General features: G+C 38.7%; 10 protein-coding genes across 10 annotated transcripts; 6 read left to right on the top strand and 4 right to left on the bottom strand.

Moving 5' to 3' along the window:
• Positions 1–1,357: 1,357 nt before the first annotated feature.
• Positions 1,358–2,172, top strand: LOC128737907 (cilia- and flagella-associated protein 299-like). Its single transcript, XM_053832676.1, has 3 exons — positions 1,358–1,497; positions 1,555–1,720; positions 1,780–2,172. Exons 1-3 carry the CDS (start codon positions 1,358–1,360, stop codon positions 2,170–2,172), a joined length of 699 nt encoding a protein of 232 aa, XP_053688651.1.
• A 10,178-nt stretch (positions 2,173–12,350) lies between these two features.
• On the top strand, positions 12,351–21,702 carry LOC128734394 (probable protein phosphatase CG10417). The gene is made up of 6 exons (XM_053828574.1): positions 12,351–12,659; positions 17,734–18,812; positions 18,867–19,048; positions 19,106–19,287; positions 20,266–20,463; positions 20,536–21,702. Exons 1-6 carry the CDS (start codon positions 12,549–12,551, stop codon positions 20,875–20,877), a joined length of 2,094 nt encoding a protein of 697 aa, XP_053684549.1. The 5' UTR covers positions 12,351–12,548; the 3' UTR covers positions 20,878–21,702.
• Positions 21,703–24,910: 3,208 nt separating this feature from the next.
• Positions 24,911–31,471, top strand: LOC128736063 (uncharacterized). Its single transcript, XM_053830546.1, has one exon. It carries the CDS (start codon positions 24,911–24,913, stop codon positions 31,469–31,471), a length of 6,561 nt encoding a protein of 2,186 aa, XP_053686521.1.
• A 7,201-nt stretch (positions 31,472–38,672) lies between these two features.
• Positions 38,673–40,732, bottom strand: LOC128734944 (intraflagellar transport protein 20 homolog). Its single transcript, XM_053829360.1, has 3 exons — positions 40,609–40,732; positions 38,857–39,011; positions 38,673–38,789 (listed from the first exon to the last, which is right to left on the bottom strand). Exons 1-3 carry the CDS (start codon positions 40,730–40,732, stop codon positions 38,673–38,675), a joined length of 396 nt encoding a protein of 131 aa, XP_053685335.1.
• A 4,504-nt stretch (positions 40,733–45,236) lies between these two features.
• LOC128734943 (BTB/POZ domain-containing adapter for CUL3-mediated RhoA degradation protein 3) lies at positions 45,237–46,911 on the top strand. Its single transcript, XM_053829359.1, has 2 exons — positions 45,237–45,541; positions 45,963–46,911. Exons 1-2 carry the CDS (start codon positions 45,376–45,378, stop codon positions 46,685–46,687), a joined length of 891 nt encoding a protein of 296 aa, XP_053685334.1. The 5' UTR covers positions 45,237–45,375; the 3' UTR covers positions 46,688–46,911.
• An 895-nt stretch (positions 46,912–47,806) lies between these two features.
• Positions 47,807–49,076, bottom strand: LOC128735019 (uncharacterized). Its single transcript, XM_053829476.1, has 4 exons — positions 49,003–49,076; positions 48,356–48,934; positions 48,084–48,306; positions 47,807–48,012 (listed from the first exon to the last, which is right to left on the bottom strand). Exons 2-4 carry the CDS (start codon positions 48,887–48,889, stop codon positions 47,930–47,932), a joined length of 840 nt encoding a protein of 279 aa, XP_053685451.1. The 5' UTR covers positions 48,890–48,934; positions 49,003–49,076; the 3' UTR covers positions 47,807–47,929.
• A 1,005-nt stretch (positions 49,077–50,081) lies between these two features.
• LOC128735020 (dynein regulatory complex protein 8) lies at positions 50,082–50,941 on the top strand. The gene is made up of 5 exons (XM_053829477.1): positions 50,082–50,103; positions 50,205–50,321; positions 50,404–50,527; positions 50,583–50,793; positions 50,852–50,941. Exons 1-5 carry the CDS (start codon positions 50,082–50,084, stop codon positions 50,939–50,941), a joined length of 564 nt encoding a protein of 187 aa, XP_053685452.1.
• A 40-nt stretch (positions 50,942–50,981) lies between these two features.
• On the bottom strand, positions 50,982–52,147 carry LOC128735018 (INO80 complex subunit B). The gene is made up of 2 exons (XM_053829475.1): positions 52,045–52,147; positions 50,982–51,986 (listed from the first exon to the last, which is right to left on the bottom strand). The coding sequence occupies exons 1-2, from the start codon at positions 52,079–52,081 to the stop codon at positions 51,022–51,024; spliced, it is 1,002 nt and encodes a 333-aa protein (XP_053685450.1). The 5' UTR covers positions 52,082–52,147; the 3' UTR covers positions 50,982–51,021.
• A 2,048-nt stretch (positions 52,148–54,195) lies between these two features.
• Positions 54,196–55,951, top strand: LOC128737321 (PHD finger protein 7-like). The gene is made up of 3 exons (XM_053831938.1): positions 54,196–54,429; positions 54,486–54,933; positions 54,985–55,951. Exons 1-3 carry the CDS (start codon positions 54,274–54,276, stop codon positions 55,947–55,949), a joined length of 1,569 nt encoding a protein of 522 aa, XP_053687913.1. The 5' UTR covers positions 54,196–54,273; the 3' UTR covers positions 55,950–55,951.
• A 4,491-nt stretch (positions 55,952–60,442) lies between these two features.
• On the bottom strand, positions 60,443–62,052 carry LOC128737203 (fumarylacetoacetase). The gene is made up of 4 exons (XM_053831794.1): positions 61,901–62,052; positions 61,753–61,836; positions 60,924–61,659; positions 60,443–60,816 (listed from the first exon to the last, which is right to left on the bottom strand). The coding sequence occupies exons 1-4, from the start codon at positions 61,982–61,984 to the stop codon at positions 60,476–60,478; spliced, it is 1,245 nt and encodes a 414-aa protein (XP_053687769.1). The 5' UTR covers positions 61,985–62,052; the 3' UTR covers positions 60,443–60,475.
• Between the last annotated feature and the right edge of the window lie 7,241 nt (positions 62,053–69,293).

Genomic DNA, 69,293 nt, shown 5'->3' with positions numbered 1-69,293 from the left:
TTCTTTCGAATGTACTTTCATGAAAAAATAGTCATTAGCTTGGCCGCATCGTTAGAGGGTTTAGAAAATCAATCAAAATCAAAAAATAATGCAAAAGAAGCGCCATAAACATACTTGAGGATGGGAAATATGATCGATATGATTTCTAGTGCTAGTCATTTTCGATTTATTTATTAAAACATGATATATGACATAAGACTTCTGTCTTTTAAAGTGTCACTAACGAAAATATATCGTATAAAATTACTAGCAACCTTTTCTTCCTATTTTTCATATAAAATTTCTAAGCTCTAGTGGTTCAGTGTCTGTTTTCGAAGCCTGCCGAAGTCAACAAAATTTTGCCGAGATTTGGACAACCGAGCGTTCGGTAAAATTTTTTTATGATGCCAAACGTTAGTAAAGATCCGTAAACGTCGATTTGCAAAACTAAAATTTCCACCGAACGCTCGGCTGTCCAAATCTCGGCAAATTTTGCTGAGTTTTTTAAGTGAGTACTAAGATGCTCCAAAAGCTTCAAACAATTGACATGTTTCTTGTATTTCAATGCAAATTTCAAAATTGCAAATCGTAAATCGTAGATACACATACATACATTGATATACACACATACTTATATATATAAATACACGCAACATACACACATACAATGAATACAATCGAAATTTGATTGATATATCTTGATTTTACACGTATTAACAGTTTAATATACGGCGCTTATATGTTAAAGTTTGAATAACTTTTGAATGGATCGTCCGATTTTCAATATCTCGGTTTCGCTTGATAGATGTCAACAGTAATTTTTAAGTAAAAATAAATTATAGGTTATATCTCATTGAATTAATACTTATATGTTACAAACATGAGTTTTAAATACTTTTTTCCCACATTTCTTCATATAACTTTTAAGGTACATACCCAATCAGCATGAAATTTGGAAGTTAATTAAGTTAATCAAATTTTAGAAATATAAACATTTTTATGGGTGCCTGATGTGACATGCTATCAAATCAAGAATTTTCTTTTTGTTTTTCTACCGACCGATTTTTTGTTAAAGAAGACAAACTGTTATGTAAGATGAAACGTGTGGAAATTATAAATTATATTCCGTGATACAATTTGATGTGGGACACCCTTTAGTTCAAAGCATCTTTTTGTTATGTTATCGAAATTAAATAATTCGAACAAGCTGAGCTCCTTCCAGATAGATTGAATTGTTTTGAACGCATAGTTGTCATAATATTTTGCTAGTCGTTACTTTTATCAGGCTGCTCAATGCCTTAGTTTTCCTTGAAAATGTGTCCAGTTAAAAGAAAGAATCTAGTAGACTTGTATTGTTGTCACCGTATTAGTGGCAACAATGAAGTTAACGGAGGATGACGTTCGTCTTTTAGAGTTCTCAACGCATCAAGAATATCTTCAAAGCCTCGTGACCACACAAGACCTTCGTTATCTTGGCCATAAAGAAAATGGCCTTCGTCTGTATCAAACTGGTTACAGGTTCCGTAATTTGTTCATATTCATACTCAAATATCTGCTAACTAGCCAACTTTGTAGATCGTTCACTAAAGCAGCTTTTGAAAGTCGTCGAACTGAAATAGCAGATTTTCTGTACGCCACTCAAGACCATAACGTTTATTTTAGTCGGGGTTTGCAAACTTCGGATTATTTCCTTGGTGAGCTGGCAACCCGAGAAAGACCCAATAGACTAGGCATGCTATCCGTAAGGCAAACACCACTGTACCATTAGCTATTAAAAAATATCTAATAATCAAATTTCAGACTATTATTTATATTCGGTATTGCCGGATGAATGCTGAAATTTCCGGCTATATTGATTATGAGCAAGCTCTTAGACGAACTAACAAGGACAAAGAAAATGCTTTAGACTGGAAGGCGATTTTCAAAGGAGAACAAATACTTTATCCAACTAAGATTGATCTTTCTTACTACAACTCACGTAGTGATAGAGTTTTTAAAAAGAACTCGAGGAATTATATTGTATTATGCGATCCGATTAGAGGTGTAGTGTTCCGCAATATACACGATCGTAAGGATGTCATACCAGATCCAATTGCTGGGTACTTTGGAACGAACACTACGCGAACCGAAATTGATAGTAACGTTTATGAGCAAGTTGTCCTATATGATCATGTCGTGCGAAAAAATTTTTAATATTGTTTTTCGAGTATAACAAATCAGTATTATAATACAATAAAACTAGAAATTCATCTCAATGAATACTTCCAATGCACATGCGCAGTTGTTAGCTGTGACCGTGTTGCTCTATCGTTTACTTTTGAAGTATCTCTTTCTAAGTCTTTCTATGTACGAATAAAACCTGCATCACATCAGGTTGAATGATAATTTTTCACCTATACATAGAAGCTGAATGGTGCGACCTGCCTTGACTGTTTTCCGATAACAAATAATTCTGTCAGGGTGTTATTCTGTAATTCGACAGATCGGTTTTTCGATAGGAAAAGCTTTCTCATTCCGCTAGCAAAATCAAGTGGGGACTTGATCAAAATTAAGCTCCATTAAAATAGAGAATAAATCTGCCATAGTATTTCCTACTCACTTTTATGATCAATGAACTGAGCAGTGTGTGTGTGTGTGTATGTGTGTGTGTGTGTGTGTATGTGTGTGTGTGTGTGTATGTGTGTGTGTGTGTGGGTGGGTAGGTGGTTGTGTGTGGGTGGGTAGGTGGTTGTGTGGGTAGGTGGTTGTGTGGGTAGGTGGTTGTGTGGGTAGGTGGTTGTGTGGGTAGGTGGTTGTGTGAGTGTGTGAGTGTGTGTGTGTGTGAGTGTGTGTGTGTGTGTGTGTGTGAGTGTGTGTGTGTGTGTGTGTGAGTGTGTGTGTGTGTGTGTGTGTGTGTGTGTGTGTGTGTGTGTGTGTGTGTGTGTGTGTGTGTGTGTGTGTGTGTGTGTGTGTGTGTGTGTGTGTGTGTGTGTGTGTGTGTGTGTGGGTGTGTGGGTGGCTGGGTGTGTGTGTGTGGGTGGCTGGGTGGATGTGTGTGTGTGTGGCTGGGTGGGTGTGTGTGGGTGGGTGTCTGTGTGTGGATGTGGGTGGGTGGGTGTGTGTGTGGGTGTGTATGAATGTGCGGGATGCAACTGTCGTCTGTTTCTCGGAGATGGCAGAACCGATTTGTTCGTTATTACTTTTGTTTAAAAGGCATTATTGGCTAGCATTTCACTATTAAATTGTTTCGTGGTCCGACATTTCGTTTAAAAGTTATAAGTCAAAATGTAATAATTACATGACACGAGTTTCTCCGGAACCACATGACCGATTTGAACGATCTTAGTATCAAATGCAAGCTCTTTTTAACGTCAAATTTTTCAGGAAGTTCAATTGAAAACAAAAAAGCAGTTTAAAAGTTGTGCTTGCAAACCTGTTTAGACAAGGTAAGAATTATCGCCTGTTTCTCAGAGATGGCCAAACCGATTTATCCGCTATTAGTCTCATTTGAAGGATAATCATTGGTGGAACTAGCGCTCATTTCTAGGGGGGCTATAGCCTCGGCATTTTTTTGACCATTTTATTGGTCGACCAAGTCAATTTTTCTAGGGGGCCCTAGCCCCGCCTCGCTAGTTCCGCTAACGCAGCTAATATAGCCTAATAGATCACTATATTGATTTGTTTTTTGATTGGACGTTTAATTTGAAAGTTATGAGCAATCGTATACAACACATCAAAATTTACATTAATTTTTAACGATTTCATCTTAGATCATTTTTCTAGTTTAAATTATTTGGCATCAAATTAGAGGTTTTAATGTTGCAAATATATCTGCAAAATTTGAGAAGGATTGGTTTTGCCGGTCAAAAGATATTAACCCTCGAACACTCGCGCCACTTTTGTAACACGGTTACTCGCACGCACAATAGCCCAAAGCCGAAAAAAACGTGAGCACGTGAGTTTTGAATGGGAAAACTTGGTTTTAGGTTTATCAAAGCATTGGAAGAGTTTCTTGAAACTGAAAGTTCTATCGTCTGGTATAATTTAAATGTAGATTAATCCCCCTAAAAGTGAAATAAAAAAAAATTTTGCTTCAATTTCAATATAACACGTTGAAGTGTTCTGCAAAGTTTTAGAGCATATTATTACAAGAAATTTTACTGAAGACCGTAACCTAATCTATCTCTTCAGCGAAGATAGAAAAATCTTATTTATTGTATATGAATTTGTAAAATCAGTTTTTCTATTTTAGTTTTTTTTGTAATTGTTGTATGACACAAATAGTAAAAATACACAACTTTGCTCAATACAGTATAGGAGGGTACGGGAGGGTATTTTCAGTCCATTAAGCGGTAGCCTAAACAATATTCAGGAATTACGTTGAAACTATATTCATTCGAGACAAGATTTTTATACCAGTTGATAGAATAATATTTACGGAATATCGGCGTGTATTTTGGTCTTAATGAAACGCTACTGAATTTGAGTTATAGTCGCTAGAAATGATGAAGTCGCTGCGGCTAAATTGGGCCCATTTTCTATGGTGGTGTATGTGGTTTTTAAAGCCGACCGGCCGAAATAGCTTTTCAAAAACACATCAAAAGAGAAGCCGATGAAAAGAAGTAGAATTGTTCTGTGACATTATATTCACAGCTGTTTAGTTGCTAGAATAAGTAAACGTGATAAGAATTGAGTGTTTTCCAAACCATCATCAAAAGCGGATACGCGTAAGCGATTGCTGCTGGTTTTTTCAGCCTGATTACGTGCCTGTGGAAAAATAGTGGTTTTGACGTTTATTGAATAAAATTTAGCAAATTACTTACATTTTTATGAAAATAGTTATAACACATTAAAGCTTATGAGTGCTACATTCGTTTCAGTATTGTTATATAGCGGCAAAGTGTTTATTTGGGAAAGCGCAGCAAAAAAAGGTAATGTATGCCGAATCTAGTAGCGTTCTGGAAATACCCTACCGTACCCTGCCTCTATGTTGGCATGTTTAGGAACTGTAGAAGTTTGATTAACGTATTAATGCATTGAATAATTATGACATTTTTCTCATAACAAGTTTATTGAAGAATATACGTTAGTTAAACAACGATTTGTAACTTTATAACAATATGGCATTCAAAAACCTACACGTGTTGTACAAAATATAACAGCGTGAGTAACCGAAGGTTAATAAATATTAATGAAATTTATTCAAGAAAACTTTATTGATGTGAATCAAATAGAATGACATTACAGGAAATTTTGCATAGTCCAAAAACCTATAAACTTGACCTTTACTACGCAATGTATATGTTAAAGAATAATATTTCCTCTTCCTACTTACTTTAACTAGCACTTACTCCAATTAGTAACAACTTATTTATACATGCTCAGCAATTTCATGAAAAAAGGATCTATCAGAATTTATAAGTGCTTCTATTTTGTTCAAATTTTGTAAACTTATTCAGTTTCCAAAAATTTTATGTAAACCAAAGCACTACGCAACTGTTCCGAAGACGCGTCGATTTCTATCTCAAATAGTAAGTAAGACCGTAATCAAAGACCGTAAATCAGGTTTTTTCTAAAGCAAAAAGTTCGTTTAGCTTACAGATTTATTTTCTCAAACATTAAAGCAAAACAAAATCTAGAAGCAAAGATACATTCCGCTTTCGGAATGTGACCTCTTATATTTCATTTTTCGATATTCTATTTCGCTGCCAGCTGTTAAGGGTACAGGACAATTGCGGGGTTAGTGCTATGATCCTTTCGTCTGCGACAGTTGCTTTCAGCTAAGTTTCGAATATACGACGACTGGTTTTTATAGTTTTCATCCTCTTATGGAACATTATATAACGTATTATAATATTATATTTACTCCTTCTAATATCGTGTTTAATACAATGTTCAATCTTGTTTATGGGTCATTCCATTTCAAGCGTATCGACCATCAGCAATTTCTACCAAAATTGTTCATTTCATCCTCATCGTATCCAATTTCCCAAACTTTTATGCCGATTGATCAATTCCCCTAACAGTGACGCTACTTCCTTTTTTCCATATTTTCAAAAGAAAAATCATATACCTCGGAAACAGTTTAATGTGAAGACATTCCAACATATTTTTATGGGTTTTTGTCCCACTAATCGAATCATATTATTAGATTTTATCTGCTTTTATTGCTAGGTGGTAAAATATAAGTAATCTTATATAAAATTTTCCGGTGAATCGCGTAGTTCCTACCTCTTAACTGTTTGTCATCGGAAGGTAATTTGCTCATTTTTCCCTATTCTTAACAATATTTAATCTTACAACAAGTAAGATTTTGAGAAAATGAAACTTATAAACAAACCTTTTCGATTCTACGGACTTCAAAATAATTAAATTTGTATGTATTTGAATTTGTATGTGCTTTTTTTCTAAGCCTTACTTGGTCAGTCATATTAGTTCAAAAATTGTTAAAAATAGAAAAAAATTAGTAAAATGGGACTTTTCCCGATGACAAACAGGGAAAAGGTTGGTCCCATGAAATTGGCCGAAAAAAAATAGAAAAGAAATGTGCGATGTATATAGGAATGTCAAAAATACTGTTCAAATATCGCGAACACAAAGCCTATCATCCGCCATTTTGGCTCGTAAAAAGCTGGATATAAAAAAGAAGTGAAAAAGTTCGACCACGTATCACTTGAAAACAGACCTTCCGATTTGACCCTTCTTTTTTCATTGCGTTCGTTTAGCCACTGTAATATTTTTACAGCGAGCGAAATCGGTAAATTAACTGGAAAGATTGGAAAACTCAAAAAATTAGTTTTCCATTTAAAATTCGAAACACATCACAAGCGCCATGTCAATGGCTGCTACGATCATCGGCCGATACCACGCTCGATTTCTGGCAGCGCCGTTGCTGTGTTCGTCGTTTACGTTCGGAACACGTGTTCCTGTGGTTACCTTCATTGAAATCGCCACATGTAACTTAAGGCCCAAACAGATTGCTGCGTCAACGCATCCGTCAGCGTCAATTTGACAGTAAGCCCATGGGAAAACTGTAAGAATTACGCTGACGGATGCGCTGACGCAGCATTCTGTTTGGCCCTTTACTTTTGTTGAAGATAACATTTGAGGTAATTTATTCTCAATTAAGACTCATATTATTTAATAATCTATTTCAAAATTTTCACCGATTATATAGATTCATCATCGATGCGGATCATTGTTGCCGAGAGCGAATGAAGTTCACAAATTGCTTCAAATTTATTTCGTTAGCAATATTGATACCGAAATTGATCAACGTGGTGCGATTAACTGTGCTATGAAAAGACAGATTATTAGAGAGTTGCGAGAACTTCTTCACAAATTTAACGATTTAGTATGGTTATTCAATGTTATTCATATGCCTTCTGAGGATCACAAATTTATTATTCTAGCGGAAAAAGGTCCGACAGGAAATCATGGACGTCAATTCAATAGCAAATTGATGAAATTGAAACTGTCATCGTTGCTGAAAATGTTAAACGCCGTGATATTATTCTGACGCAAATGGCAACGAATTGCAGCGAATTGCAACGTGTTGTTCAAACCCATACGACTTTATACGACGCTTATACGACGCTTTGCAATATCCGTTTATATTTTGCCATGGAGAGGATGGAGAAGGTCAGTTCAATGAATTTCTACGCATACCGTTTGATAATTTGGCAGGATATTGATAACCATTTGCTGCGATATCGTCGTTTGTTATAGCAGTATGTACACATGTTAAGTACACATGTGTCAAAATAGAGACTGAGCGATATGTGGTAAGATATTATAATGGTTTGGCCAAACTGTTCACTTGAATTGATATAAAAAACTTTACTTCGTTTCGATTGCAATTCCGAATCCGCGACCGTCATTGTTGTACGTTACCAAGGAAACGGGTGTATATGTGGAGCGATGCCATATTTACGTTGAGCATGAAATTGACCAATAATTTTCGCTATTAAATTAACGGTCGTAGAGTGTTGAAAATATACTTATAAAATTCACTGATAATAAAATTCACCGCAAACAAGGGTGACATTGCGATTCTCGTTTCGAGTACTTTTGGTTCGTTTCGACCACGTTAAACGAATGGGCGAAACGAGCCAAAGTCACTCGAAACAAAAACATTCCATCAAGAAGACTGGCAACTCTGCGAAAAGTTGAGAGACAGTAACAGCAATGCTATCTACCGAGTTAACGTTGAACTAACACATAGTAGTGTGTGTAAATCAAAATATGGATGTACACAAACATGTATGCAATGCATTGCCACGCTCGCACACATCTTTTCCCACCACTACATGTACACACAGCTTCAACTTTTGTTGGGAGGGGTGCGCTGTTGCTTCTGTTACTTGTCATTTGTATGGGCGCGAGGAAGAGATGCCAGTCTTCTTGATGGAATGTTTTTGCTCGAAACGAGAATCGCAATGTCACCCCAGCATTTTGTGTGATAGCATTACCACAGACAAACAGACTCGCGTTAATTCCATCGTTCAATTAAAAACCACTCATTTTCAAAAAAGCATGTTTCGCAATATGGCCACACCGCAGCGTGCGAGAGTTGCTTCGAGTTTTCAGTATAAAACCATACAAATGTTAAAACCCTGCAAATGCATGCTACTCCGCAACATGCATGACAGAGAGTGCTAGCGTGCCAGCAAAATGTGTAGGACGATGGTTTTTAAAGGATTTTCTTCTATGTGTCATATCAGTTCGTCAGTGGAATTACTGTCGGATCTCGTTCAACAGCAAAAATAGATACGCGATTCTACGTTTCATAATTGTTCATAACAGATTATTACCTACTACTAGCAAATCTGTTCTCGTCGTGAAACTACTGAAATCACTAAAAAATGCAATTGGACTCTGACGACCTTCACCTTAAGCGAATACGTCGAGAATAAGTGCGGTAAATTGAAGATTATTTTCATATTTTCATATACATCTGTTTTGCAAGGCTTGAATCTTCACTCTTACATGATTCTACCCGTAAATAGGTCGGATTTAGTTAAAGCTTGGTTGAAACTACTCAAAATGCCCTTAAAGTGTACAAACTCAGATTTTGAATAATTTTTCAACCAAGCTAAATTCGACCCATTTACGGGTAGAATCATTTAAGAGTGTTGACTAAATACTGAAATATGAAGTAAAATATAAAGTGGATACATGCATAATAATTTTAGAAATGATTTATGTGACACGAAACCTTAGAGAACAGATTAACAGGCTTGAAGAAAGTAATTGATTTTTTGTGTGTAAAATCTACCGGTGGCGCCCTCTAGAAATAGTTTGCCAAGCCTAAACCTTTTTTTTTTTTGAAACGATGATTCTACAATTGATGAAGGGACGGTAAGGGAAAGTAATGAAGAAGGCCTTCTTCATTACTTTCCCTTACCGTCCCTTCATCAATTGTAGAATCATCGTTTCCAAAAAATATTAATATATGCCTGACCGCATTTCAAGGTCATGACTAAAGTCACGAGTTTGGTCAAACCAAAACCGTTCCATCAAGAAGACTGGCATCTCTTCCTCGTGCCTACACAAATGACAAGCAACAGAAGCAACAGCGCACCCCTCCCGACAAAAGTTGAAGCTGTGTGTACATGTATTGGTGGGAAAAGATGTGTGCGAGCGTGGTAATGTATTGCACAGGGACGTAAAATGTACTGGTTGGTGACAAAAATTTGAAGACATTTACCATTCTTTCTTGCTACCAGTCTAGCGACATGTTACCGGTACACAAGCACCGAAAAGAAATGCAAGAACAACGAAAACATTTCTTCGCACACGTTTCATACACTCTTCGATATCGGGGAGAAAATGTCACCAGTCTTGGAGACACTTTTTTGTATTCTATTTTGCTGTTGCGCACTTAAACTAAACATACAGCTTTCCCCCAAACAACACGGTTTTAAATAAGGAGGTCCCCAATACTCCTTATTCTCTATCACTGCGCCATACTATTCCAACTACAACTGTAATCAAAAAGCGAAAAATGCATGTCATTTCTACAGGACATTTTGAATGAATGGTCGGCGGACATACGAAAATGTTTGCTTATTATCATGTACGTATTCGGGCTAGACGCGACACGTGCAAGAGATGGGCACTGTCGATACAGAAACAGTACAGAGCGATGGCATTGGTTAGAGTCTGACATGGCATTGCATGCTGGTAAATGTAAAGAAAAAATGTAACCGTTTCGGTCCCTGGTATTGCATATGTGTTTGTCTTCATCCATATTTTGATTTACACTAGTATGTGTTAGTTCAACTTTAACTCGGCAGACAGCATTGCTGTTACTGTCTCTCGACTTTTGACAGAGTTTCCAGTCTTCTGGATGGAATGTTTTGGCCAAACGGATAAAAAATATGCATGCAACTTAACCGACTTTAATTTGTGTTGGAGTTATATAGTAGCGACGGCAGCGACATCAAGTTTTAGCACAGAGAACAGATTAACAGGCTCGAAGGAAGTAATCGGTTTTTTGTGTATAAAATCTGTCGGTAGCGCCCTCCAGAAATAGTTTGCCAAACGCATCAAAAATTATTCATGTACCTTTATCAATATTTCTTTGTGCTGGAGTTACATAGCAGCGATGGCAGCGACATCAATATTTAGTTTGCCACTAAACAGGGTTTCTTTCCCTGTAGAGCACCCACACTAGCGAACACGAAATACGCGTGTATATACATGATATTTGCCTCATTTTATGGAAGAGCTGATGCCTGTTTGCCTTATTTTCAAGCACCAACACACACATAATTGGAAAGGTCTATGCTAGTCCAGCAAAAAGTAATCCTTACTCGGTTTGTTTACATTTTGCAGATTGGCCTTTTTGAAAAGGTGGCACTGCACTGCCGAATAGTTAAATTTAAACCACTGAGAACCGACTGCCAAGTAATTGACTAGAAGTGTGTAAAAAGCTTTTATGTAATCAACGAGTAATCCTATACGATAGAGCACCCCTCGAGCTGTAAGTGGCAAGCTAAAACCCACAGAGAACAGACTACCAGGTAATTGACAAAAAGTGTGTAAAAGGTTTTTATGTAATCTACGAGTAATCCTTTAATAGTGCACCCCACTAGCAGTAAGTGGCAAACTAAATCTTGATGTCGCTGACGTCGCTGCTATGTAAATCCAGCACAAAGAAATATTGATAAAGGTGGATATTTTTTGATGCGTTTGGCAAACTATTTTTGGAGGGCGCTACCGACAGATTTTACACACAAAAAATCGATTACTTCCTTCGAGCCTGTTAATCTGTTCTCTGTGGTATTGGCCTGGCTAGCGTTGAAAGGGATTTCGTAGGCTGCTCGCACTTACAGGAATCTCGTGCCGAACTGTCAACGCGTGAGTGTTGATCAGGGGGCTGATATGGCGTCACATTTTCGTTGCTCACATGAAAAAGGCGGCAAACGCAAAGCGATTTCACCAGCCCGGTGTCACCAATACACTCTCACATACGATTTGACAGTACCCCCATACTGATGGGCCCCTCGGTGCTGGGCCCCAAACAACAATGGCCGCTCCATGAAATTTCTATGAAGTGATTTCCCGCCCAGTGCTTTTGACGTTTACATTTGAGTCATAGAAAAATGGCGATGTGCCGTGGGGTCGGATTTCACAAAACGAATTTATCTAACCATTTTCACAGTTTCATGTATTTCGCATTAATTGTCTGCCTGAAATTGGCTATGTGATGCTAAAACCTTGACTAAAATCGAACTAAAACTAACAAAATTTAACAATTTATACATCCGACTCGGTTGTCAGCTTGAGCCCATCTATAAAGGTCAGCTTGGGCCCGCTCTATGTTGGCTACGTTTTTTTTGTATAGGTTGGTATTGGAAGTGTCATTCCCGTGGTGTTGATAAAAGCAAAAATACTTCCCTTTCTTTTTTTCTCACGCAAAACCCTGAACAATATCAGCAACGCTGGCAAGGCCAATAAAGTAAGTGCTGATTTGTGTAAAAACCACGTAAGTTTGAGTTTTGTTATTTTTCTGTGTTTTGTAAAAATTAATCTGAGATTTTTTAACCGATTTATTGGTAACAATATTTTAAAATGCAATGACGAGCAAGGTTGGCAGATCTACAGGTATATTAAACATTACTGATATATGAAGAAAATCTATCGAACCTACCAAATCAGCGGCATTAAATTTGTACTTTATTGATTAAATAATTAATCATTAATCTTCTGATAATCCGTTACAGTGAATTAGACTCTGTTATCGACTGGTCATTTAATAAACGCATCGTGCACGAGAGTCGGAATCGGAAATCAGCTTCCGATCTATCAAAGAACGTAAAAACAATATTTTGGCAACCCTGGAGATAGTGTTTTTGATTCTTTACTGAAGTCCGTCGCCGCTGTCGTGGTAATTAGCAAAAAAAAGAGCCGCTGAAACAGCTAAATGCACGCAGTTAAATTGGGTCTAGTTCCGTTTTGTTTTATGTGCATCATAATTCGGAAGTAATAAGTGTCGATTTTCACGTCTGTTAGCAAACTAAGCGAAGTATTTGAGTAAAATAATCGTGCAAGAAACAAACTGAGCGCTTCTGCTGTAAGCCAAAATGGGCGCGTATCTCTCGGAACCACTTACGACGAAAGACTCGCATGACGAGGGAAATGATTTGCTTGTATGCGGTTCCAGCTCAATGCAAGGCTGGCGGATAAGTCAAGAGGTACGTAGGTAGTTGGTAAAGTATGTTTCTAATTTGTAGGTTTTCCGGTATGATCATGTTCCGGCATCTTGATTTGTCCATGGTAGAAAAACAGAAAAGTCGAAAAAATGCTCGAAAATTTGCTTATGTGGTGGTGTTGACCTGTCAATCAAGGAGTGCGTTTAGTATCAGATGTTCAGGCAAAGCTTCGTATTTAATAAATTTAAATATTTGAAAAGATTATATTCCAGTGGGCATTAATATTTTGTTCTATAATGAATAGATCGATATATTAGCGTGTAGGGCGCTATATCTCTGCATATTAGCGTTAATAAGAGGAAATGCTTATCAATTTAGGGACTATATTGGCTCGTTTCATTATGCCTGATTCTTATTTTCAGGTACAGTCAACTTTCGCTAATTGCACTAAGCTCTTAGCCCGTTTAGTGAAAGACTTTCGTTAATTGGGCTGAGATGTCAAAACCGAGGGATATATTAATTGTTTTTGTCGAATCGTCGCAGAAAGTTTTATAAAAATATACACTTATATTAAATACAGAATCAAAGTGGAACCCAGTCTTTTCATTGTTGAAATTTAGTTCTAGATTGTTTAACAAGTAAATAGCTGAATTTCATGCTACAATGTTAATATATATTGGCATTTTCAACTGTTTCACCGTGATGCTAAAAATAGGAGGGTCAAGTTCATAAGGGATCAGAAACGATATGATGCAATTGTGTTCCATTCAATTAATTTTAATATTTTCTATATAAATTATTTTCCACACTTAAATGAACTATATTCAAGAGCCCCTCGGAAGAAAAAATACGCTGTCAGAAATGACGTTTGACTTCGTTTTAGATGGGCTATAGCCCAATTAACGGGAGCCCGATTAAAACGTAGCCCAGTTAAAGATAGCCCAACGAACGAAAGTTGACTGTATAATAAATTCAAATTTGTCACGAGGTTTTCGAGCCACCATAAATCTCGCATGTGCATAATGTTTTTAGATATAAATTAACAAATTATGGTACTACATAGTACCGTTACCATTACACTCATGTCGCTTTTTACACGAAGGATACGTCCCGCGTAAATTAAACCGCATAAAAAACCAAAATTTTTTTGTGGATTTCAACACTACGAGAAAAAATAGACTAATTGAACACATCCGCGTAAATTCCGAAAATAGCGTAAAAAACGCGTAAATTCCGAAATTCGCGTAAAAAGCAACTTCAGTGTATATTAAATTTATTAAAAAATTGTGATCTTTATTTTTGTAATTACTGGCTTTACAAAATTTTTTCGAATATCTAGGTTAGTCTCATACAACCGATGCTTACATCTCAAGTCTCATTTTACACTTTTTTAACGATTTTTATGACGATTTTTGAATTAACGCAGTTTTTTACATCACCGAATTGACGCGGTTTTTTCAGCGATTTTTGAATTTGAGCGGGTTTTCGACAACTTTGAACCAACACGGTCTATTTTGTGACGATTTTTGAATTAAGGCGGTTTTTTACAATATATTTCGAATAACGGCGGTTTTTTAAATATTATAGGACAAGAGTGAACAGAATCATCAAGCTATGGGCAATGTGTGATGCGTTGTAAAAAAGGGTTTAAAGTAGTACTGCTCATATAAAAAATTAAGAAAATAAGGGCCAGAAGTCAGAAGCGGACAAAAGAGGAGACGACTGAATACGATGACCATGACAAGACGATTCACCGACATTTATTCCGAGTTCAATTCGGTCAACTTAAGTCCTCTTATTCCGAGGAACTGCGTTCAATCGACCGACATAGGTTAGTTCGGCTTATTTTGCTTGGTTAATTTGCGAGTCGGACCGAGACCCAATTAGCAATACGCTGCACTTGCACCCAAAAAAAAAATGAATAGATACATACATATATGGTAAGACGGCCAAAATGTGTTATGTTAAATTTCAAACTGTGCTGGAACGTGCGTGAACGTTTTTTCTAACCGTTTATAATTTATGCAAATGGAGGTCGGGTAGGCTATCTAGATGGCAGATGATGGAAATGGTACACGCGTTTTCAGCCACTCCTAAGCAATAGGAGGAATTGGGCAATAAGTAAACGCTAAACTTAAGCTTAACTTTTTGTTATGAAAAGCTCGATTTTCTCTAGCTAGGCGTTCTCGAAAAAAAACAAAGAGAATTATTTAATCGAGCAAAAAAAAATGCATTTTAGGCATTTTTACTTAAAGTTTAAACGTGAAAACCAAATCTATTCTTGCTTTTAATAAATACGTTGTTATTTTTCATGCGAAAATCTACTAACCAAAAGACAACGAAAGAAAATTTTTTTGTCCGAGTTTCGGAAATTCCACTGTTTGAACTTCCAGTTTTATTTCGTGCTAGGAGCGTTAACTCAACTCGTACACTCATTTTTCGAGTTTTTCAGGCTGTAGAGCCCACAGGAAATTGATTTTATAAAAAAAATTTAGCTCATATCCTACAAATTATTTTTTTGCCCCCCGATTTTTCAAACCAATTTCCATTTGAAAATGATTTGCAATGGCCTAATACAAAAACGAAAGCAGAGTACTTATCTTGAGTTTTGCATAGTTCTTTTGGTTTCTTGTTATGGTTAAAGGATGGTTCCAGAGTACCATCAAACACCAAAACGCCTTAAGTGTACCTCATAAAAAAGAAAGAAAAATCATTAGTATATTATTTAATACAATAATGCATCGTGTGATTCCGCTTGCCTAAACTCCATTTCAAAGATGGAGCATTACCAGATATAGCCGCGTGGAGGGGCTAGGTAGGAACTTGGGACGGCCAGAGCTATGTTGAACGCTTTGTTATGTTGCCTTTCTCATTTCATACCCAAATCTGTTCCGTGTTTGGATCAGAATAGAAACTTGTTCAGGGCCTGGAACCGGCCATATTGCCTCTGAGGTTCATGACATGATTGCTGATTAAAAACATCACGTACCATGACATAACATATTCTGTAAGTCACGTCGAGTGTCACTTTACTCGGCTGGTCTACTTTTGGTATTATGTAAGTCACATGCGCCACGATTTTGTCACGTAACTTAACCGTTAGCAAATGACGAATGAACTTGTTTTACTTTGGTGGTACATTGAGCCTTAGAGAGTTTAATATTTATTTTATTTTTATTTATTTACTTCTTATAATCATAGCGTAAGGCTAATCCTTTTAATATTGCTACGACCATTTCAACTAAGCAATATTTTTCTTAATAATACATATTTCTGACGAAATTACGGTAACTACATGCACTATTTATAACGTATTAGATTATTGCTTCCTTGCGTCTAATCATGCCACACACTCTCGACGAAACCTACTTTTGGAACGAATGTTTTTGATTTCGCTAGGTAACATGTTCCAGAAATCGATGCCTTTAACCAATAGAGTGTTCTGGTAGTGAGTAGCCCAAAAACGAGGTAACAGATAGTTTCTTGTACGAGTACTTTGAACCGGTTGCAGTTTTTCGCTAAGGTATTGTGGACTTCCTAAATTAATTATTTTAAAGAGCGTCAAGCAGGCACGTACCTTGAAAAATTTGCAAAATTTGCAACCGATTAGCTGCTGGTGAAGATGGGAGACTAGAAAATCTGGTTAAATTAAATATGTAACACACGCAACAATTTAGAGCAATGCGTAAACGGCTCAACTCTGTAACGGATGCGTCCAAGAGAAATACATAACCATACATGATGAAATGAGGCACCAACAAAGATTTAAAAAGTTTCATTTTGACTGAGGTAGGCAGCTAGCTGGATGAGATTCTTAATGGTCTTAAACATTGTAGACTTTCGTGCAATGTGCGGTCACATGGCATATCTAGCTGAGAGCGGCACAATTGAGAGGAGTAACAATCACCAGAAAAATCGTTTGCTGCATATATATCTTGCAAGCACCATATTCATGACAAGGCTTAACTCTGGACAGCCGTACATTTCTCATGGATATTAACAAACTTCTGGCCAGGGATGGTCCGATCACTTCGACTCAATTTTGATTCATTTAACAGTACCGGATCAGCAGAGCAAAATTTGACAAAGTAATGTACGGGACATTTGTAGAACTAGTTATTATCTACAATTTTGCTGAATAAAATTTTGCTGTATCTTGTGTAGTTACGGAGATATATTGCTAGTACCTCATTAGTAACTAAATGAACGTTCATTTAGTTGATAATAAACAAATTTAGAAAATTAGTAAAACAGTAATTTTGTTCATAAAATTTTTCTCACTTCAAACCTTCCGTCTATCAGATCACAATCATAAATTTTTATGAACATATCTTTTAGTTTGAATAATGCACATTAGTTCATTGCTGTCAAAGAACATGGTTTGATAGCAATGTCGCTTGATTATTCAGTGACCAATTTCATCCGAATATATATATTTTTATTTTGGGGACACAATTTGACTGTGTCTAAAATAAAACGATTTATAAAAGATGCACATGATACTGTGGTATAACTAGCATTACACTGCCGCTGGAGGCATATTTATCCCATGTTACAAAACACGAAATAGAGAAAATCACACTCAAAGTTGAAGAACTAATTTTGCTAGAATTACATCAGTTTTGTATACAGCTTGAACATATTCTATAAATAATATATGCAGTAAGCAAATATGCGTCCTTTTTTTCACTGGGACAAATTGTTTTCAAATTTTTTCGAATTTTTTTAGTATAAACACCATGCTTTCATGTAACATTTCGAAAATACATATCGAATTATAACGTTAGACAACAAAATATCAAAAATGATAAAATGTAACATGGGAAAGTTATGCTTCCCTGCCGGTGAACTTACAGTACCTACTTATTTTAAAATTGAAACATCTTCCCAAATATGTTTCTATCCAAAGATATTTAAACGATACTCGAAATAGTGAACATATCTTTTAGTTTGAATACTACAAATAATAATTTCATCCGAATTTACCGTACCTACTTACCTACCTAGAATATTTTGCTTAATTCCTGTCCGCTCTCTGCTTTCCCAATTATTGTTTTTTAATTATCAAATTGTATCAAGAAAATGCCGTTTGCCTCATTTATTAATTTTATTCTAGGATGCTCATAACTGTATTCTAAAGTTTGACGAGAACGTTTCTTTCTTCGCTGTCTATGATGGCCATGGTGGTTCTGAGGTCGCTCAGTACTGCAGTTTGAATCTTCCAGCGTTTCTAAAAACGTTAGAGTCGTACAAATCTAAGAATTTCGAGCAAGCCTTGAAAGATGCTTTCATCGGTTTCGATGCCACCTTGCTAGAGGAATCAGTAATTGAAGAGCTGAAAAAATTGTCTGACAAAACCAACGGAGAAGAAGCGGTGGAAGACGAGGAAGTAGAAGATGATAATGTTGATGATTTGTGTAAGGAGGCTTGTATGCCTTTGAATGAAGTTCTGCAGATGTATAAAAAGGACAAAAAACATAATCCCCTAATGAAGATTAAAGAAGATAGTTCCTCAAAACCGCTGTCCCCGTATTTGAAAGGTAAACGAAAGAACCTGTCGTCCGATACTAGCGATGATTCAGGTCCAAGCTCTACCAATACAGGTGTGCCTGTCGCTGCATCCTCTAACGCAGAGGCAGATGTATCTAGTGACGTCAAAATCGGCATTCCGGATGCAATCGATTCCACTGTGAGTAGCTCCAGTAACAAAACAGAAGAAAATCTTCAGAATCCAGAATCCTCATTCAAGAAGGCTGAGCAAAGCGATGAAATAAGCGATACAGAAGGAATCGTGCCCAAGGAAGATTGTGCTCCAGATAGTTCATCTTCATCAAAACAAGATGAAGAAGAAAAGTTAACCTCGAAGGAAGGAAACAGTTCTGATCCTGCTCTCAACGGTGAAGTTATTGAGTTAGGCGGTAAATCCAGCGTATCTTCTTCCTCGGCTTCTGGTCAGGAAAATGGTGTAGTTTCAAGTAATACTGGTGAAGCAGGGACATCTGCAGGCAAAAGTGCTGCAACAAACGTAGATAGTTCTTCTCCAGGATCTTCATCCTCTCCGGCTGCGCCTGAAAAACGTAAAGCCACAAATGGGCCAAACATGGTGGATGATTCTTCAGAAGATGATACAGACACCGATGATGAATTTGCAGTATGCAGCTCCAGCACCGAGGATGGAGATGAAGAACATTATGGGTAAATTTTGATAAATGCAATAAATTAATAATAGTTTAACAGCTTGGTTTTTAGCGAGGAAGGCAGTGAAGAAGAAGACGAAGAAGAAGTTGAATATGAAGAAGATGAAGAAGGTTACATGAATGAAGAAGATGAAGCATTCATGAATAACATTACTGATGAACCAGGCAAGGATAGTGGTTGTACTGCAGTTGTAGCGCTATTGCATGAAAAGGAACTGCTGGTGGCCAATGCTGGTAAGTGAAGCATTATTTAATATATGAATCAAGATTTATAACTCAATATTGTTTTAGGGGACTCCCGGTGTGTTGTTTGTCGCGATGGTAAAGCTCTAGAGATGAGTTTTGACCACAAACCTGAAGATCAAATCGAGTTCGATCGAATACAAAAGGCCGGAGGTCGTGTAACGCTAGATGGTCGTGTTAATGGAGGATTGAATTTGTCGCGTGCCATTGGCGATCATGGGTATAAAATGGTATGTCTCAATGTTTGCTTCGATGTATGATGATAGAGGAGGAACTGGCATTCCTATACGTATAAATATGTTGGTCAAGCGCGTCGCAAGTGGTCGCTCAGAAATGTAGGGTTTGAGCGCGTCTCTGTAGTCGAACATGTTCCTAATATGGCAGACTTTAGGTACAAAGATCCCGTCAATAAAACTGGGAGCTCTTCTTCGAGCCTACACAAATTACAAGCACCAATAGCAGCAGCGCACCCTTCCTACAACAGTGGAAGCTCATTGTAAATGTAGTGTACTCAAAGCTGTGACAAGCGTTGTAATATTGATTGCACTTTCATTTAATTGAAAGTATTGCTATTACTGTCGCTCGGCTTTCGGAAGGGTTTTTAGCTTTCTTTTCGGAATGTTCTTGTTTGGAATTAGTAGAAACTAGAAGAAAGTACTAGAACTAGAACTAGTAGAAAGGATTAGTAGTCGAGACATTTTTTCACATGAGTTGAGTGACCACATCCAAGATGCCTACGTTTTTGTGTGCATGCAGGTTTGGCAGGCTCTTTCGCTTCGATTTACATAGCACATTTGCATACTGCACCTCAACCAAGCAGAATATGAAAAAAGGTGTATGGAGCACTTGTAGAGCTTGTAATTATCTACAATAGTACTGGAGAAAATAAAGTTTAATCTTTTGTATTTACGGTGCTATGTGGCTGCAATGCAGATGGTAGCAGAAAGGGCGCTCGTTTTGCTACAAACGGGGTAACAGCCTTATAGCTCCATAAATACAGAAGACAGCAATGCTTACTTCCACAATATTGCAGATAATAACTAACTCTACAAATGCCCCATTCACCACTTTTTCAAATGCTGCGAAGCGAAAAGAGTGTGCCTAGCCTGTGTGCATGTATGAGGTATATTTTAGCTTTACTCTAGATATTCACGAATAAACCTCACAGAAGTATTTTAGTTTAATCTGCCAATAATAATTATTTACAGAACAAGAAACTTCCTCCAGAGGAACAGATGATCTCGGCCTTACCTGACATCAAAAAGATAACCATTGGTCCCGAAGATGAATTTATGGTATTAGCCTGCGATGGAATATGGAATTTTATGACGAGCGACCAGGTGGTTGAGTTTGTACAAAAGCGCATCAAGGATGCTACCAAGAAACTGTCGGAAATTTGTGAAGAAGTAAGAACAATTTTTATATATCTCACTTTATGATTTTGACAATGGCACATTCTTTGCGATTGGTTTGTTCAGTTGTTTGACTACTGCTTAGCTCCACATACAAAGGGTGACGGAACCGGCTGCGACAATATGACCGCAATCATCGTTCAGTTTAAACCGAACTTCACTGGTGGAGCGTCGAGGAAGCGTACTGCCTCGGCAGGAGATGATACCGGTAAACTTGAAAATGATTGCAAGAAGGCAAAAACGGAAACAGGCGCTAGCTCAACAACCGATAGCGATGGAAGCAATTGTAAAGCAGTCCCCACCGGTACTGTTAGCGGCGATGAAAAAGAAGCAGCTGCTGCTGTAGCATCCATCGAATCTAGCTCACCTGTGGACTGCAGCGATAATATTGCTTCGTCGTCAACGTGAATCCGTAGTCTTATCGCCCTTAGTTTGACACGCATCCCGTAAGTTTCATCGTTTATCTTTAATTGCCTATATCTGTGCGCTGTTTTCGTTTTTTATGTTACATTAGCAATTCAACCGCGATGGTTGAATTGTTTTGTTCTTTATGCACAATTCATATTTTCATATAGAGAATTTGTCAATTTTAGATGGCATGTCATGAAAACATACCCATATGTTCTAATTGTGAGATTAAAATTGGGAAAAGTTTATGCATAACTGTAAGTGTAAGAGACATGCACATATACCCATGAAAATAATGACACGATTATGGCTTATGTTCAGTATTTGATGTTTGAATTGTGTCGACATTTCGAAACTATAACCCCGTACCGTCGGTATTACCTTATCGATGCATCCTACTCGTGAAAGGGTTACGTGACCTAGAATTTTTTGTTTCTAATAATAAACAATTTTGAAATCAATATTTTATTGAATAATTCTAGATTATATCATTACCGATAATCAAATATTCTTAACTCTAATTGTTTAAAGTAATTTGTGAAATAAGGATTAAATTTTACACTGTATCGTAAGAGCCGCACTAAGTACATAAATAATAACGGCATGCAACAGTAATCTTACCCGTACATAAAAATTGCACGTGTGAAATTCTCCCAGTTTATGTAAATATTACTGGATTGGTAATTAATGAAAACTGGCGAGCTAATGCACATTTTATGATAGAGGGCAAAGGTAAATTTAGGACGAAGCTAATTGGAAGTGCATCCCTGTGAGTAATGCGTATGCTTCGAAAACAAATGGTAGTGTAACTGTGAAAGGAAAATAAAGTGTCTTCTAATGAAGTGTAGCAAATACTGACGTCTTTCTGTAATATCACAAATTTTTTGAAGTAATAATAATAAAAGAAAAGCGAAACTGTAACGTTTGAATAAAAGATTTCAAACGTCAATAACTTTTCTATCGCTGCATGGAATTGACCCGTCAATATATCGTTGGATAGAAAAAAATTGTCCAACAATTTTATTATGTTTTTGAACCCACAACACCCGCCAGGGCATGTGGCTCGCTGGTACCCGTGTACCTTTGAACCGCAGAGGCGCTGGACAAAAGGAAACTGCAAAACCCACTTATTAAGGTAGCAATTTTATGGAGCACGTAAGAGGGAAGGCTTATATACAAATTAAACACAAATTTTCTCAAAACTCGATAACTAATCAAGCAAATGGAACCCAGTTTGGCATGTAGGGTTTTAGAAGGCAGGAATTTTTTCTATGGTGTACTGAGACCCTTTCCCCTTCTAAGAGGGGGGCTCTCCCATATAAATGAAATACAAATTTTCTCATAACTCTATAGAATCAGGCAAATCTATCTAATCAAGCAAATAAACTCAAATTTGGCATGTGGAGGTTTTTGGAGGCATGAATTTATTTTATGATGGTTTGAGAGCTATCACCCCGGTGCACTATGGGGCAGAACCCGAAGAAGCTCGGACAAAACCTCAAAATTTTTATTTGAGATATGCTGTCAAACTTAATATTCTACGTATAGTAGACATATAGTCTATAAGAAATATGCATAAATTGTTTCAATAAGTGTTTTTTCAATAGGCATTAAAGAAGGTGAAACACAATGTAAAAAAAATTTGGAAAATGAAAAAATAAATATCGTTTAATCTTTTAACATCTAGCTACCATGCTGCTTAAAATTCTATACTTTTAAAAGACAATTCACATTAAAGAGATTATAAACTAATAGTTTGGGTGATATTAAGACAGATTTTTTACTAGTAGGTTTTGTTCTGACGAAGTGTTTTAGAACAAAAAATTTGTTCTTTTTGTCAATTTTCAATAGTGTGTAGAAAAAGATTTCCACAGATTTCCGTTCTGGCACTACCATCAAATCAACATTCAAGGTGTTAACTAGTAATAAGCAAAAAATTAGCTGCTACTAGTTGCGATGTTCGGAGATATTCAAGTTTTGCGAATGCATGTTTTTCGGCATTTTCGGCTACAAATTAGTAAATGCGCGCGCCAGTGCGAAGTTCATTCCTGCTGTACGTTGAATAGTCATGCTTGTGACATTATTATCGTTATGAGATACATTGGAGTCGATAAGGGAAATTTAGGACATTGTAAGGGCGACCACTTAACAGCTTTATCCCAATTAGCTCTATTTCAAGTCAAATTGGCAGTAGAATATGTTCGGTTAGACTTTCAACTCGATTTAACTAGCGTCCATTTGGTTTATTTTGAGTCGAATATGTTGATACGTGTTTGCAGGTTAAACAGATTGCTACTTTGTCAGTTACTCGATATTTTTTTTTTTGCCTTCAGCCAGGCTTTGGCTGAGGCCGATGACGGCCTATCTCGCCACTCGTATCCTTCTGCTGCATATGGCCAAACTAATTGAATAAAAAATTTCAAATATACTACGGACGTACTACGGAAACTTAGTATTATAAATGATCGAGTGGCATACCATAAAATATGCAAAGATGTCCGTAATTTATCCATTGAAAATCAAAGCAAATGCTAACAGAGCAAAAGAAATGTGAAATACTTTTATCTTTGCAATGAGGAATGACTTCTAAAATCGGTTAAAACTGTTAATCCTTCAAAAACACATGAATGCACTAAACTAGATAGTAGGGTAAGTTAACCTATATATAACCCTCTACCTGTAATGGATCCTCGGATAAAATTTCGGTATTTATTAGCTAATACTTCTTATTTCTGGGGATATATGACATGAAACAGAACGTACTAAACATAACTTACATTAGAGTTTTTAAAATTTTAGCTGCATTTCATTATTAATGCTTTAAAATCGACATTTTCATCAAGTGAAGGTCCATTATATGGTTAACAGTGCCATTAGCGGACCCTCTCCATGCAAAATACACTAGAATTCCTTTAATGGACTCGGTCGTTATTCTATTGTAAACCACAAGGGTCCATAAAAGGAAAATGAGCATTTCAATCTGTTTTAAAAAATATGTAAAATTTAAAGATTTGCAGCATAAATTGTTATATTTAGGCTTATTCGAAAGTTTCTAATATTGTAAGTGCCATCGGTTGGGTGTTTAGCGTTACGAGTTCAAAATAATTTATAGAAAGGTCCACAAATGGTTGATTTACCCTATACCAGAATAATATTACTAAATTACTCTTGATATACAGATTGTGATAATTTGTATAGGAGGTCGTGCGACTACCGATCTTGACTGCACACTGAAAAAAAGGTGTTGGGTATTTAAAATATTTATAACTTGAGTCCCGTAAGTCCTACAAATTTGGTATGTTCAGTAACTGTTAGTTGCGCAACGTCGACCAGCGTACCTAGTCCACCCCTGGCTGAATCGATTGCGAACTGCGGCCGCACCTAGCGACTGACAGAAGGATCGTCAGCGAAATGTCACTTACAAACGTTAAAGTCATGACAAAGAGGCAGAAAAAAGATAAAAGAGAACACTAGCACGTGAAAGTTCATTAAAATCGTTTCTCTGCTTAATATTAAAATTTTCGGCCTTAATTGCATAATTTTCATTATTAAATCTATTGTTTGATTCGTTTGCTTAATGCTAAATATCTAATCTATATTGGTAAGAGTTTAAATAGTTCTTAAATTAAAATTTAATCAATATATTAAACCTATTAGAATAGAACCGAAGGTGAATATAAGGCGTTGGCGAACTAAGCTAAATTGTTAATCGGAACACACAGAAGGGTAAAACTTAAAATACCTACTTAGTTTAACGTAAAATTGGTTCTAAAAATGATTCTAAAAGTTAAAAACTAGGTTCCTACACACATTCAGTGCAGTAAAGACGCCGAAGTTGATTCTGTTGCGCGATAGCGAAGAGCTACTATTGTAAGTGACAATAATTATGTGAGGAATCTCTCTAACCTAATGTTTATATATCTACCTCGTAGGAATTTGTAATTCTTCTTCATCTCAAATAAAAGTCTTCACAAACGTAGAAGCCGCACTATCTATCGCCAACAATTTACAAATTCAATATCAGGAAAGAGGAATGGCGAGTCGAAAAACGAGCGACGGTTCCCAGAAGCAACGATCCCCCGGTGCGAAGGGTAGTTCAACCAATGTTGGTGGTACGTATGCGGGCAACGTGAACCATCCGGAGATGGCAAATCATCCGGAGACGACGAGACAATTGGAGAGTGTCGTCCAGCTTGATCCAAAGCTTCAGCTGGTGTCGGCAGTACCGGAAACGGTAGTCCAACCTCCAAGTGAGTCTTATTCGACGGTCGCACCCCCTCCTAGCCAACAGGTAACCCTTACCGAAATGGTGAGTACCGCAAAAGGAGCTATTCCCAAAACTCCCACAGCACAAATTAGTGCGAAGCAGAATAAAAATAAACGCATATCAGTCCCTGCCATCATTACGACTAATGCCTTCGTTCGACGAAATCCCCCACGTCGCGTTCGCGAAAACCGAGTCAGGCAAAACCCCCCGCGTCGCGTTCGCAAAAATCGAGTCAGTAGTTGCGGATTATGCGATGATCCCGACAATATCAGAATGGTACAGTGTGACGAATGCGATTCGTGGTACCATTTCTCGTGTGTCGATGTGAGTCAGTCAGTGGAGGAGATAAGCTGGTCGTGCCCCAGATGTGCAAGTGAGTTTTCAATTAAGACCCCCAGTGCAGTGCAGACAGGAAAAATTGCCACTGTAATCCAGGAAAGTACCAAGCAGCTGTCGCAGCACAATCTACCCCCCATCGATGCAGTTTCGGTCAAATCGACTGGAAAGTCGAGCAAGCGTAGCGATAAAAAGAGAATCGAGCTACAATTGCAGAAACTCAAGGAGGAGAGGAAATGCCAGCTGCAGTATCTGGATCAGAAGTATAGCCTGCTGCAGGAGTTGGAGGGTGAGACTTCATCCCAGGCCAGCGATCCGGATTCCATTCTGGAGAATGCGTCGAAAGTACAGCAGTGGATTGATAACACGGAGAAGTGTGGTGATGATTCCGGCCTCCCCGATGCAGATCCGGAAGACGAACGGGTACCGAACAAATCACAGGAGCTCCAGGTAGTCAGGTTTCCACTCCAAGCGCCGCAGGTAGGAGCCGTCAACGACGTTGAGAAGGCTCAACAAATCAACAATCAGTTGATTTTCGACCGACGAGGTCCGCCCGTAGTTAAAACGGACATATCATCCAGGAACGTTCAAAGTAACAGGTGTACCCTTCCGCGACCGCAAGTTGGCCTTTCGGATGCTGAAGGTATTTCGGCGCTTACAATCTCCGAGTTGTGGAAACAGTGGTGCGATAGGTTTCTACCCCCTGTAGACCAGAACAGAACCATCGACCGACAAATTCCACCGATAAATACACGTGAGGAACCCGCACCAACGCACCGCCCTGAGGTGCCTGCGCCACCTGTGAGCCGGAGCATTATCAGAACCTTCGCTGAGGGAGAATTCATTCCTGGACAAGGATCTACTCCAGTCCCTCAAACACAGCGTAGGAACACACCACCGGCGGTTGGGATCGAAGGTGAAAACACTGTGTACCTGTTGAATCGGAGTCAGCTGGCCGCCAGACAGGCCGTTTCAAAAGACTTACCGGACTTTGGCGGAACACCAGAAGACTGGCCACTCTTTTTCTCGATTTTCAATTCGTCCACACAGCTCTGTGGATTCTCGAACGAGGAAAACATGCTCAGGTTGCGGAAATGCCTCAAAGGCAAGGCGTTGGACGCTGTCAAGTGCCGTTTGCTCCATCCATCGAATGTGCATGGAGTGATGGCCACTCTCAAGATGTTATACGGACGGCCAGAGACGATTATACAAGCAATCGTTAAGAAGATCCGTTCACTGCCGTCTCCTAGCATCGAAAGGCTGGATACTGTGATCCAGTTTGCCCTCAACGTGGAAAATCTAGTTGCGACAGTCGAAGCCTGTGAGATAGCAGATTTTATGTACAACGCTTCCCTGAGGTACGAGTTGGTGGAAAGGTTGCCGCCGACGTTGAAGCTGGACTGGGCTAAAAGCTCCCGAAGCAATCCTAATCCAAACCTTCTGGACTTCAGTTCGTGGCTACGCTCTATCGCTGAGGATGCCAGCGCCGTTTCAATTGCTACGGGCAGTGATCACCGTCCTAGGATTTCGAAGAGAGACGGCTACTTGAATCTTCACTCCGAAGAGGACTACCAGTCGCCGAGAAAGCCGTCGGTCTCTGCAGAGTGCAGTAAGCCTACTTCTAAGGAGCCCGCCAGAGAATGCGTGGGCTGCAAAGGAAATTGTTCGACCTTAGCGCAGTGTAAGCGGTTCAAAGATCTCAGCTATGACTCGAGGTGGGCAGTTGTACGAGAGTTTAAGGTGTGTCGAAAGTGTCTACGGAGGCATAACGGTCCATGCAAGCAAAACAAGGCGTGCGGGGTTGACGGCTGTTCCTTCCTTCACCATTCACTTCTCCACGACGCAAAAAGGTATTCATCGGCTTCATCTGCTGCTCCGGCCTCAACGCCTCCACAGCACCGCGGGGATCAAGCTACAAATAGCTGTAACGTACACCAATGCCAGTCTGAAATCCTGTTCAGAATCGTGCCAGTTGTACTTCACGGGCCTTCGAAGGTAGTGCAAACTTACGCCTTTGTTGACGATGGATCAGAACTCACATTGATGGAGGACAGTCTGGCCAGAGAACTAGGAGTAGAAGGACCTACGAAGTCCCTATGTCTCCGATGGACTGGAGGTACTAACCGAATGGAAAGCCAGTCGCAAAAGGTAAACTTCTACATCTCCAGCGTCATGAATCCCATTAAGAAGTTCCAGCTCTCCGAAGTGCACACTGTGAGAAGCTTAGAACTTCGACCGCAAACGTTACGGATACCTGAGCTGCAGGAAAAGTATCGTCATCTGCAAGGCTTGCCGCTGGAATCATATCAAGAGGTCAGCCCGCGACTTCTCATCGGTCTGGACCACGCAAGCTTGGGCAACGTGATGAAGTGCCGCGAGGGCAAATCGAACGAACCAATAGCAGTCAAGACGCGCCTGGGCTGGATGATCTACGGGCGCTGCTCCAGGACAACGAATGGTGGAAGTCACATTAATCACCACAGCATTCAAATCTGTCAGTGCGAATCCAAATCTGACAAGGAGCTGCATGAGGCCATGAAAGAGTACTTTTCACTGGAAAGCCTTGGCATCAGTAAGCCGAACAAACTACTGCTATCCAACGACGACCAAAGAGCGACTGAGCTGCTGCAAACGCTAACACGACGTACGAATGGACGCTACGAGTCCGGCCTTCTCTGGCGATATGACAACGTCCGGCTTCCGGACAGCAGATCGATGGCGCTACGACGGTGGGAATGCCTTGATCGGCGAATGCAGAAGGATGCGAATCTAGCACTGGCGCTAAACGCGAAAGTGAACGATTATTTGGCCAAAGGCTATATCAGGAAACTTTCAGCAAAGGAACTAGAGATGAGACGTGACCGAGTTTGGTACCTTCCGATGTTTCCTGTAGTCAATCCCAACAAACCAGGCAAAACAAGGCTTGTTTGGGATGCGGCAGCGACTTCGTACGGAGTATCTTTGAATTCCGTGCTTCTCAAAGGACCCGATCAGTTGACCTCTCTCCTATCTGTCCTAGTAAGATTTCGGGAGTTTCGTGTGGCTGTCTCCGGGGACATCCGGGAAATGTTCCATCAAGTGAGGATGAGACCGGAGGATCAGCACTGCCAACGCTTCCTGTGGAAGGAGAATGAAGCAGACACAGCTCCCAGCACGTATGTCATGCAAGTAATGTCGTTCGGCGCGAGCTGCTCTCCAAGCACCGCTCAGTATGTAAAAAACACCCACGCGATGCAATTTGAGCAGGAGTATCCAAAAGCCGTCCATGCCATTGTTCATCAGCATTACGTGGACGACATGTTGATCAGTGCTGAGACAGTGGAGAATGCAATCCAGCTGGCGACGGATGTGAAGCGAATCCACGAATCTGGCGGGTTTGAAATACGAAATTGGGTGTCCAACTCATCGACGGTAGGTGCTGCGCTAGACGGAGAAGAAACCAAAGAGAAAAACCTGAGCATGGGAGATGCAGATACCACTGAAAAGGTGCTCGGAATGTGGTGGAATACTGCAGCGGACTGCTTTACATACAAGCTGTCTCCCCGCCATGAAGCTGACCTGCTGTCTGGGCGTAAACGGCCTACAAAACGCGAGGTGCTGAGGACCTTGATGATGGTATTCGACCCGCTGGGGTTGATCAGTCACTTCCTGATGTTTCTCCGAAGCCTACTGCAGGAGATCTGGAGAGCATCCGTCGACTGGGACGAGCAGATTCACGATTCCCACTTTGAAAAGTGGCTCACCTGGCTGCGGGTCCTCCCACGTGTCTCAGATATCAAGATTCCCCGCTGTTACCGGATTACCACATCTGCAGAAGGCACCGTGCAAATGCATACCCTCGTGGACGCGAGCGAGAATGGTTTCGCGGCCGTCGTCTATTTACGTTTCCAGGAAGGAAGTTCAGTGGATGTTGCGCTAGCTGGGGCGAAAACCAGAGTTGCACCGTTGAAATTTCTTTCTATACCGCGATCTGAACTACAGGCTGCCGTTCTAGGAGTCAGACTGGCGGACTCTATTCTAGGATCCCTGTCGATCAAGGTTCAAAAGCGCTATTTCTGGACAGATTCCAGGGACGTCTTATGCTGGCTGCATTCGGATCATCGGCGCTACAGCCAGTATGTGGGCGCACGGATTAGCGAGATCCTTGAAACGACGGATCTACGGGAATGGCGGTGGGTTCCTACTAAGTTGAACGTGGCGGACGATGGGACCAAATGGAAGAGTACTCCCGACCTAAGCAACTCTAGCCGATGGTTCTGTGGACCTGACTTTCTTCGGGAAACAGAAAATGAATGGCCGGCAACGCCGCAGTCCATCGCAGTCACCGATACAGAGCTTCGACCGCATCTTCATCTTCACTTCAAGGTTTTCGAGCCGATCATCGACACAAGCCGCTTCAGCAAGTGGTCTATCCTCCTGAAGACTACGGCGTACGTATTCCGAGCTATCAGCAACATGCAGCGAACAATGCGAAAGACTTCCAAAGCCTGCGGACCACTCACGCACGACGAGCTGGTCAAGGCCGAATGCTACCTGTACCAGATAGCACAAAGGAGCGTGTACGGAGAGGAGCTTGCAATCCTATCTAGCCTTCGAGAATCACATGGAAAGCAAATCCCCAAGAACAGCCCTCTGTTCCGCGTCTGTCCGTTTATGGACGAAAAAGGACTCCTTAGGGTTCGTGGGAGAACCAGCGCTTGCCAGTTCATCGACAGTAGCATCGCTAATCCCATTATCCTTCCTCGGGAGCACAGCATCACCAGGCTCATCATGCTGGACGTCCATCAGCGGTTCCTGCACCAGAACCACGAGACTGTTCTAAATGAGCTGAAACAACGCTACTACGTTCCTAGAATGAAATCCGTCTACAAGTCCGTCCGGAATAGTTGCCAAACCTGCAAAAACGAACGAGCTCGTCCACAAGCGCCGCTGATGAGTAATTTGCCGCCGTCACGCCTTGCAGCCTACAGCAAACCTTTCAACCACATGGGGGTGGATTACTTCGGCCCAATGACAGTTTCCGTTGGCCGTCGAGTGGAAAAACGCTGGGGGGTCTTAGCCACTTGCTTGACTGTACGTGCTATCCATCTGGAAGTTGCGCACTCGCTCACAACTGACTCGTGTATAATGGCGTTACGTAATGTGATGGGCAGGAGGGGGGTGCCGGCCGCTATATACAGCGACCGTGGTACGAACTTCGTGGGCGCCAACAGGGAACTACAAACCGCACTCGAAGAATTGAACCACGATGAAATCGTGGCAGAATTCACCTCACCGCAGACGACTTGGAGCTTCATCCCCCCCATGTCTCCTCACATGGGCGGATCTTGGGAGAGGTTGATTCGTACCGTTAAACAGAACCTGGAGAAACTGCTACCAAACCGACTGCCTTCCGATGAAACGCTGCGAAGTACACTCATAGAAGTGGAATACATAGTGAACTCGAGGCCTTTGACCGATATCCCTCTCGATGATGATCAATCTCCCGTGCTGACACCAAACCACTTCCTCATCGGATCATCGAGTGGTGTGCTTCCATGGACCTGCTTCGACGACAGCCCTGCCCGGCAGAAACAGAACTGGTGCCTTTCACAGAGCATCGCGAACCGGTTTTGGAAGCAATGGTTGCACGATTATCTTCCCTCGCTGACCCGTAGAACGAAATGGTACAAAGAAGTGAAACCAATCAAGATCAACGACGTCGTGGTTATCGTCGATAACAGGTTTCCTCGAAACTGCTGGCCCAAAGGCCGAGTCATCGCTACCAAAATAGCAACCGACGGACAAGTGAGGTGTGCCACAGTACAAACCGTTCATGGTGTATACGAGCGACCGGCTGTAAAGCTCGCGGTGCTCGACGTTGGCGTAGGATGTAATGCAACTCAGAAGGATCTTCGATGCATTAAAGGGGGGAGTGTTAGTTGCGCAACGTCGACCAGCGTACCTAGTCCACCCCTGGCTGAATCGATTGCGAACTGCGGCCGCACCTAGCGACTGACAGAAGGATCGTCAGCGAAATGTCACTTACAAACGTTAAAGTCATGACAAAGAGGCAGAAAAAAGATAAAAGAGAACACTAGCACGTGAAAGTTCATTAAAATCGTTTCTCTGCTTAATATTAAAATTTTCGGCCTTAATTGCATAATTTTCATTATTAAATCTATTGTTTGATTCGTTTGCTTAATGCTAAATATCTAATCTATATTGGTAAGAGTTTAAATAGTTCTTAAATTAAAATTTAATCAATATATTAAACCTATTAGAATAGAACCGAAGGTGAATATAAGGCGTTGGCGAACTAAGCTAAATTGTTAATCGGAACACACAGAAGGGTAAAACTTAAAATACCTACTTAGTTTAACGTAAAATTGGTTCTAAAAATGATTCTAAAAATTAAAAACTAGGTTCCTACACACATTCAGTGCAGTAAAGACGCCGAAGTTGATTCTGTTGCGCGATAGCGAAGAGCTACTATTGTAAGTGACAATAATTATGTGAGGAATCTCTCTAACCTAATGTTTATATATCTACCTCGTAGGAATTTGTAATTCTTCTTCATCTCAAATAAAAGTCTTCACAAACGTAGAAGCCGCACTATCTATCGCCAACAGTAACTTTACGTAGCTTTACAGGACAAACAATTTTTCTGAAGACACAATATTTCTAAAGTCATTATTTAAAAACTTAGACTTCAACGCCATCTATAGGAATAAAAATACAACTACTTAATATTTACAAAAAGATGCGAAATTTTATAACAAACAATGTTGCTGAAGACAATAAAGCTCTACGAAGCATACAAAAGAAGTTATGAGGTTTTGTCCGAGCGCCGGCTCAATCTGCCCCACTGTGCGGTGGTAGGAAGACTCTCATACGAATACCACAGAAAATTTTTGACACATTTTCTGCTATGTAACAAGCGGTAAGCTGTGAAAGTAAAACTAGTAAAACCTTCTCGGAGCAAGAGACAGTGAATCGACGCCGCTAACTTACATTGCTGTTGCAATTCGTGTCAAAAGAGAAAGACATGGCTTTAATGTTATTTGTAACCAATGGCCCTTTTAAAGGCCACAAGGGAGTCTCAATGGTTGCAGGCGTTGTGCTTATGAACCCCCGTCCACGTATTTTCAAAGCCATCATTGCATTCAATGAAGAATTGAATCTGAATATTTCGCTCTTCTCTTTTAAACATTCACTTAAACAATGGCACTCACAGATTCTTATAAACATACATATGCCAGAAATACAGTTTACATTAGTTTTTGATCTAATGATCTGATATACTGCCGTGAATCGCATAACAGTCTCATTTTCTATGGAGCTTCCTATATAAATGGGACTGTTATGCGATTCACGGCAGTATAGTCCTACGTAACCCTTTCGTACATCCCTTAGGACTGTATAACTTGTAGTTTTTAAGACCTGACCCTTCTCCATCACCAGACTTCGCAGCGGCTGTTAGAGAACAGTGTAGTTACGGGGCTAATGCAACAATCCTACTGAGGCTATCTAGCAGCACTGCTCAACCGAGATTCGAACATATGATGACTGGCTTGCTAGACCAGCATCGTACCTCGAAGCTACTGGACGGCTTGAATTCCTGTGTGGTTACCTGACAGAAATATGTTAAACAATGTATTTGTATCGAGAACAAATAAGTATGCATGTTTATTTTATTACGAACATTTTGTGCAACGACAGTTGTTGATTTAAGATTAGGAATAGAAAATTTTAGGAGTCCCGGAGCATAGTGGTGGCTCTGTCATGGTCTGGGTTGGTTTTAGCCTCGACAAAGTCGGAAATCTGAAAAAATCGATGGAAAAATGGATCAACAATACTACCATCGCCTGCTTCAGCGTCCCAGCTGGTCTTCATATGCTTGGCAATGGATTTATTTTCCAACAGGATAACGAGCCCAAACACACATCCAAACTTTGCAAAAACTATGTTTTATCCAAACAAACCCATTGAGTGCTGAATATAATGGAATGCCACCGCAATCGCCGGATATAAACTCCTTCGAGCTTCTACGGGACGGATTAGACCGTGAAGTCCGCACAGTGCATATTACAAGTGAAAAAATCATTGTGGGAGTACCTAAACGCGATTGGAATGCTCTTCAATCGGAAACGCTACAAAAACTGGTACGTAGAATGCCCAGAATCTGCGCAGCAATTATTAAATCCTTTTTCCACTTTTATTATTTTTTTTTGCTAAATAACCAAAAACATTCATGTCATAATGTTTATTTATGTTTCGTTCAAACTAAAAATTTATTAAGGGGTGACCCTACTCTGGACGGTCAGAAAAATCAAATTTCGAAAGGCTTATACCTTCAGTAATGTCATGTCAAAAGGAATTTTTGATATCAGATTTCGTTGAAAAGTTACGGCATAAACTGTGGGTCACCTCAAGAGAAGTGCATCGTTGTACGAAACTCTAAACGGGTTTTTCTCGACACCATGTTTTTTCAGCTGGTGGTACGCGTATCTCAAAATCTAGTGAGCCGATTTGGCTAATTTTTTTCCAGTATATAAAAATAAATTACTATTTAAATTGTTACGTAGCCGTTTTTAGATATCTCAATTTTTCATGAGCTCTCAATTGGCGATTTTTGATGAAAAAATCAGAGGGGTTGTGTACAAGACACGACCGCATATGTGGGTTACGCAGGACTACGTATAAGTCTCTTTGTAGTGATAGTAGCATGTAATCATTCGATTCTTCATGTATACATACTATATGAGGCATAAATACATGCTACATGCACTATATGTAACATTTATCAAAGTAGTAACATTGTATACGTCCAATGCTCGATGTATATTTCAGCGTTATTTCTATGTGGATTTGGAAACAATTTAACAAAATCAAGAACACACACTAATGTTTTCCTGTTACCTTACAAAAATCAAAGATTTTATTACCAATCGTTTCACCACGTTGAAGGAATTTTACCAATTCAATCCCATTTTATCAACAGCACATCTTTTCACTACACTTTCAATGAAACGTCAAACATGCGCATCCATACAAAATTAAACTATAACCGAACACTACAGCTGTAGGGCTGGTAAAGGGTGAACATGTGCATTCCATAACCTCTGTTCATTAACTCCTATTCCTACCTATAGGAAAGGGGGCACAGTGGTTCCCGCCCACATTCTGATGGCAGCCCCATCAGCGGGATAAGGACCTTAGGTTAACAGCCTACTGCACCGGACACAAAAAAGTTACCGAAAATAAAAGAAGAAATCTCTCTGGATTATTGGCAACGACCTTTAGCATGAAAACACGGACACGAATCGAAACATGGAATATACTTACCCTTGCCCAGCAGGGCAAGCTGGCTCAACTTGCAAGGAAAGCTAGTCGCCTGAAATCCTGCGGCTGAGCGAGGTCCGCTGGCCGGGTACTGGCGAACACAGGAAATCATCCGGGCAAGTTTTGCTCTACTCTGGCATACGAGGTGAAAATGCTACTCGAGAAAGAGGAGTTGGATTCCTACTGAGCCCAGGGGCACATGCGGCCCTGATGAAGTTGGAACCGATAAATGAGCGAATAATCGTTGTCAGATTCAGAACACGGGTTAGGAACCTTACAGCAATCCTGTGCTATGCGCCAACAGATGCTGCCGACCTGCAGGAGAAAGAGAGTTTTTACAGCCAGCTGAACAGCGTGGTTGAGAAAATCCCGAAGGGGGACATCCAAATCCACATGGACGACTTCAACGCGAAGATTGACTCAAACAACGCGGACCTTGAACGCGTCATGGCCATGGCCTAGGAGAGATGAGCGAAAACGGGGAGCTGTTTAGAGAATTCTGTGGTAATAACAACATGGTCATTGGTGGATCGCTCTTCCCCCGTAGACCAGTACATAAAGTCACGTGGGTTTCTGCGTCTGCGCGTCGCACGTGTCCAACGACGGGAGGAGAAAGTTGGGTGCCGCTACGACGTCCGCCGATTGGAGAATCCTGTGAAAAGGGCTTTTGGCGAACAACTTGAATCTCGAGCCTCGGAGTTGCCGCCTGGTGGAACCGTCGAAGAGCAATGGACCGGCATCAAGAACGCCTTCATCACGACCAGTGATGAAGCCCTCGGCACAGCGCGCAGCGGGCGGAGGGAGTGGATTTCGGATGAAACATGGAGGAAGATCGACGAGCGGAGAGAGGCGAAAGCCGGCATTGAGCGAGCGCGAACCAGGTCGATTAAGACAGCTGCCCGTCAACGATACGTCGAACTGGAGAGGGCTGTTAAACGTGCTTGTAGGCAGGACAAGAGAGCCTGGATTAGCTCCTTAGCCGAACAAGGAGAAACCGCTGCCGCCAATGGTGATATCCGTTTGTTGTACGATATTTCTCGCCGCCTTAGTGGTGCCATGATGAATGCAAAGATGCCACTAAAGGACAGAGCTGGTCAGCTATTGACTGACCGTACAGAACAGCTTTAAGCGATGGACTGAACATTTTGAACAACTCTTCCGAGTTTCAAATGTAAGAGACCAACAAAACCAGCAGCGTATGGCGCCTACAGTTCGTCGAATCAATCGCGTGAACTCGGAGGCGTCATCGCTGGATGAAATTGTATCAGCCATCAAGAGTATGAAATCCAATAGAGCGCCAGGGATAGATCGTATTTCAGCCGGAATGCTCAAAGCTGACCCATCTTTGTCAGCCCAGATGATGCATCGGCTTTTCAGCAATATTTGGGAAACCGCAACTTTTCCGGTGGACTGGATGCAGGGCATATTGGTCAAAGTTCCAAAGAAAGGAGACCTAACTGAAACTGAATGCGGTAACTGGTGTGGCATCACGTTGCTCTGTATTACTCTCAAAGTACTCTGTAAGGTAATCATCAACCGGATCCAGGAGAAGATCGACGCTACTCTCCGGCGGCAGCTAGCTGGATTCCGTGCTGACCGATCATGTGTAGACCATATCACAACGCTCCGCCTTATATTGGAGCAGGTCAACGAATTCCAGGACTCTCTTCTGCTGGTGTTCGCTGACTTCGAAAAGGCGTTCGACCGACTCAACCACGAAAACATCTGGGCGCACTTAGGCGTAGAGGAGTTCCAGATAAGCTAGTCCATCTTATCGGGGCTCAGTACGAGGCGTTCTCGTGCAAGGTTTTGCACGACGGCGTCTTGTCCGACCCCATAAGGGTTACTGCTGGCGTGAGACAGGGCTGCATTTTATCACCACTTCTGTTTCTCATCGTCATGGATGAGATATTAGTTGGAGCAATTGACAGTAGACCAAATCGAGGATTGTCTTAAAATAAATGACCTCGACCTAGCCGACGACATTGTCTTGCTTGCACAACGCCGAAACGATATGCAGAGCAAGTTAGATAACCTCTCCGAGAGCTCCTAGGCAGCAGGTCTTACAGTCAATGTAGCGAAAACTAAGTCTATGGTAGTGAACACAGACAATTCCACCAACTTCACAGTAGCGGGACTCAATATCTTGGTAGCCAAACAACGCCCGATGGTGGTACCAAGACTGATATAGCCACACGGATTAGGAAGGCCAGGGGTGCCTTTGCAGGTCTGCGAAACATTTGGCGCTCAAATTAGATCACTACGTACGAAAACCCGAATCTTTAATTCAAACGTGAAATCCGTACTGCTGTATGCCTGCGAAACGTTGTGCGTCTCAGCGGAGACAACGCAAAAACTGCAGGTATTCATTAACCGGTGCCTGCGATACATCATTCGTGCCTGGTGGCCTGATAACTGGATATCCAATGAGGAACTCTATCGTCGGTGTCATGAACGGCCGATAGCCACAGAAATTCGTGAACGTAGGTGGAAGTGGATCGGACACACCTTGAGGAAAGGAGCGAACGAGGTTTGCAGAGAAGCACTCGACTGGAATCCACAAGGACAACGTAGAAGAGGCAGACTCAGAGGCTCATGGCGACGGAGCTTAGCCGGGCTGTAGACGAGAACCTGTCCTGGCGACAGGTAAAAGCCATGGTGGGTAACCGTCAGCAGTTGAGATCTCTGACTTCATCCCTTTGTTCTGCCGGACCGGCGGACATGGACACATAAGTAAGTAAGTAACTACAGCTGTAGCGCACTTTTTAAACACAGATATCAAATTCGCCTAGGTTTAATCGACTCGCCGTAAAGAATTTGCAATCTGTTGAAACAATGGACTTTAGTCATTTTTTCTGGCACACTTCCCTAACACAGACATCAAATTGGACTAGGTTTAATTGCGTTCGAAAGAAATTTGGTGGCCCGAGAGGGCTTTGTCTTTCTTACTGGCGTACTTCCCAAGTAAGGACATCTAAATGGTCTAGGTTTAATAGCGGTGTTAAGAAATCTTGTTGAGATGAGGATGCTTTGTCACTTGTTTTGGCTTACTTCCCAAGCACAGATATCAAATTGGTATGGGTTTAGATCATCGTAATGAATCTTCCAACCAATCAAGAAGCCAGGATTCCAGTTGACAATGCTTCATTATTTTCTATTTTTCAATAGTACGTACTTTGGAATCAATAGGTTTAATTATTGGTGTGGATGCGTACAAGATTTTCCCATCGATTGCCGTAAAAATATTTAAAAGCGATGTTGAAACCGCTAAGCCATTAGCGCGCAAAATCTTTCATTTTTCGTGACTCGCATTTTTCGATTTTTTGGAATTACCACCTATACCAGCTACCTTCCTGAAAGACGTAGTCCTACGTCAAAACACCTTTCTTCTGGAAAAATTGTCGGCATTTTGATAATTTTTCGAATTTCCAAAAACCGTTACGTAACCATTTAGGTATTGACCTAAAGCTGGAAAATCATCCTTGAAATACGTTCTCCGATACTCCGTTGATTCCCGGCACGTACCGCCAGCAAGCAATTGTTTTCTAGAGAGCATCCACGCGCTCAGCTGCCACCAGCATAATAATCACTATTTTGGCATCCAAGAAATGTAAAATACATTTTCAAATATAACTTAACCAATAACCAGAATACCCCAAAACTTAACTTTACTCCTAGCATCCGAAAAAAAATTACGAAAATTCAGTATTTTTCGACCTTCTAGAGTAGGATTCCCCGTTCCCCCTTAAATTGGTTATATTCATCAAGTGATGAACTAAAAGCATTTACTACGCAAAAAGGCTTGAGATTTAACAAAAATGCAATTTTTTCAAGTGGATCCAGAGTAGTGTATACTGTATACAGTATTTTATTGATGTTGATAGTAATTATCAATTATTTCCTGTTGTTCCGATTCAACTCGCTGTAAGTATTGGTATTCTATTTTAAGTTTATCCAGCTCTACCATTTTTTCAATTATCTCGCTCTGCAATAAATAAAAATGTAGAATTGCATCTTACCATCTTTACCAATAATTTATTTATTATTATTACTTGTATAGCTTGTTGTTCCGATTCTCGTTGCTTTGAAAAAGTTTTCAGCAGATTTTGAACTCCAATTGCTCTCATCTTTATCTGATCCACTTCGGTTGAGAAAAGTTCAACAATATTTGCAAATTGATCGATGATGTGTCGAAATTCTTTTAGCTCTAGAAGAAAATATGAAGTTTACCATTACCGTACCATTTTATGAATCATTTTTCTCCGAAAGGATTTGTTTTTATTAGTTAAAGAATAGAGGTTTTCCGTCAGATCATACCCCTCCTTTTCTTATTTTTTCTCAAAAGTACTCCCAATACGAATGACAATGGTGCAAAAATATATTTTTTTCGTTGACTCTAGAATTTACTACGATTTTTTAAACAATGCAAATTGCAAGAATGTTGAGTTTCTTTTCACCAAATCACGAATGTTGAGTTTTAAAAAATTCGTTTCGGCTGCACTGTTTATCAAAATTTTCAGATTTTCTGGCAGCATTGCATAATAGTTTTTGACATATGTGTATCAGCGGTAGAGTGAAAAGGATAAAACGAATGAAAAGCTAATGATTACCTTCTTTTTCATTTCGTTTGTTGCTTGCCACAAGAGTAAAGAGTGGCACAAATGGTTTCGAAGTGGTGAAAATAGAGGACACTGGTACAAAAAGGCATGTAAGACATCCGAGAAGTGACCGGTTGAAATATACGTATTTTAGTTTTTCATTTTTACAGTAGTTAGAGGCTTTAATAAAGAAAGTTTTATATGGGTATCATTTCTAAGAGTCAAAACCGAACATTTAGTGAAAAAAAAATTTTTGACGGAAAACCTCTATTATTCTTTAGAATAGTTACAGAAAGTATCCTAAATTATTTTTTAAATTTTCTTATTTTTTACATGTACTTATGTTAAGAGTCAATGAAAACAGTAAACCTATGTTAAATGGTCGTGTTTTTGGTGTTTTTGGTCGAACAAGTTTGTATAAAGTTACAGCTAACTACTTCGTTTGATAATTCATTGTGATTACTTCTGCATTGTGATTTATGGAAATTCTGCAGTTCAGTGAAGGATATTTATGAATTAGGAAGTGTTCAGTGAAACTAACAGAAAATGTGAACTTGAGTAATTTAATTGTATTATAGTTATTTATTTCTATAAGTTTTTTTTTTTTTCATAAAGCTGTACAAATATAAACATCATGCGCACCAGGTTAATCAAGAAAATGAATCAAGCTTGTGAAGTCGATACAAAGTGAAATTGCCCGTAAATATCGATTACCTACTACATATTACCTATAAGCTATGCTATAAGTTCCTTCAAGGTACTAAATAATGCTGCTGCTGCTGAACCAATTTTCGCGTTCCATGTAATCAATTTTGCTTTTTATTCCATGCTAATCGCTTATTACCGTAAATATATATAGTAAAAGAAGATTTAATCTTTCAAATCAGTTATTCGGGTAATATTTCCATAATTAGTGAGAAAGTTCGAAAAATGACAAATCCTGCATTTGCTGTAACGTCCCGCAGTGTAATTCTCAAGAAACGTTTTTATACCTGCTTTGTAATGAAAAGCATAAACTTAACTATAAAACGTTTAATCATCTATTCGAATTCGAATATTTGAGATTTATGGAAATTTGAGAAAGTTGATAAAACAAAACTATCGGAAGGTTGAAAATATTTTACATTCTATACCAGTGTACCATATGCATGCAGGCACAATCAACAATGTTTATATTTTCGTCACTATACTATCTACGTAACTTACTATCCGTAAATTTCTCACACTCATCCTTTAATTCGTTGGTTTCACTGGCTATTTCTGGATCAATTACCCGTAAAGCATAGAGATCGTCTATGTAAATACCGGAATTACCCAATTCTTCACTCATTTCAACCTCAACTGTTTCAAATACATTGCTAGTTAAGATTAATACGTAGCAGGTACTTTTATCGATTAGGGTTCAAAATGTTTGTCCAATGTGTAGTCAAGACAACCTGAAAGAGTTTGCAATAGACACATTCCAGCGTAACGGGACACCACGAGAATCCAACTTTCATTGACATTTTGCTCCCGCTGACAAAAATTATGTTTGCGACTAAGTTATTAAATCAGTTTTAAATTATGCCTGTTAAATATACTTTCTGATATAGTACATAGTTTTTGATTTAGATTGTTACTTAGGTAGGTATAACAAGTTACATTTCGTAACGCGACACTATTATGTTTTAATATAAGTACACTTAAATGTACTAATTATTAACCGCCCTGTACGTTAATTTTTTTGAGAACTACCGTGAACGTACCATATTCTGCGCAGCTCCTAATTCTGCGCATTTTTCTTTATATATGTATTTTTCAACATTCTGCATAACTATAGCCATTGTGTTATTTTTTTATAAATCTCTGTTGAATATTACGCCATTATTCACAAAAGGGCCATCATATTTGACAGCGAAATAAATTAAAGTGAAACTGAAAGTATTTTATATGTCAGAAAACAACGTCGTTAGCGCCAACGCTAAAACTGTCCTTCTAGAAAATTAACAAAATTATGATCGAAATTCTTTGCAATGATCAAATTACCCAGCATAATTAGAAAAAATAATTAGTTTTAGTCATGTTTTAGGCAAAAAGAGTGATTGCATGCCTTGTTTTCGTTGGAAAAATGCGATGCAATAATGCGCAGATTTAGGCACAGATTTTTTATTCAAGTTCCAAATTCTGCGCAGTAATGTATCCTATGAAGAAATTGCGAAAAAATACGAAACTTCTCTCAAATGGCTGAGGTACAGAGGCATAGAAATTCAAGTAGAACCTTTAACTTGCATTGATTGGAATCCTGTGTTACGGCTCGGGGTCCGAACCTACGAACGCCAATTCATGGAACCATGTCTTCTGATTTTTTTTGACAGTCGAACTTCATTGAGCTGTCAGGGAGTGGGAAAGTGGTTTCTATATGAAAACACAATTGTTAATATTAGTCTAAAGTATAATGTTCAGTATAGAGAAAACCCGAATGAACTCGCCCTTCACGTTATCGACAATAAAATATTTAAAATAAGCCAATCCAAATGATAATAATGTTCCTGTGCCACCTGGACAGCACAAGAAGGCCAGATCATGGATTTAATCATGGTAATGGCTAATGTCGGATTTTTGATGTGCTTTCAGCGTATAAAGACATAAACTACATGGTATGAATGTTTATTGTTACTTTTTAGGTGCGCAGAATTAGGAACAAACATGCGCAGAATTAGGAACATGGGCAAGAGAGTGCGCAGAATTAGGCACCGTGGATAAGTTTACAAAACGAAAGATATACTCAATTGTTGGTCGACTTTTAATTCCCATGTTTTTTACCATATATTATAGACCGTAGCACTACATGATGCTGCTATCAACGTTATCAATTTAACTCTAGAATACTTCTAATAGCGGAGGAATCATAAAAATGTCTTAACTGCGCAGAATATGGTACGTTCACGGTATACGTTTTATTCATAGTTCAATAATCGCTATTTAACCTTTACGTCACCGACATAAAAAATGAAGGTACTTTCAGTTATACTTCTGGCTCCATCTCCACTGATTTTCAATCGATTTTTATGCAACTAGTTTTAAAAGAACCACATTAGATTGGCCTTCAATGAAAAAATATGCTAGTTCCATTTTCCCGAGGTATTCCAGATCGCGGCGGGATTTTTTTGACGTAATAAGTAGCAGATGAAATAAAACTAGAAATCTGCTTAATTGACTGCGCAAAAGTTATCCATTTTATTTGTAGTCACTAATAATGACTTTTACACTATCCTGTAGAGCGCTGGCTTACGCACCACACTTCGGAACATCCGTTGTCGGTTCTACCGGAACTCAAAAGTGGTCATTTGGAATTCTCTTCGAAAATATGGCAAATGGGGTATCAAATGACAGGATATTTCAACACAAGCTCTTTAGTGGACATTTGGATGTATTTTGAGCCGATCTGGATATTTCGGAACATCCGGCATCGGTTCTACCGGAACTCAAAAGTGGTCATTTGGAATTCTCTTCGAAAATATGACAAAAGGATAGTGTAAAATCGATTGAAAATCAGTGGAGATAGAGCCAAAAGTGTAATTGAAAGTACCTCCATTTTTGATGATGGGGACGTAAAGGTTAAGTATTTTCCGTGGCGTCTATCATAATATGACAAACATATTATAAACATTATGTTTTTTGTTTATTTATGATCTTGACATACTGGTAACGACAACATGGTAGTAATAAAAGAGAGACGGAAATATATATTCTGGCTTTAGTTTTCAAAAGGTCGCAAATCTATACCTATAAAGAAGGATTTCTGTCTGTCTGTCTGTCCGTATGTTCCTTATAGAATCGAAAACTACTGAACCAATCGGCATGAAAATATGCATGTAGAGGTTTTTTGGGGCCAGGAAAGGTTTTAGTGATGGTTAGAAACCCCTCCCCCCACTAAGAGGGGGGGCTCCCATACAAATGAGACACAAATTTCTGCATAACTCGACAACTAATCAAGCAAATAGAACAAAATTTGGCATGTGGGTGTTTTCGGTGACAAGAATTTATTCTATGGTAAATTGAGACCCCTCCCCACTTTATAAGGGGAATTATAACTCCTCTCCTCTTTAAAAGGGGGGGGGGGGCTTCCATAAAAATTTCCTCATAACTCGAGAACTAATGAAGCAAATGGAACCAAATTTGGCATGTGAAAGTTTCCGAGGGCAAGAATATTTTCTATAGTAAATTAGGACCCCTCCACACTTTAAGAGGGGGGGCTCCTGTACCAAAGAAACACCATTTTCCTCATAACTCGAGAAGTAATTAAGCAAATGGAACCAAATTTGGCATGTGGGTGTTTTTGGAGACCAAAATTTTTTATATGATAAATTGGGACCCCTCCCCGTTTTAGGAGGGGGGATCCTATACACATGAAATACAAATTTCCTCATAACTGAAGAACTAATCAAGCAAATGGAACAAAATTTGGCATGTGAAAGTTTTCTAGGGCATGAATATTTTCTATGGTGAATTAGAACCCCTCCCCACTTTAAGAGGGGGGGCTCCTATACAAACGAAATACGAATTTCCTCATAACTCGAGAACTAATCAAGCAAATGGAACCAAATTTGACACGTGGGTGTTTTTGGAGACAAAAATTTTACTATGATGAATTGGGACCCCTACCCACTTTAGGAGGGGGGGCTCCTATACAAATGAAATTCAAATTTCCTCATAACTCGAGAACTAATCAAGCAAAAGAACCAAATTTAGCATGTGGAGGCTTCTGGAGGCAAAAATATTTTCTATAGTATATTTTCTATGGATTTTCCCACTTTGAGAGGGGGGGGGGCTCCTATACAAATGAAAAACAAATTTCCTCATAACTCGAGAACTAATCAAGCAAATGGAACCAAATTTGACATGTAAGTGGTTTTGGACGCAAGATTTTTTTCTATGGTGAATTGAGATCCCTCTCTTCTTTAGAAAGCGAATTATGGCCCATCTCCCCTTTAAGAGGGTGGGCTTCCATACAAATGAAATGCACATTTCCTCTTATCTCGAGAACTAATCAATCAAATGGAACCAAATTTGGCATGTGGGAGTTTTAGATGGCAGAAATGTTTTCTATGGTGAATTACGACCCCTTCCCCTTTTAAGAGGGGAGCTCCCATACAAATGAAATTCAAATTTCCTTATAACTTGAGAACTAATCAAGCAAATGGAACCAAATTTGGCATGTGGGAGATTTTGGAGTCTTGAATTTATTTTACGATAGAGACCTCTCACCCCTGTGGTAGGGGAATATGGACTCTCATACAAATAAAACAGAAATTTTTGCGAAACTCAAAAACTAATCGAACTCGAGAAATTCGAGACTCTTCCATAAAACATTAGTCAATAAAAGACCACAAAAACTATCTATAGTAACACTAGATCATTCAGGACGAGACGGTCGCGAGTGTTGCCGGTGACCCGCCGTCGGAAGCGCCGCCCACTGGGGGGCTTGCAAAACTCGAGATTGTGACAAAGATCATCCGAGATTCATGATTTATGTACAACACAGGTTAATTTGTGGCAATACGAAGTTTGTCGGGTCAGCTAGTAAAATATAAATAACAACAAACCGTACTGCTCGAATAAACCCATAATTATTGTCATAAATCGCCTTAATAATGACGTAATAGATTACTAAATTAATTTCTGATTACTACCCACTTATTTATAAGTCTAACAGGTAACCCCTTGGGAGAATGGGAAACGAAAAGCATGTTGATGTCAGTACCCTGCGCAGGGGACAAATCTGGCAGCTCTGGATTGGATTTTGACAGTTCGAATTATTTTTTATTGAACTTTGCTGTTTTTTGGACGAGAAATATCAGAAAACTCGCATTATTTTAGATTTGTGAGCAAATCTAAAAAAAAAGATTCTATCTCTTAGTGAAAGTGATTGTTTTGAATTAGCAAGTAGTCCATATTGTAGCCAAAATTGCGACTCAAGGAGAATCGGCCAGGATGTCGGGTGATCAGAAAACCCTCATCAAGGGCAATCCATCGCAATATGTAAAGCTAAATGTGGGCGGATCGCTACATTACACCACGATCGGAACTTTGTGCAAGCAGGATACTATGCTTCGAGCCATGTTTAGTGGCCGGATGGAAGTGCTTACCGATTCCGAAGGTAAGCTGCTTTAATTAATACCACCTAATCATCTCATTCGTCCATGAAAGCTTCACTTTCTTCTTACCTTGCAATCCATAGTGATCTACTTGTTTTGTCTTGTTCTACAACTGAACTGCTATGGTAAAATTTTAAAATAACATAAATTTACAAAAAAACGCTCTAATACAGAAAGTAAAAATGACGTAATTCATGATATTCTAGAGAAAAAATATTTATGCTAATCTTCGCGTTTACTTTATTAGTAAAACTAATCATTTTTCAACACTAAAGAGCTAAGCCTCTGATTCATAATATCGCTGGCTGCTATTTTCATACAGTACAAACAGGGCTTAATAGGTACTATTGCACTTCCCCCATAAAATGTAACAAAACTGATATTAAAATACTCCAAACTTACTGTTACAAAAATTTGTTTCAGGTTGGATCTTAATAGATCGTTGTGGCAGCCACTTCGAAACAATTTTGAACTTTCTGCGAGATGGTAGTGTAGCACTTCCCGATACAACTAAAGGCATAGCTGAACTGCTGGCCGAATCCAAGTATTATTGCATCGAGGAACTGGTTGAAGCATGTGAGAAAATTCTTGCTAAAAAGGAACGAGAATCGCGTGAATCAGAACCGATATGCAGAGTTCCGTTGATAACGTCTCAGAAAGAAGAACAGTATCTGATAACAACCGCTACAAAACCAGTGGTGAAACTTTTGATAAATCGCCACAATAATAAGTACAGTTACACAAATACCTCGGACGATAATTTATTGAAAAATATTGAGCTGTTTGATAAGCTTTCGTTACGCTTTAGCGGCCGAGTTTTCTTTATCAAAGATGTTATTGGTTCTAGTGAGATTTGCTGCTGGTCATTTTACGGTAATGGGAAGAAAGTAGCTGAAGTGTGCTGTACTTCTATAGTATATGCCACTGATAAAAAACATACGAAAGTAGAATTTCCTGAGGCACGAATATTTGAGGAAACTCTCAACATTTTGTTATACGAGAATAAAAATGCTCCAGATCAGGAATTAATGCAAGCAACGTCGCTACGGGGTGCAGTTGGTGGAATTTCTTCTTATACTAGCGACGAAGAGGAAGAACGAACCGGACTGGCTAGACTACGGTCGAATAAGCAGAATAATCCTACATGATTTACACATCAACTTGTGCTGAGGAAGAAGTTGTTGCCAAAGAAATATTGAAAACTGTCAACGAGCAGCTACGCACAATATCGTAATGCAAGTTTAACATAACAGTCAATAACTTCTAATCAATATTTTAAGATTTAGAAATTCATTTTCCAATAGTTGGCTTTTAAAGATTATTCTCTCTCTGTATGAATGTTTTAACAATTTCAGCAATACATTTTCATTAATAAAGCAAATTGATCACCTTTGTATGTAATTGGAAAGAAGAGCTTTTAATTGAATGACAATGTTAGGTGGATGTAAGCAAGCATTACATTACATACCACGCATAACAACAAATGTTTTGCTTTGTTTTCTCTTATTTTATGTTAAGAATGTTTCTCAGTTCTGAAGAGATACGAAGAATAAGCAGTAAACTTTTCTATTTATCAAACGATTGCAGTTAAAAACATTACATTATTGATGATTTAGCTAAAGGTTCCTTCAGCTGACGAGACAACTAATCTGATGACTAAAGTTGTCAAGAGGAGATGGTGTTAGACGTGCACAGAATGACACTTATAACACCACAAAATGTCAAGTCAAAGTGAAAAAAAATTATGATATTAGGCCGTATGAATAAAACAGTTTGCTTTGCTTTTCCCGTTTAAATCGTATGGGAGCATTTCCTCTAACTCTTTTATTCATACGGCCTATTGGCAGTTTTTTCGTGTTAGTAGGTGAGTACCTACATATTGCCATCAAAATGAATTATGTATATTTCTTCTGTCTGTTTTTCTTTAATGTATTTTACATTAAAATTTTAAGCATTAAACTGTTGCAAACGATGTATCGCAATTCTCAGGTACTTTTTCATTTCGACGTATCTGCAAATCAGAGATTCTCTTCGTGTCCCCTCTCTTCCGCTGTTTACGGCGATACTAAAGCATTTTGACACATCCGCTTTGCATGAATCGGTTGCCGAAGTCACTAGCTAGCCAAATGCTTTGAAAATTTTCTTTTCAATGCATTAGTTTCGCCTTAAAAAGCGGAAGAGAGGAGACACGAAGAGAATCTCTCATCCTAAGGGGGAATTGGGGGGGGGCTAGTTACGTCAATGATTTTAAATCAGATGCTGAGTAATGGTGCTAATTCTAGAATACATTTTTGTATTCTATAGTGATAGTGTTTAACTATTCTCAAGAATCTTTGTGAGACGTTTTTCATGGAGTCCTGCGCAAATTTTCGGTTTTTTAACAGCGTTAACTATCTTTTTGCCCATTTTCCTTCTTCTTCACAATCCATAGCCAGTTGCATAGATTCACTTCCATATGAATCACCATCAGAATCTGCAAAGCAGGGTTTTTATATCATACACTGTTCATGATTTACAGTTCACTCCTGCCGATACAAAACGTACCTGAGTCATCAGTGTTGTGGTGTTCAATTTTTGTTAATTGGATATCGCTTTCTCCAGTTAACTCAAGGTTGTCAACAGAAAATTCGGGTAAAACCGTCGATTCACTACTAATGCTCAATATTCCATTTGAGTTATGACATTGTTGAACAAAAGCAAGTATATTCTCCAAAAACTTTGCGCACCTCGCACATATTTTTCTACTTGCATCGGAGTTTTCAGCAATCTAAAACAACGTAGGTTAAAACATGCAGCAAATTTATACTATTTTTTACCGTAATAAACAACGTATTTTGGAGCAATTGTTTGTAGTTCTGATTTTCATAGGTATCATGAAAAAGATCAACACCACCAGTCGAACACGTAGATTGACACAATCGGCAGTATCCTTCTTTCGGAAAATGAAAATTATTATCTACTATAGTTCTGAACCTTTTAGTTTGTTCGAACTGATAAACGTTTATTGGTTGTGATTCCTTTTGTTTTTCAGTACAAGAAGTAGATTTTGTGTGCGCTTTGCCATATATCTTCATAGCCAAATCAAAGTACACACGTCGTTTAATAAATCCTGCAGCCGCAGAACCGGATACATAATTATCAATTGCCTGTTTAATTTGATGCAATTTCATCTTTAATTGGTTTTTACTGTACACGGCAAGCCTTGGATTGTCTCGCAATAATTCTAGTAGTTCATAAACTATTACATAAGGTTCTTTTTCGGGAGTGTAGATTTGCCGAACGTATTGTAGGATTTCCAATACATGATTTTCGTTCCAGGTAATACGTTTATTAATTACTTTCTTCGGCATATTAGAATATTAACTTCCAGGCGCTTACACCACACGTTTCTTATCCTGTGAAGACAAACAAGTCATTTAACAAACGAACACTCCACTCAGTAGGGACAAAAACAATATAATACCTGTATTGTGTAGAACCGGTAGAACTATAGAATACAATTAGCACAATTCATATTATGTTCAACAAGCTGATCCTTATGCTATAATTGTTTATGTTTACGTCGGATGGGCGATCGATCGATGCCTACGATATTGATACTAGGTGATTTAAATTTCAAGGTTTTTTTTATCGATATTTACGCAGGCTGCATAAGAAATAATTGCGCTCGCTAAGTAGGCTAAGTATAACAAAATAAGAGAACCCCTAAACAATATACTGTAATAATTTATTCAAACTATTATCTTGTGCGTTCAATGGCATATATTCTATTTTGGCGAGATGGACCGTCATCGGACTCAGCCAAAGCCTAACAGAAGGCTCAAACAAAAATTCTATTTTTTGTACGGTATACCACGACTTAAATATACGTATATTTTAGTCGTGCGGTATACTATGTTTTGTAGGGTTGCCATAAGTGGCCGATTTTTGGCCGGTCCGAACGGTTTTTCTCTTGCAAAGCCAGTGGCCGGTCAATTCGGCAAAAAAAGCCGGTTGAGCAAGATCCTTAAGTCAGTTAACAGTCGTGAACAATATACTGGTTTCAAACCAGTTACTTTAAGTTGACTAGTGCTACTACAAGTCCCACAAAAATTTTCAAAATGCGGTCGCCAGAAGATTTGTAATTTATTATGAGCTGATGATTTAACTCAGATGGCCCAGCCCAGTTAGCTTTGGGGTACGATGCTGGTCTAACAAGCCAGTCGTATGTTCGAATTACGGCTGGGAGGTGCTGCTATAGTCAGTATAGGATCGTTGCACTAGCCCCGTAATTGTCCTGTACTCTAAGAACCGTCTGCGACCGTCTTCATACTTTTTTGTAAAATAATTTTTAAACCCAATAGAAAAAACTTCAATTTCAACATTTCCTAGTGTGATACACCAAATTAACCAGTTTATTTTCATTCCCTAAAAGAAACCAACTGAAACCCATTCGTTGATATATTTAGGTACCCTATCATTGTAACCATGGTGATGAGCAAATTTATTTTATCGATCAATTTTTGGATATTGGTAGCATAGCTAAGATAATTTTATTGTGATATGGCTGATCTCGATTACCCAGGTATTTTAAACTAAGCTAGTCTTCTTTAGACAAATGCATCACTAGGAACAAGAATTATTTGAAGCGAAAAACACTAATCTGTTATGTTGTTTCTATACCAGACATAAACCCAGAAAATGAGTTAGAAAAGCGCATTGCAGATGCTTTTCTTATTTTCGATCATCACGGCAATAAAACAGTGGATGTGCGGGAAATTGGCACTATTCTTAGATTTCTTGGTTTGTATTAAAATTATACCTGATTTACCCCTTCTAATATCATAATATACGAGAGATTAATTCAAAGTTTTCTTATCTCTAGGTTGTGTTCCAACGGAAGCTGATGTCAATGAAGTAATTTCGGCCACCGAATTTGAAGATTCTAATGGCACGGTTCATCTATCCAAATTTCTACCGTATGTCAGCCAGTTGATCGCAGAACACAAGTATTTACTGGTATTGAAAATGACTGCGCAGGTTGTTTAATCTACTTCCTTTTAGATTAGAACCAGCTCCCCCAGAAAAACTATTAAAAGCGTTCCGCGTTTTGGATCAGGAAGGAAAAGGTTTTGTTGATCGCGATTATATGACAAAATTAATTACGGAAGAGGGAGAACCATTCTCTGCAGAGGAACTAGAAGAAATGATGGCCGTTGCTGTCGATATGACTACCGACAAAATTGCATACGAAAACTATTTAAATCAACTTTTGGTAAGCTATAATGTTACGAACCAATGTGACCTTATTTCAGCATTCATTATCTTGATAGTACGAGCCTCAAGACTCAATTTATGCGTTAGCTGATAGCCTTCGAAATCAAATTAAACGAAAGACTATTTTTAAATTCTACAGAAGATAATCACATTCGGTATTTTGATTTTCTATATTTACAGGTTGACTTTTAAACAAAACACAATGAATAATACATTTTAAATATAACTAGCAAATTATTTGTTTTATTGAGTCGACATTCATTTTATAACAGCGGTAGCTGCATAGTGGAATATTAGTTTTTGAACAGTTATAACGTTTAATATTGTTACAATTCGGGATACCACATAAAATCGGTTTGGGTACCTTTTTTTCTGTTCGCGGTTCTAACGGAAAATTAACATTCGGTGGAAGTGAAATAGTACTACCTTCAACCGTGTTGATATAAGTGATCACTGGATGTTGAGCTTTCACTGGTCTGTTTTTAATGGCTTTTACTGATTTGGAGTCTTGTTTCTTAAGCAAACGTTCCATCGTTTTTTTCTTATCCTTTTCCCGTTTCTCGTCAGCCATTTGTTTGCGTTTTTGAGATTTTAATTGTGCCTTTTGTATGGCTTCTGCTGTTAGAACTTTTTCTTTATAACCAGTTGGCAAGGCCATCAACAGTTCACCACCCGGAGCCATAGTATCCTTATCCGAATTGCGTTCATACATAGCTCTTTGTCGCGCGGTCATTAGTTTAGGATCTTTCGGTTTAATCTTTTTTAACTCATCATCTACTTCCTCTAATTTGCCCGACTCTATAGCGTCCAACCAGCGTTCTTCTTCGCTAGATGTTCCACTATCTTTTCCCTTCCCTTTCTTCTTTTTGGCAGATTTTGTTAATGATGTATTTTTTCCATGAAATGAAATCTTTGTTAGTGAATTTCCTGAGGAAGGAGTTAGTGGAACTATCGAAGATGATGCTGCAGAAACATTAGGAGAAGTAGGAGCCTCGGCTTCAATTTCTGATATAATCTCTGGTTCTATATCTGCTTCCATATATTCTACTTCTTCCATAACTTCAACAGTTTGTTCTACTTCATCTGGTACGAAATCGTATGAGGAATCGTAGACTTGAGATTGTGTTTTACTCTTTTTGTGTTTTTTATGTTTTTTGTGCTTTTTGTGGAAGAAATTCTGGCCATCACCATCTGAAAACTCTGGGTTATTCACGTTCAGTTTATTAAATATCTTAATATTTATTGTTACCTGCTCGTTCGTTGTAGCTTTCCTTCTTTTTACCCATTGTTTTAAAGAGTATTTTATAATTTTATTTAGAGTAATAGTTTATTGAACATGTACTAAACGTATGCTTTTGCTATTGAATAATAACAATAAAAATAAATAACATTGTTTTTTATTAGTGATGGGAAAGTTTTCGAGCTCACTCAATCTTATATAACGATAATATAGAATTATATCGATAATATTAAAGAATTATTTACAGCATAGGTAGAGTGACTATATACAGAGTGGCGACAATGTCAAAATTGGAAATTGGAATGATAATTATCTGTCAGTGTCATTCCAATCGAGCAGACGACCTATCCAACGCGTATGCAGGAAAGAGAAAGAAAAACCTTGGAAAAACCGCATTGCATTACATTTGGGATGACTTGTCGCCACTCTGTATACAGTCACTCTAAGCATAGGGTGCCTAACAAGAAAGTGACGACATCACGCAGAAAAATCATGATAGAAACAACAATCTGTTGTTGAGTTCAACTGATATTGCGGAGTTTCCACCTATTTAGAGTCCCACGCGAAAATTATTAGCGTGGTTATTTTCTGCGTTTACCACAAATGCTTGTAATTTAGCAATTTGAACCATCAGTTTTTCGTTATTGCCTCCCCACTGCACCCCTCCTTGCTTAACAAGCATAGTTTCAGAGTATTTAGTAAGTACAGGATAATTATTATTAAAAACAAATTTGCGTAGGACTTGTAAAATTGCTGCAAGGTACAATAATAACTTTTTTATTATATAATTAAAAAACTTACATTGTTGTGACTAGCTTCTTTTGTGACTAAATAAGCTCACACAATACAGGCCGCTTACGGCGATGATTTCTAGTATCTAAAATCAATAAAAGGTAATGTTTGTAAAATCATCTGTGTCTAAATATAAGCAGAATGTCAAACAATACCTCATTTTTGAAGTAAATGTTTCAAATTGAAATGCTAACAGTTGACAATAAAAATTGAGTCAAAACGAAACATACAATAAGCTGCTGATATTGGCAAAATCACGTAACCAAACCAGGCACAGGTTTGCACCTTTGGCAACGTTGCTGGTTTTTTAAAACATATGCAGGGTTACCAAATCGACAGAATTTCAGACGGCAAGACTTTATATTGTCCGTTTTTTTGGTAACAAAACGCGCTGCTCACTTTTTTGACTGCTTGAAATCGTCGCAAAAAGAATCTGCGTGGCTATATGTGAGTTATAAGTATACATTATGCTTGTCTAGCACCTAAGCTATTGATTTACATGACAAAATAAACGATATTTGCCCTCGCGACGATTCTGGCGACGGTTTCGACTGCGACGGTTATAATTCATCGCGTACGAAAGGGTGAGAAATTGACAATATCTTTATAGGGTTTTAACGTGCATGCTCTGAAACAAAAACCATGGTATCTCGCACAATTTTGCAGAAAACGCATGCTTTTTGTAAGTACCATGAAAAAGCTATTCAAATTTACCATGATTCTAGTACAAGTAATATATTCTCAGATAATTTTACCACCTTTCATGGTCATGTCTAGTAATTTTGACTACGATTCTGTTATTTTTGTTATGTATCGGGGTAACGCCGAAAGAGACGCATAGTAATTTTGACCAGAACACTGCTTAAGCTAAACAGAAATCTTTTCTGCAAAAATTCACTGGAGTGTCCTCTTAATTTTACCCTCCAATATGGTAACAATTACCATGATTCTTGTTTCAGTGTGTGACCTTGGATCATCTCTCTCATTCAGAGCTGCCACAAATACAGATATTTGTCCATGCATAAATTTGGGACCCATCGATTATTTCAGTTGCTGTGATTTCTGGCTCTACTAATGTTCCTGAATTTTAAAGTATATAGTCCATAAACTATTTATGTTATTTAAAAGATTAGATCGAGAAAATTAAATACTCCGGAGAAAACGGTAGGGTCCCAAATTTATGCATGCACAAATATCTGTATTTATGGCAGCTCTGCTCTCATTATCGATTATCGATAAATATCGGGATGGGAAAAATAAAAATCGATAATTTTCAGCAAGTGAGTTGTGAGCTGGTGAGATATTAAATAATGAAAATCATGAAAATAAACACAAAACTATGCTGTAAAATTTGTCCAACCCGCACCGTGCCGTGACCGAAATTATGTGTTTGACTTTTATATATTTCCTCAGTTCTCAAGAGTTGAAGCAGTTGAAGTACAAATAATGGATCTCAGTGAAGATGTTCTTGAAATTCGTGATTATTTATACGTCGGTTTTGATAGATTTCGATTTATATCCTGTCGAAGTTGCTGCCGGTTTACACCGTTTCTTTTTTATTTACCTCCAAATGAAAAACTTAATTGCCTATTATCGAGCTCGGTAAGCAAACATGTTCTAATAACGTTTCGTGTATGTTTTAAATTACTGTCTTCCAGAATGACCAATTGCTATTTTGTGCCGAATGTCTTCCCACGTCAGATGAACTGGCAAAATATTATACATCCACTGACAGCGGTGCATTTTTCAATGCTCGCGTAGTTGAGCTACTGAAAGGATATAAATATTCAAACCCTTATTATCGGATGTTTGCCCTCACTAATCGTGTGTTGATAACTACCGAAACTATTATAGAAAACATACTAGTCGAATTGGAGAAAATGGTTGGTGTGACAAATGTAAAAAGAATGCATGATATATTTTCCGATGTGCATTATGTTCCTAATAAAAAATATTCGGGATTGCAAGAGATTAACAAAATTATTTGTGCTAAGGTCTTAGAGATTCAGCAGTACTATAGTCAAAAGTCGGATTCCGTTATACCTGTGGAGGAGAATAGTTCTGTCAATAAGAGGATGGAAATAGAACCATCTATGTCTGGCACAGGTAATACTTAAATTTTTCATATTATCGAAATATGTAGTGATTGCTTTCCAGCACGAGTGGATGAAACTGAAAATTGCAACGAAACTATTGTCTACAGTGAAGGTCTTATTGTTGCGGCAGATCGGAGGTTCAAATTAACTATATTGAGCGCAGATACTGATTACGCTTGTGACATATGCTTGCTATCAGAAAAAAATGCCCTAAAATATGGAGATTTTATCGAGAAACGACAAACTAAAACATTGCTTCGATGCCATTATTTTTGCTTACTCTCAGGAACACTGATTATTCAGCAAGGGTGCGACACATCCGGCATCTTGGGATTTTTGGTCAAAGATATTATAGATTCATTTGAAAAATATCGTGATAAGGTCTGTGATTATTGCAAGCGCTCTTCGGCCCCTATAAAATGTGCTGAAAATAGGTGCCAGCGATGGTTTCACTACATATGTGGTTACAAACATGGCTGTTTGACTCAATTCATTGCAGAACATTTGTCTTTTTGTCACGAACATCAGCCCATCTATGTAGAGAAGCCCCACGGAAGTAGTACGCAATGCTGGATTTGTTGGGATTATTTGCCACCATATAAACCTATTTCAACATTTTTTGCTATCTGTCCACCCGAAAAGTCCGCAAATGATCAGAGTTTCGAATATACCTGGTATCACAGAAAATGTATACAAAGAGCTGCCTTCGAGTCCGGATATTATTTCAAATGCCCAAATTGTTATGAGAGCAAAGATTTCATAAAGCATGCTCAATTGCATGGCATATTTGTTCCAATGAGAGACGCTAGCTGGGAACTGGAGAAGGATGCTTATAAGGACATTCACCAAAATAAATGCACAGCTAATAATTGCAGAGTGCCGAAAGGATCAACGAAGAAACTTCAGCTCATTGGTTGCAAAGCTTGTGGTGGTGGAACTATGCATATCGAATGCGCTGGTGTGAAAACAGTCGACGAATACGTTTGTTCCTACTGTATGGATGCTACGTTCATAAAACTGTTCTGAATTTTATTAGAAGATTATAGAATAAATTCAGGATATTCTGAATAACTCCTTTTATGCTTTTTTCAAATTGACGCACGCGGCAGAAATTGAACCTTATTGTACATCCTTTGATGTTAATAATCTAGTGCACTTGTGCACCGAGACCTAAACAGCAGGTGTGGCACCAATCCTTCAAGATCATGTTGGAAAAATCAGGCATTTTTTTAAAGACGAATTTGTTTCTATATGCAAAAAATTATCAAATCGCGGAAAGGTTAACAAAACTAGACTACCGGGTTGCATTACGATAAAGGTAACGTACAGACTAACAGTCGTAACACTGACGCCTCGTTCCATCGCCAACAAAGACGATCATTTAAAATTTCCACTCAAGTCGAGACTCACAGTCTTATTTTTCTGTATTCCGACGGATCGATTTGTCGAAAGAAAGTGGATGGTAACTTTCATTCATCCAGCAAAATCAAATGTGTGAAACAAAGCGTTCGAAATACGCTTTTTACGCGAAGGATATGTTCCGCATCAATCAAAACCGCGTAAATTCGGAAAATCGGATAAAACCGCGTAAATTCTGAAATTCATTTAAAAAACCGCGTAAATTTCAAAATATGCGCAAAAAAATCTTGTGAATTCCAAAACCACGCGTAAATTTAGACTTATAGAGCACATCCGCTTAAATTCCAAAAATCGCGTAAAAATAGTTGCGTAAAAACAAACTGTTTTATAAAAAGCGACTTCAGTGTAGTTCGAACGAAATTAAGATTCGTCGGAATACAGAACGAGGGTGTTAAACAGGGGTTGCGCAAGAACTCGCGCTACCGCTTCTACCGCTACTATCTATAATCAGCCGTTGCGTGACATTGTGGTGCCTTTGGCGAAGATCCGATTTAGTACCCTTCGTGTCCTATGTCAATATGCATTCTGAATGAAATGCTCTCATTTTTACGCTTTTCACGAGTTACACAAGTCGTATAGCATCTCCTTATCTAGTACTTCGTTAAACTTATGGATAGTACTTTAATGAAATTCAGTCCCTTTTTGGCGTCCCCAAGAGCTGGCGCCCTTAGACGAGGTCAGTCTGGCAAACCGAGCGCTACAACGCTGCTCAATGTTACTTGGGTCCTTTTGAAAAAGTATCCGAGAGCTCTCTCTAAATTATTAAATTAAATGCATTAAATGCTGAATGACCCTTTGGGTTAAAACCACTCTAAAAGAAAAAATGCAGCGAGTTACGCATATATATATATACATGAAATAATATAGTTAAAAAAATATGTTCCTTTCCGACTAAAGAGGTACACTGAGGCAAATTTCCGTATATTGTTTATGTGTAAAACTACATATTTTTTTGCAATTTGATCGGAATTCAGGAAAAGAATTTACAGGCATCGTCGAATTTGCTGGATCCATTGCTGAAAAATCTGATGAGCTTCCAGTAGCTATAAGGAAGCGTTGGTGTTTATGACAACTCGAGTCGATAAGTCGGAAAACATCAATCGGACATTTTTTGATTGATTCGCTCTATCCAGACCAGAAAGCTTCCCTTTTTTGTATATCTGCTGCTAATAAGTTGGGACCAAATCTAAAAGCTGGAGAGAATTTAATCTCTTTTTTCCTCACCCAAGGACGTCCCACATCAAATTGCACCGCAGAAGAAACGCTGTAGAAAATTGCCGTTCCTTTTCAAACTTTCAGACAACAAAATATATCCCATTAGTAAGCTTTTGGCATATTTATTTGATTTAGCTTCAATTCAACCGTATGTTCGTACCTTACGCTTAACTCCACTCAAAAAGTTTTGTACAACCTGGCTGCAGCTTCATCTGTACGAAAACCCACTTTTTCTTCATGTCTTTCTCAGATTTGACCTCCATGGGATTCCGTAATGTCTGCTTGATGATAGCCTACTGTGTTACCTGACTCACTGCGAATATGCGTATTATTGAAATAAACCGTAACCATACGTTTTATTCGTTTATAACGCATATGCAGTTAATATCGATAACAAACGATTTTTTATAAGTTGTGCTTTTGTTATTGCATTTAATTTGTAAAAAGTTGCATAAATAACAATTCAGTTTCACAATACAATTATTGCGTACGCATATTCGCAGTGAGTCAGGTAACACAATAGCTGCTAAAAATTATTCAAATCAGGGTACGGTTTGAAAGAATAATAGTTTAAAAAAATAAAATAAAATAAAAACAATATCCAAAATCTCTGTGGACTTTATATATTTGGAATGTATTTGAACTGATTGATCGATGTTAAACAAGCTTACAATAAAATTACAACAACACTGAATAACTTGAGGTATACAAATATTGATTTCGAAGACTGTGAAAAAACTGCATGATTTACAGGAATAATAAATAACATTTTCGATATTTTTTGAGTAAAAAATCACACAGTACAGGTAAAGGTTTCGAGAAACCAATGGGTAAAGAGAACTTCAACGAATACTATAAACTATTTGAAAATGATGTAAAAATTATAAAATCGATTCAGATTGAACAAATGAGATCTGAGGGGAAAGTCTGGTGTCCAATATTAAATACTATCAACAAAACCGACTTTTTGGATATCTTCGTCGTTATCCAGAGTTTTAGAGGACTGGTGAGTATGTTTGGGTACAGGAGAATAATATTTAATAATATTTTAATATTTAAAGATAGAATTAACAAAAGGGCGAATGTTGCAAGCGTAAACAAACCGAGTGAGGGTTGATTTTCCTATGCTGGTCCAGCAAAAAGTAACTCTCACTCGTTTTGTTTACATTTGCGACATTCGCCCTTTTGTTAATTCTATCTAGATTTAATAATATTTCACATCGCTATAAATTCTGCCTTTCTGCTACCATTTACTGAGACTACGTGACCGTAAGATGTCTTTTTCTAAAATTTATGTTCAGACGACTGCCATGAAATAATGAAAGATTTTGAACACTAATAACTCGGCCAGTTCTCACCGACTTTCAATGGTTTATATACCAATCGCTTCATAAAAGATGTAACGATTGTATGATAATTGATATAACATTGGGTTTCAATTGAAAACGTAAAGCGGAAAAAAAAAACAAAAAAATTTTAAATCGAGCAAAAAAATATGCGTTTTAAGCTTAAAGTTAAACGTGAAAATCAGATCTAAGCTTGCTTTTCATATACACTTCTTTTTTTTCATGCAAAAACCTATAAAAAGAGCGACAATAACGAAAACAAATTTGTTTGCCGATTTTCGAAAATTCCATTGTTTAAATTTTCATTTCTGTTCCGTGTGCTATTAACTTCTCTCGTACACTCAATTTTCGAGTTTTTTAAGCTGTAGAGCCCACAGACAATTGATTTTATAAAAAAAATGTAACTGATAACCTGCAAATAATTTTTTTGCTCCCCGATTTTTCAAGCCAATTTCAAAGAGGGGGGGGGGATGACAAAAGCTTTAAAAATATTTGCAATAGCCTTATTTTATTGATTGCCTACCAATTGGCTCAATTGTTGCTATCTCCATACCTTGAAGGGATAGCACTTGACTGGAATACGCGAATACAACACATGCACTGAACGTGATTCCATCAAAAAATAGGTAATATTTGAAAAATCTCAAGTCTTGAGTCACGAACGCAGATTTGAAGCTAGGCGAATTATGTTCCGTTATTTAAAGTACTTAAATTCTAGAATCCTTAGATAGTTGATGAATCGAATTGTAGCATGTAATTCGACCTATGGTGCTCAAACTTGGGTTATTTATATGAGCGAATTTGGAAAAATCCCCGAATCTGGTGAAAAATATTGAATGATAAAAAAGTTACAGTGATTTTAATGAATTTTGCGGTGTAGGAATTTTGCGATTCAACGCAATTGTGTCGTATAAACAGCAACTAGGTATATATCGGTTGCATATTTGAGTTTAATTAGTTTATTTTTGTTCACATATCTCCCACTCCCATATATGCGGTGCTTAAAAATAACAAAATAACTCTAGCGCCATCCTAAAGTTTTGCGGTTTCAGGAAACAAGGTAAATGTAACACACACGAGCATCATGAAAAAATTTTCTAGCTATTTTTCCTTGATTGCTAAAAAATTTTATTCTGTGATACTTTTATTCAAGACATGAATGTTAAAAGTATACGATGTTCAAGAAAATCGGAAAATCTCCTTTGAAGTTCTGAGTGAATGCAAGAGACATAATATCATGGAACCTGGGATCCTTCTGCCTAAACCTGTACAATAATTTAAGAATGTGTATCCTTCTGTTAAGGCCAAGAACACGCCAGTGGTCGTGATTCTCAGGTCTTAATGATTACCCCTATTGTTATTAGGAAGGTTTTACGGACTAACGCTCCATAATACTGTGATATGACATTTTGTGGTTCGAAGTGCGGAACGGTCATTCAGTTTATCACTGCAGCCATCTACAACTGTAAACTCTGGTTGATTCCAACATATTTTTTTGGACATATTGAGAAAATGAATTGAAACTTCGTATAGGTATATTGAAAACTTTTGCTTCTGAATTACAACTCTACATTACATTAGTTTGGCTGGTAGTACAACGCCACTACAAGAACCGAATCCAATCCTAAGATCGTCATTATGACAAAAACCACGAATTATAACTTCATCATAGTCTTGTATAAACTTCCTTGACTCTCCGCCAAGGAGATTAATTGCTTTTGTACCTTTCCAGCTCAATTCCAACATAGATCCAAACGAATCGGATGAATCTCCACTTATGGTTCCCGAAGCCATGAGGTCACCTGGTCTGAGATTGCAACCAGTCACCGTGTGGTGAGCAATCTGCTGCAAAGCTGTCCAGTACAGGTTCCGATAGTTGGAACGGCATACTGTCGTGGCAACACCCTTAGCAGCTATGTGGGAGACAGAAGAATGATAAATAATAAAAATTCAGAAAACACGTCTAGCCGGCGGAAAACCAGTTTGTTGTCAAGCGAGAAAAAGTAAACAAAATTCTTACGTTTGATATCCACTTCCAGTTTTATGTCGAAGTTGAATTTCTGCTTGTGATTTAAATATGCAAATGGTTTTGGATCCTGTGGAAAGTTATCGACTTTGAATGGTTCCAGCGCTGCCACTGGTACTACCCAGGGAGATATAGTAGTTCCGAGATTTTTTGCTGTGAATGGCCCGAGTGGAACATACTCCCATTTCTGAATATCACGAGCACTCCAGTCGTTCATCAGGACAAATCCAAATACTCGTTTAGCTGCGTCATCTACAGTAACCCGCTCACCGAGTTCGGTTGGGGGACCTCCAACGAAGAAAGCCACTTCGAGCTCGAAATCGAATAAACGACACGGACCAAATGCTGGATCGGCACCGTCGACAGGAAGTGTTTGTCCAAGAGGTCTCCGAATAGGTGTTCCAGAAATCACTACTGAGCTTGCCCTACCGTGGTATCCCACCGGGAGATGTTTCCAATTCGGCATTAGAGCATTATCTTTTCCGCGAAACATTACACCTACGTTGGTGGCATGATGTATGGATGAATAAAAATCGGTATAATCTCCTATGTCAGCGGGTAAATGCATTGTTACCGAAGATAAAGGCACCAAAGCGGTCTGTTGCAACTCAGTGTTGTTATGGAGCTCGGATCCTTCTAGCAACAGATTTTGAGTTATATTACGTATCTCTTCCCAAGCCGCTGTGTCCAAAGACATGAGAGGGTTGAGAACTGGCGCAGATAGCACATCCTGCAGTAAACATTATAAAATTGGTATTGAAATATTTATTTTAATAAATCTCCCAAGCCGAATATGCCTGAAACGATCGGCGAAGACACTTACATGATATTTTGTTGGATAGAATTGTTTGACGGTCCCAAGGTCAAGCGTATGTTCACCTATGGCAACTCCAATTCTCTTTCTTGGCTGTAACATTTAAATAGTTGTTAGTGTTTTTCCAATATTAAAGTATTCTTTATTAAATGCTTACGTTTTCCTGCGTTGAAAAAATTCCGTAAGGTAGGTTTTGAATAGGAAAATCGCTATTCTGAGGAATTACAACAAAACTTTTCATTCTTAAGCATGCAATGATGATGATCTTTACAACAAATAAACGAGTGAGCCGATAATACTCCGGCGTAATATTTCAACAGGCAAATAAGCTGTTGCTAGCTTCGAGGCTCGATGGGTACTAAAAGCAATCTGACCATTCAGCCAAGTTTATGTGGCAGCCGGTTGTTGTTTGCTTACTGTGAATACATTAAGATAGCGTTTGCTTTAACACTGGTTTAGATTTTATAGTTCTGTATAGGTATTAAATGTGGTTGTTGATGTGCTTTGCCAAAACCTATGCTAACTCTTATTGGAGCATGTTAGAAATTAAATTTTAAATCAACCCAAAGTTATATGACAAATTCCAAAATTATTAAACCTGTTGAAAATTTTTATTCTTTACACATAATATTTTAACGTGGGGCCACGTATTGCGAGAAGGTAGGGTAGGGTGGCATACGAAAAAATATAAAAATGCGAGCGTCACTAATAGCCATTAGGTTTTTAATTTTTAAGTGTACGTTTTTGAAAAACTGACAAATTTCATTTCATGCCTAATTTTGATCATTTTCGGTATTTTTGTAAAGAAACCAATGTAATTTAAATTAGCTTGTCTACCAAAAATTTGGCAAAAAGGCTAACCATTTCTAATGGTTATACTAGACATGGGCATAGCGACGCACAATTTGCAAAAACGAGCTCGTATTTCCAAGAATTAGAAGCCGCTGCATTATGGGCAAAAACGAGCGAAAAAACAGACGCAATTATGATACGGCCTGCAGGCTGATAAAATATGGGTGATCTTATGTAAATTTTCCGGAGAATCTCGTGGTGCCCACCCCTTTCCTGTTTGCCATCGGGAAGTGCCCCACTTAACTCATTTTACCCGCCTTTTAACATATTTTTCCTCTAATTGAGCTATACCAAGCAAGTTTTCGAGAAAACAGAACTTGAAAACCTGATATTTTGTGTAAAAAAGTTCGCAGAATCGAATAGGGCTTATCCCATTTAGTTTAGAGCACAATAATTGTTTTGGTTTAACCCATTTCCTCCCAGCGTTGCGAAAACGCAACGCACTTTCATTCGATTCTAGAGAAGGCCCGGTTTAAGATATCAACTTGGACCCTGAGAAACAAAGGAAGGTTGGAAAAAAATCTAATCGACCTGTTTTTGCTCAAAGGTCAGATGTTACATGTAACATAATTACAGCTGTGACAAAACAACAGGTTTTGCTATTTTCAGACAGTTAAGCAAAAATGCTCATAAAATTCGATTTTACCTCTATTAACGCCTGACCTATCAATCAGTGTTAGTAAGAATCGGTTGCTTGCCAAAAAAAACTTTGTTTCATAATTTTGATTATTTTTGTAATTTTAAGATAGGTTTGAACCTTTGCGTTGCGAAAACGCAACGCTAGGAAGTAACAATATTCAAAATTTGCAACGGGAACGTTTTTTTCGTTCGTTCGTTGCGGTGTTTCATTTGATGCCGTTGCTTTTTAGTAAACAAATGAATGTAAATCTTACCTTTCGTTTATTTAAAATATTCCGGATACATTATAAAAGTTTACATAACATAGAATTCGCAGCTTCAAACACTGATGGCAGATGGAGAAGCCGTTGTGATAAGAGCGTAATAAAATTGTTAAAGTACCTTTGCCTCCGGAATATCTGGAGGAATTGAGTGATGGCAACGACAGTTTCATGGACCCAAATTTAATGCTACAACCTTTCTGAAACGTGTTGCTGGCATTTAACCAACTGCGATGATGCATTTAGCATTCAAACTGCATACACTCAACCCCCGCTAATATGAAAAACAGCTCGTTCAGATTGGGCGAGTTCATTTTTAATCTGAATATTTGGTAACTCTATTCATTTTCACACACGCGCAAGACGGGCACCCTATGAACTTGTTGTTTTGATTTGACGAAAACAAACGTTTTGAAAACATTTCAAACATGCGCGAATTCTAAAGGTTCGGTTTGTATAAGACGAAATTGGACCGGCAGTTTCGACTAAAATGGTCTATTTTGAGTGCTGGAGAGAGGTAAGTTGCATATGAGCTATATTGCCAAAGCTCCTGAACAAGAGGAAACGCATTAAGATTTTTTGCTTTTTTTTAATTTACCGGTCAACTTTAACGTCAACTTTGTATGACGCTTGATCGGTTTTTAATGTGAACGCATTCATACCACCGGGGTACAGATTAAAAATGTTCAGATTAAAGCAGGTCATACCAACGGGGGTACACGGTACTATGCGACTAGTGCAAAGTTGGTCTCCAGCCGAAATGTTTCGATATCTATCATAAAACATAACATGTAATACTTTAAGTCGTTCATTTAATCTTTATTAATACTCAAAATCACAAAAAAAATCCCAAATTTGATTTAACGGTAAAAAAGTATGAAGCATTTATATGCACAATAATGAAGGTCTGCAAAAACGGTATACCCTTAACGCCCTGCGTTGCGTTTTCGCAACGTAGCGTTGCGGGACACAGGGTCAAAATTAAAAATACATGTCAGCGGCTTTTTCTTAGTTGACCTAAAAGAGAATTTTCCTGAAAGTTTCAACTTTCTATCCCTGCTGGGAAAAGCGTGGGGCTTAATGGGTTAACTCGCGTTTAGTATTGGGCGATACCGTATCGATACCCGCGATATCGATACTCGAAGGTCGATATATTTCATCGATACTTGCGGCGTTGATATTATGCTAAATCGATAATTTCATCCCGATACTGTTTTGAAAGCGGGACATGCAGCTGAAAAAATATAGCCTAAAACTAGGCCAGGAAATGCTCAAGAAAGCAATATTTTAAGGATTTTTCTCGCGCAGTTTTCTTTTCAGGTATCTACTAAGCTTAATTCTCAAATTTACTTTATTGGAATTGACTCTTATGCAAAACCTTGAACAATGTCATTTACATATTTAACGCCTATTGAACAGTAAGTGCATGCGATACGCGATTTTCAGCAATTCAGAACTGATCAGAGAGCACAGAGAGTAGTATTGGGCGTTGACGGCATTAACAAAGATTTTCCAGCTTTTTACGCGCCAAACAAGCGGTGAAAATGGCAGAGGTGGGACAGAGATCGAGAAGAGCTAGAACCGGAATGGAGCAACTCCCGGCGGAACTCTGCAGGAATGGCCAACAACCGCCAGCAACGACACATTACTGGATGGTTTCAGGGGTTTGGGAGAGGGCTGCCGGACGAGTGGATTGAGCGTGTAGTATGTCCCATCTACAGAAAGTGCGATCGGATAGATTTCTGTAATTACTGCAGCATAACGCTGGTCAAAGCCACCAACAGGGTGCTCTCTCAGATTTTGTTGCGTCGTCTGTCCCCGGTGGCAGAAGAGTTCGTAGGGTAGTACCAGGTGGGCTTTATGGAGAGCAGTGCTACTACGGATCAAATTTTTACTCTTCGGCAGGTCGACCAGATGTGTCGGGAGTCCCCCGACATATTTTTGTGGATTCCGGGGCAGCATACGATTCAGTCGGGCGCACCACCTGCCAGTGCGATTTTCTGTACAAAGCGACGTGTCCGAAATAGAGCAGCACTGGAGTGAGTGATGCGTTGCGTTTTTTGGGGGCACTCTCTTTGCTCAACATGTTTGTTATTGATTAATTTTTATGAATCCTTTTTTTTGTGTAGCATTTTCTAATCCCAGAATGCCGCCTTAAATAGTGTCGATAAATCTAATATCGATGCTACACGAACGATATATCGACGGTATCGATAAAGTGGCGGATTTGATATTGATATTCAATTATCGATACTTTCGGGAATTTTGCCCAATCCTACTCGCGTTACCAAGCTGACCATATCAAATGGGAACTCAACCAATAAAGTTAATGTGCTCTAAACTGAATGGAGTAAACCCTATTCGATTCTGCAGACTTTTTTACACAAACATTTCAGGTTTTCAAGTTTTATTTTCTCGAAGTCTAGCTTGGTATCCACATGTTCGCGTGCTTAATGGCGGCTAGTGGATACAGTTTTCGACAATGTTTATTTGCTTTTGAGAACTCCGCTCACGTATGCTTGAAAGTTCTACAACAACAATTAAGGCTGGAAATATCAACTCGACGTGAATAAAGTTGCCAAAGGCATGCTAACGTTCTCCGAAAATTGTACCCACTAGCCGCCATTACGCACGCGAAAAGATCCATAGTCCATGAAGTGTGAAAAAATGTCAAAAATAGGGGAAAATGAGCAAAATGGGACACTTCCCGATAGCAAACAGAAAAAGGGTAGGCACCACGAGATTTTCCGGAAAATTTAACATGGGATCACCTATATTTTATCAGCCTGCAGGCCGTATCGCAATTGCGTCTGTTTTTTCGCTCGTTTTTGCCCATAGTGCGTGCGCTGATTTGGAATCTTACAAGATACCTATTCCTATGTAAAAACTACAAGGTAGACAGCCCTAAGGGTTGTACGAATGGGTGACGTAGGACTATATCAGATCATTAGATCAAAGACTTATGTAAACTTCATTTCTGGTTTATGTATGTCTATAACAATCCACCATTGTTTAAGTGAATGTTGAAAAAAGAAGAGCGAAATATTCAGATTCAATTCTTCATTGAATGCAATGGTGTCTTTGAAAATACGTGGACGGAGGTTCATAAGTACAACGCCTGCAACCATTGAGACATAAAAGATTTCTTTTAAAAATCACTTGTGTGCATCATAAAGATTGACATAGTAATGAATGTTAATATTTTTTTTAGAAATGACCAGCCCACAGATTATTGTATTAAATATGATTACACGTTACTTGACATGTTTCAATAATCTTACTTTTACTCGCTTGTGACCTTTAAAAGGGCCATTAGTTACAAATAACATTAAAGCCAAAACACGTTCATCGCAAATATGACGTACCATTCGAATGTCCTTCTCTTTTGACATGAACGGCAACAGGCACGTCGACGTTAACGGCGTCGATTCACTGTCTTTTGCTCCGAGAAGGTTTTACTAGTTTACTTTCACAGCTTACTGCTTGTTACATAGCAGAAAATATGGCACATACGCAAAACTTTCTGTTTTATTTGTATGAGAGTCCTTATCCTCCGACCATAAAATAAATTCATGCCGCCATAAACCCCCACATGCCAAATTTGGTTCCATTTGCTTGATTGGTTCTCGAGTTTTGAGGAAATTTGTATTTCATTTGTTTGGGAGCCCCCCCTCTTAGAAGGAAAAGGGGTCTCAGTACACCATAGAAAAAAATCCTATCTTCTAAAACCCCCACATGCCAAATTTGGTTCCATTTGCTTGATTAGTTCTAGAGTTACGAAGACCTTTGCATTTCATTTGTATGGAAGCCCCCGCTCTTAGAAGGAGAAGGGGTCTGAGTATACCATCGAAAAAAATCCTACCTTCTAAAACCCCCACATGCCAAATTTTATTCCATTTACTTGATTAGTTCTCGAGTTTTGAAGAAATTTGTGTTTCACTTGTAGGGGAGCCCCCCTCTTGCGCCGTCCATAAAATTGCTCTCTCGCTCCCTCATAAAATTGCTGGACATTTTATCTTTCCAACGACATGTAAAGTGTTCAGTTTCGTTCAGTAGTTTAGTAGTTATTAGCATTTGAAATCTTTCATTCCAACGTTACACTTCGTTTTTACAAAGTGCTAGCCAGTCCCAGATAGTAAACAAAGACGTAGTCCTACATCAAAAAATGCAGAAAATCGATTGGTGATGGTTTCATCCTGCGCAGACCTCGGGAAGTGGTCCCATTTTTCCTATTATCCCCAAAAATCATGATAAAAGCTAATAAAACAGTGTGAAAACGTATTTGCCGCCAGTGAAATAAACTCAAATAGCTTCCAAACGCTGTCAAAACATCAGAAGAAACAAATCCCATTCATTCCATACTGTGCGAAATGCAAGAATAGTCCATTTTGCCCAATTCACCCCTAAGAGAAATAAACTCGAATAGCATCAGCACATTCGAAAGCCATCAGCAGAGTTGAATGTCATCGATTTAGTACCGTGATGAATTTACAATCGGACCGTTTTGCCTGATTCTCTCCTAGATTTACAAAAACACCTTCATTTGCTATTGCGTTAAAAATTCGTAATTTATCAACGATTGTGTTTTTAGAGAAGTTTATCAATAAAATACAGCATATCTTTTTTTCTTCAATTTCAAGCTTGAAATTTCACAGTTTAGTGCAGAGCCCGACGACGTCACCTTCAATTGCAAATCGTTACTCGACAATGAAGCAATGAAGCTTCGGTTTCAACTGAAGCAACACCGTTTCACTTTAAAACTAGCAGCAGTAAAACGGGTTTTAAAATTTTATTTTCACTTTTCTATCAAATATTCAGTAGAAGCTTTTAACTTCACTTTTTGCACTGTCAATAATTACCGTCCGCGAAAAGCACACGTTGGTCTAGCATGAGCTTCTACCATACATGTATTTGGTCTTCGACGCATTTATTTTAAGCCCAATACTCTTAGACTCCGCTTTCAGTCTAGCGCAAATCACCCTCGCCGTGGCAAAGTTTCTGGCTTTAATATCAAAGCGCGTAGTGTGCGTAGCTAAGAAGTTTGCTACATTTACTGAAAATCAAACGAGAGCCGGCGTTACAACGCGCGAGGCCTTGTGCAGGTTAAGCAGCGAGGCTTTGAGCGGAGGAATTGGATTAAAAAACCACTGTGGTGATCTAAATGATCATCTTTCGAGACAGATTTCGATTGCTCTACACAGTTTACGGACTGCTCATACCCATTGATGAAGTTAAGCTAGATAGTCTTAATCTTGTGCCCCAATTCGGCACTACATGGCTAATAAAATCTATGACCTTTTAGGATTTGAGCTCCAGGAAGGATACTTCCGAAGAAGTTATGCCTAGATAAAGCGCTATAATTTCAGAGCAAATGCGCTGAACTTTCAATTTCGGAGATGCAAAAGTGGTAGGTTTCAGTATCATCCGATATTTTTTAAATGATAAAGAGCGGAACAGTTTCCAGTTAGGGGTCCCGTGATTCCCGACACTACGAGTTAAATTGAGTTGAGCTACTGTAGGATTTGGGTAGATAAAATGTTTAACTGTTTAGTCTACAGCCCTGTGTTCAATTCCTATGGGACGTTTTCTTAACAGCCCAGTTAAGTTTTTTATCCAAAATTATTTCAAAGAGTTTGACTTTCTTACTAAAGCTCGGGCTGAAACTAATCAGTATAGGGGTAGTAGAAGCATGTTTTCTTCACCTGGCGAACGATAACGACTGTTTTTGTGGGGCCCGTCTTGTAAATACCATAACATGGTGGTGTTTAGAGCTCCTACCAAACAACTCGACAGTACTAC

This window comes from Sabethes cyaneus, chromosome 2 (genome assembly GCF_943734655.1).
Source record: "Sabethes cyaneus chromosome 2, idSabCyanKW18_F2, whole genome shotgun sequence".
NCBI classification, from domain to species: domain Eukaryota; kingdom Metazoa; phylum Arthropoda; class Insecta; order Diptera; family Culicidae; genus Sabethes; species Sabethes cyaneus.
The sequence above is the reverse complement of the archived record's forward strand: the minus strand, read 5'-3'. Positions and strand labels throughout refer to the sequence as shown.

What these genes read in the sequence shown, in the direction of transcription:
- LOC128734943 (XM_053829359.1), top strand. Translation starts at nt 45,376, where the DNA reads ATGTCGGGTGATCAGAAAACCCTCATCAAGGGCAATCCATCGCAATAT. An exon ending in AGTGCTTACCGATTCCGAAG is followed by an intron (nt 45,542 to 45,962) that starts GTAAGCTGCTTT and finishes AATTTGTTTCAG; the next exon opens with GTTGGATCTTAATAGATCGT.
- LOC128736063 (XM_053830546.1), top strand. Translation starts at nt 24,911, where the DNA reads ATGGCGAGTCGAAAAACGAGCGACGGTTCCCAGAAGCAACGATCCCCC.
- LOC128735018 (XM_053829475.1), bottom strand. Translation starts at nt 52,081, where the DNA reads ATGGGTAAAAAGAAGGAAAGCTACAACGAACGAGCAG. An exon ending in AAGCTACAACGAACGAGCAG is followed by an intron (nt 51,987 to 52,044) that starts GTAACAATAAAT and finishes CAGAGTTTTCAG; the next exon opens with ATGGTGATGGCCAGAATTTC.
- LOC128737203 (XM_053831794.1), bottom strand. Translation starts at nt 61,984, where the DNA reads ATGAAAAGTTTTGTTGTAATTCCTCAGAATAGCGATTTTCCTATTCAA. An exon ending in TTTTTTCAACGCAGGAAAAC is followed by an intron (nt 61,837 to 61,900) that starts GTAAGCATTTAA and finishes TAAATGTTACAG; the next exon opens with CCAAGAAAGAGAATTGGAGT. An exon ending in ACTGGAAGTGGATATCAAAC is followed by an intron (nt 60,817 to 60,923) that starts GTAAGAATTTTG and finishes TCTCCCACATAG; the next exon opens with CTGCTAAGGGTGTTGCCACG.
- LOC128735019 (XM_053829476.1), bottom strand. Translation starts at nt 48,889, where the DNA reads ATGCCGAAGAAAGTAATTAATAAACGTATTACCTGGAACGAAAATCAT. An exon ending in AAAATACGTTGTTTATTACG is followed by an intron (nt 48,307 to 48,355) that starts GTAAAAAATAGT and finishes ACGTTGTTTTAG; the next exon opens with ATTGCTGAAAACTCCGATGC. An exon ending in CCACAACACTGATGACTCAG is followed by an intron (nt 48,013 to 48,083) that starts GTACGTTTTGTA and finishes CCTGCTTTGCAG; the next exon opens with ATTCTGATGGTGATTCATAT.
- LOC128735020 (XM_053829477.1), top strand. Translation starts at nt 50,082, where the DNA reads ATGGCTGATCTCGATTACCCAG. An exon ending in GGCTGATCTCGATTACCCAG is followed by an intron (nt 50,104 to 50,204) that starts GTATTTTAAACT and finishes TTTCTATACCAG; the next exon opens with ACATAAACCCAGAAAATGAG. An exon ending in CAGTTGATCGCAGAACACAA is followed by an intron (nt 50,528 to 50,582) that starts GTATTTACTGGT and finishes ACTTCCTTTTAG; the next exon opens with ATTAGAACCAGCTCCCCCAG.
- LOC128734944 (XM_053829360.1), bottom strand. Translation starts at nt 40,732, where the DNA reads ATGAGTGAAGAATTGGGTAATTCCGGTATTTACATAGACGATCTCTAT. An exon ending in GTGTGAGAAATTTACGGATA is followed by an intron (nt 39,012 to 40,608) that starts GTAAGTTACGTA and finishes ATTTTCTTCTAG; the next exon opens with AGCTAAAAGAATTTCGACAC. An exon ending in CGGAACAACAAGCTATACAA is followed by an intron (nt 38,790 to 38,856) that starts GTAATAATAATA and finishes TATTTATTGCAG; the next exon opens with AGCGAGATAATTGAAAAAAT.
- LOC128737321 (XM_053831938.1), top strand. Translation starts at nt 54,274, where the DNA reads ATGGATCTCAGTGAAGATGTTCTTGAAATTCGTGATTATTTATACGTC. An exon ending in ATTGCCTATTATCGAGCTCG is followed by an intron (nt 54,430 to 54,485) that starts GTAAGCAAACAT and finishes ACTGTCTTCCAG; the next exon opens with AATGACCAATTGCTATTTTG. An exon ending in ACCATCTATGTCTGGCACAG is followed by an intron (nt 54,934 to 54,984) that starts GTAATACTTAAA and finishes ATTGCTTTCCAG; the next exon opens with CACGAGTGGATGAAACTGAA.
- LOC128737907 (XM_053832676.1), top strand. Translation starts at nt 1,358, where the DNA reads ATGAAGTTAACGGAGGATGACGTTCGTCTTTTAGAGTTCTCAACGCAT. An exon ending in CTGTATCAAACTGGTTACAG is followed by an intron (nt 1,498 to 1,554) that starts GTTCCGTAATTT and finishes CCAACTTTGTAG; the next exon opens with ATCGTTCACTAAAGCAGCTT. An exon ending in ATAGACTAGGCATGCTATCC is followed by an intron (nt 1,721 to 1,779) that starts GTAAGGCAAACA and finishes ATCAAATTTCAG; the next exon opens with ACTATTATTTATATTCGGTA.
- LOC128734394 (XM_053828574.1), top strand. Translation starts at nt 12,549, where the DNA reads ATGGGCGCGTATCTCTCGGAACCACTTACGACGAAAGACTCGCATGAC. An exon ending in GCTGGCGGATAAGTCAAGAG is followed by an intron (nt 12,660 to 17,733) that starts GTACGTAGGTAG and finishes ATTTTATTCTAG; the next exon opens with GATGCTCATAACTGTATTCT. An exon ending in GCGATCATGGGTATAAAATG is followed by an intron (nt 19,288 to 20,265) that starts GTATGTCTCAAT and finishes AATTATTTACAG; the next exon opens with AACAAGAAACTTCCTCCAGA.